The 72089-nt window shown below is 43.7% G+C and overlaps 1 protein-coding gene across 2 annotated transcripts; it reads right to left on the bottom strand.

Annotated features, from left to right (window-relative positions):
- Positions 1–41010: 41010 nt before the first annotated feature.
- LOC116986907 (transmembrane protein 263-like) lies at positions 41011–70225 on the bottom strand. 2 transcript variants are annotated; one of them, XM_033042692.1, is made up of 4 exons: positions 70049–70223; positions 69724–69807; positions 43653–43731; positions 41011–41907 (listed from the first exon to the last, which is right to left on the bottom strand). In XM_033042692.1, exons 3-4 carry the CDS (start codon positions 43711–43713, stop codon positions 41615–41617), a joined length of 354 nt encoding a protein of 117 aa, XP_032898583.1. In that variant the 5' UTR covers positions 43714–43731; positions 69724–69807; positions 70049–70223; the 3' UTR covers positions 41011–41614. The 2 variants fall into 2 exon arrangements, with proteins under 2 accessions (XP_032898583.1, XP_032898582.1); XM_033042691.1 differs by lacking the exon at positions 69724–69807 and having other exon boundaries at positions 70049–70225.
- Positions 70226–72089: the final 1864 nt, after the last annotated feature.

Below are 72089 nucleotides of genomic sequence, written 5' to 3'. Positions count from 1 at the left end.
GGAAAGCTGATGGAGAGAGAAAACTGAGCCAAAGTCACAGATACTATATTTAAGTAGGAACTGCAGATGCTGGAAAATCGAAGGTACACAAAAATGCTGGAGAAACTCAGCGGGTGCAGCAGCATCTATGGAGCGAAGGAAATAGGCAACGTTTCGGGTCGAAACCCTTCTTCAGACTGAAGAAGTCTTGAAATTTAAACAATATTTAATTTAGTTTAGTTTATTGTCATGTGTACTGAAGTACAGTGCAAAGCTTTTTTGTTGCATGCTAACCAGTCATCAGAAAAATCACATGATGACAATCGAGCCATCTACTGTGTACAGATACACGATAAAAGGAAAAACATTTAGTGCAAGATAAAGTCTTGAAAGATAAAGTCCAGTAAAGTCTGATTAAAGATAGTCCAAGGGTCTTCAATGAGGTAGATAGTAGCTCAGGACCACTCTCTAGTTGTTTATAGGATGGTTCAATTGCCTAGTAACAGATGGGAAGAAACTGTCCCTGAATCTGGAGGTATGCGTTTTCATTCTTCTGTACCTCTTGCCCATTTCGCTTCAGATACTGTAGATGACACAGGAGAAATGGCCAGTTTTGATACAGCCAAAGTGAGTTGCCTGACATTACAGAATTCAGTACTGACTCCAGAAGGTTACAACATGGCCAATAGGAAGCTGAGATGTTGTTCCTCAAGTTTACATTAGGCATCATTACAACAGTACACAAAGCTACTGAAACGGAAGTCAGAGTGCAAGTTTTATTGAAAATTAAAGTGGCAAGCACAGGAAGCACAAGAAACGTTGTCCCATCCATCCATTCCCCCCCCCCCCCCCATGTCTCAAAGTGGCCTGAGTTCATTTGTGCATCCATAGTTCATCCATAGTGGATTGGATAGGTGATGATTGAACAATTATATGGTTACATGTATCAAAGGTGTGTGATTTCCCACACCGTTGTGGCAGAGTTTTGTACTGCTGTGTTGCAACTGCTGTGGAAAGCTTTCCTCAGGTTACCAACTTCCATGATTCCTAGCATCATAGATGGGGCATCTGAGACCTCTGCTGGCTACTGTCATCGGAAGTACACAGATTGTGTTTGGTGCAGTAATCAGTTAAAACAATCCTGATTTTTTTTAAATGTTAGTTTTTCCCCAATTTCGCACGTGAACCATGTATTTATCACACCAAATATTGGTGAACTGATTTCTAGTGGTGTTAAAGTCAATAAAGAAGGTACACACAAATCAGGGAAATTTGCAAAGCTAGTTAGATTGCAGGAGATTCAAAGCATTCTGCCTATGGACTATTCTGTCCGAGTGAACTGTGGATGGTTTGCCAAGCTTTTTCACCCAGTCTTTCATGCACAATTCTTACATAAAAACAGATGCAAATGATTTAAATGTTTTCTAGGTTCTATCTGAACAGGTGAAACAGAATGGGAAGTGAGACTAACTGACACAGGTTTGATAAGCAGAATACTTTCATTCTGTATTGTATAAATTTATAAAGTGGAAGTAAGCAAAAATAAGTGCTGGAATTTATGCTGACGTGTACAATTTCCTTGCACTGCAATTTTCACAAAGCATCAACCATAAGTAACATCTTCTGGACAGAAACATTAAGATTGTATTTCTTCCACTCTCACTAACCTCCCATCTATATTTTAAATATCATGAAGTTATAATCAGGGGTCAAATCTCTGCTCCAATATTACAAATATTTAGATAGTTGTTAAATGATCCAAATTAAGCAAACAGTGATTGTGACTCAAATTTTGAGTTTTAGTGATTTGCACATTGTAGGGGGAAAGATAATAAGGGAGCAGTTGCACTGTTTGGACCCTGCACTCAGCTTATAAATTAAGCTACATTCTTTTGATAAAATAAAGCAATATTAATGTGACGTTAATTTAATCCCACAAATTAAGAAATTAATTTCTTTATTTGTGGGATTTGGATAACCAGAACTATGAACATATTCATGTCGCGGGGTGACGCCTGTATGGTTGTGAGTAGTTGCCCAGAGTCGTACCTTTTTCTGGTCGCCGCTGGATTTTCAACATTTTGAACATTATCGGAGACCTGCTGCGACTATGTCAGGTGCCGGCAAGTTCGCATAAGTGGGACAGGCCCTTAAGAGCAGCAACAGAAGATTACTGCATGGTGATTAAAAATAACCAATGATCAGCTTGAAGAAAACAATTCAATTAACTCAGCAAGCTTTTTGTAGCTTTCAGATCTTCTAATCCATGCGCCTTGTAGTAGGTTTAAATATAACTCTGAAGACAAATCAATATGGCATTCACCACCAGTGTCGTGCATTAATGGTAATTAGATACTATGGCTGAGAACCTACAACCAAAATTGAGCAGCAGGACTAAAATGAAAAAGTCCTCCATGTGAACAGATTTTAGACGAGTATTTAGAAGAGCCAATTGATCTCACATGTAACCAACGAGATAAATGCCAAGGTTTCCAATGCCCCGGTAACCAAGCTGAGTGTCAGAACAGGGTCATGTGGCATCTATGGAGGGAATAGACAGGTAACATTTTGGGTCATGACCATTCTTCAGACTGATTGCACTAGGCGGGAGAAAGCTGGACAAGAGATGGGTCGGGACAACGCGTGCAAAGGTGCAGTGGTGGAGGGGTGGTGGTAATGGGAGAAAGGCAGACATTTTGGGGTGGCTAAAGGCACAGATAATAGACGGGGGAGGTGTGGAGTGTTACTTAAAGTTTAAGAATTCAATCTTGAAACTGTTGGGTTGTTAGCATTTTTACTGTACAGAGTTTTACAGTAATGTGTTTTGATGTCCTCTCAAACATTACTACATGTAGCCTTCCTGTTTTTGTTTGTCAGCATTTTTCGTTCCTTCCTTCACCATCAGACCTAGCCTCACTGTGGACTCTAATATGAAGAATATCAAGATCTGTTCATGTGGGCAGCTGCGATTTCAGATTTGAATTATGATACGATAGAACTTTATTTATCCCGGGAGGGTAATTGATCTGCCAACAGTCCTAAAAGCACAAAATCCATGAAACATGAAATTAAGGGGAGTCAGTCTCAGTCTACCCCACGACAGAAGGGGGGGAGGAGTTGTACAGTTGGATAGCCACAGTTAAGGAGGATCTCCTGTGGCGTTCTATCCTGCATCTTGGTGGAACCAGTCTGTTGCTGAAGGTACTCCCCAGGTTGACCAGGATGTCATGGAGGGGTGACCTGTATTGTCCAAGATGCTCTGCAGTTTGAGGAGCATCCTCCCCTCCAAGACCACCTCCCATGAATCCAACACCACCCCCAGGATGGAGCCAGCCTTCCTGATGGGTTTGTTGATCAGATTAGCGTTTGCAGACTTCGCCCTGCTGCCCCAGCACACGGTAGCAAAGAAGATGGCACCGTTGGACCAGATCTCTTTTCATAGCTATTTTAAAACTAGTATGCTCCCCCACTAACACTTCAGTCACCTGCCCTACCATATTTTTCAAGAGGACATTGAGTTTTGTTCCTTCTCTGGTAGGGGTGTCTACTGTTGATTAAGGACGTTTTCCTGATGATCTGGGCTGCGTCCACAATTCGCTGCAATTTCTTACGATCTTGGGTGAAGCTGTTCCCAAACCAAGCTGTGATGCATCCTGATAGAATGCTTTCTATGGTGCATCTGTAGAGGTTAGTGAGAGTTGTAGGGGACATGCCGAACGTCCTAAGCCTTGTAAGGAAGAAGAGGCGTTGGTGTGTTTTCTGGGTCGTTGCTTCAATATGGATGATCCAGGAGAAATTGATGGTGATATTGACTCGTAGGAATTTGAAGTTTTCAACTATTTCTACTTTAGCGCCATCAATGCAAATTCAACGCCGTTAATGCAGTCAATAAGTGTGGCTTGCTGGGGTGAAGGTTGTAAAAGCATTTGTGGCCCACAGACACAATTCCAGAGGACATCTTATCTCTCTATTGGATGTAACAATACAAGATTATGATGTATGGAGAATAGAATAGACAATAGGTGCAGGAGTAGGCCATTCGGCCCTTCGAGCCAGCACCGCCATTTAATGTGATCATGGCTGATCATCCCCAATCAGTACCCCGTTCCTGCCTTCTCCCCATATCCCCTGACTCCGCTATCTTTAAGAGCCCTATCTAGTTCTCTCTTGAAAGTATCCAGAGAACTGGCCTCCACCGCCCTCTGACACAGACACACAACCCTCTGTGTGAAAAAGTGTTTCCTCATCTCCGTTCTAAATGGCTTACTCCTTATTCTTGAACTGTGGCCCCTGGTTCTGGACTCCCCCAACATCGGGAACATGTTTCCTGCCTCTAGCGTGTCCAAACACTTTATAATCTTATATGTTTTAATAAGGTTTCCTCTCATCATTCTAAATTCCAGAGTACACCATCCCAAAGAAAGCGACCATACTCTTATTTCTAAAATAAAACCATGCAGCTCACTTGATGATCCCTCGGGAACATCTGTTTAACTTCAGTATGTGCTTCAACTTTGGAATCTCCCCCTCCTCCTGCTCCACCCATCAGGCTTGGGACTAGAACTGGATCAGAGATGGTCCCTGTTGTAGAATACCCATTGCTCTGATAATAGTGCCGGAGGATTGCTGGTGATAGTACAATAGTTTCCAGTGTGTGAAGCAATATAATGCTGTTTACTGAAGCATTTCCGCTGAAAGTAGATCACCCTTGAGTATAGAACTGACTATGCAAGTGACCGTTCTTGGATGCTCAAGCAGTCCAGACTTATAGGCACTTTGTTAACAGTCTTTAGACTTTAAACTTTAAACTTTAGAGATACAACGTAAAAACAGACCTTTCGGCCCATCGAGTCCGCGCCGACCAACCATCACCCAACCATAGTACATTAGCACTATCCTATGCACGAGGGACAATTTACAATTTTTCAGAAGCCAATTAACATACAAACTTGTGGGTCTTTGGAGTGTGGGAGGAAACCGGAGCATCCGGAGAAAACCCACTCAGTCACGGCGAGAATGTACAAACTCCGTACAGACGGTTCAAATCCGGGTCTCTGGCGCTGTAATTTAGCAATGTGCCACTGCGCCGGCAGATCATTCTTCAACATCAAATAGTTTACATGTTCCTCACTAAAAGGAACACGCAGCCCCTTGCACAGCTTGTGAACCAGACCTACTTGTGTCTGTGCATCACCAAATCCCAGTACTCTCCTAGGTCAAACAATGGGGTTTTGTTTTGCATGGAATTGATTGCTGTGTAATCTGGTCCAACTGTGTTGGGTAACAGTCCAGGAATTGATTATGTGCAGTAATGCTGCCTTCGGTGATTACTGGAGAGCCTGGAGACATTGCTGCGATGTAGTGGTATGAGAGAGCATAGCACTGCTTCTGTCTGTCTTTATTGAACATGTGGAGTGTACTATGTGAGGCCTCATGTGATGAGTGAACTTTCACCTATAACCAAAGTCTCCACCATTTTCCAGTAACTATTCATTTAAACTGGAATATAGCACTGCATCTACGCCTCACAAAAGAAAAACAATTATGGGAATGAGACAGGCCAACATGATTGAGTTAATATGTTCCAAATGTTAAAAGAATTTAAAAGGATAGAGAAGTATTTTTGGTTTAATGCAGTATTTCACAATAAACAAGGCATAACCTTTAAATGAAAGCACGATGGTTCTGGAATGAAATCAGGAAGCACATCATCAGGCATAGTTCCCAGCACTTTACACTTTCCTGGAACCCTGCTGATATCATGGTTCAGTCATGATCCAAAGATTGCACAGTAAACACATTAACATCAGAACATTGAAAAGGGCTGGACATTTTAAACCTTTCAAACAACATGTTGAGGGAGGGACCGTGAAGGGAGTTTTAAATGAAAATAAAATTGCTGGAGTAACTCAGTAATCAGGTAGGATTTCTGGAGAACATAGACAGGCAATGTTTAGGGACGGGATCCTTCTTCAGATTTGATATTTCATATAAATGGGAATGTCATGCTGCCACCCTGCTCCCTTACCTCAGGGGATTAAGCAAATATCACGCATTGTGGAGATTACAAAGGAATTAATAATGGAAACAACTCTGAATTGTTGGGTTGCAGAACCTCACTGAGTGTTTCGAGCGCTTTCTCCTGTGAACAGTTCAAAGAAGAGAGACCATTTGAATTGTGATTTGCTGACCAAATTATGCTGTACTATCCCCATTTAAAACAACAGCTCGTTGTCAGTCTCACCGGTAGTTCCGTGAGGTTTCTGCATTCACACTTTAATTTGCAATTAAATTCACTGCAGAAAATGTGGGCAAGAGTTATGTTCCTACAATGCCGTTCGGTCCTTCCGGCATCATAAGGGAGCGGTTAAAACGTTCCTAAATACAGTAAATATCATTATAGATTTTTCTTATTTTCCTTTTCATTAAAAGACAGAAAACAAAACAATCTTTATTTGCCTCATTATTGCTCTCTTTAACTAATTTGTCCTAATTCAAAAGCAGAATACAGTATAAATACCTGAAAAGTGCGGGAAATGTTCAGCAGGTCAGACAGCATCTGGGGAGAGAGAAGCAAGCGCTGCCATTTTAACTTTAATACCATTCATCTTCCAATGTTTTTGACAGATTTACTGTGGTTTGTGCAATATATTTGCTTTAATTCCCAGAAATTTCCACAGCAATAATAAATATAACATAATTATATAATGTATAATACGTACTAAATTCAATTTAATTCAATAATACACGCACTAAGTGTATGAATTATTTTTACTGTTTGGAAAGAAATCAAATGTGACCTAGCTGTATTGCTTCAGCAGTGTGTGTGTGTGTGGGTTTATTTCCCCCCGCAGACACGCGTGCCTACATCTTGTAGCTACAAGTGTACATTTTCCATGGAAACTCTGTCACCGTTACTGTTGAATGTTCTCTCTTCAGGTGATTGCAAATCGTGCTTGCGGTCGAGAGTGGATTGACTGAGCTCCAAACAGAAGTATTAGCAGGATATGACATGTAGCTTGTTCTATTCCATTATAAATAACCACAGACCTCCTGCAGTCAGCTTAAAGTTGCACGTTGAAGCTTATAATAAATCACAAAGAATACAAGCAGTTGCAGAGACACATGGTGTCTCTAAACCGATTTTGGTTTATGTTATAATTATTAACCCTGATGACTGCTAATGAGCCCAGTGACATAACAGTCAGGGTGGAATAAACATCCTGCAATGCTGCTAGTCTACACAGTTGTACAGGGCCTCAGTGTTCCTAGACCAGTCCAGTTTACTGTCCAGGTACACTCCAATGTATTTGTACTCCCTGGTAAACTACACATCCGCACCATTGATGGAGGTAGGGAACAGGGATGTTCCTGTCCTCCTAAAGTCCACTACCTATCCCTTAGCCCAGCTCAGGTGATTCAGCCCACACCACTCAACAAAGTTGTTGGCTACACTTCTGTATTCATCTTCCCTCCCTTCACTGATGCAGCCCACAATTGCAGAGTCATCCGAAAAAGATGCAGGTGGCAGGAGTCCGGGTTATATCTGAAGTCCAAGGTGTAGATGGTTAACAGAAAGGTGGAGAGGACCGTCCCCTGTGGGGCCCCCGTGTTGCTCACGACCATGTCCGAGACACAGTTCTGTAGCCTGATATATAATAGGATTTATTAAGTAAAAAAAAGGAAAAGTTGATCGGCTGTTGCTGCTGGCTGCCGTGTGCACAGCGCCAGAACCGGAAACCGGTTACCCTGAAAATAAAGGAATAAAGGGAAAAAAAACAATTTACATCATTAAGGCATTTTTAGCAACATGCCACAAAGCCCATGCACAGCTATGTAATTATTTTTATTTTTATGCAATTAAAAAAAAAAAATTTGCTTTACTGATATGACAGAGGGCTTTTTATTAAGCCTATGGCTCGAAAAGAAAAACAACATTCAGCCTTCTGGGTATTTAGGATGAAACGGAAGGGAAAAATCCTGAGCAGGCCGGCAAACATTAGGTTTTTACTCAATGTTACAAAGCCCAGTGTTTGTTCTGAAGTGCTGGAGAATAGGGACTCAATGCGGGATCATACTGAATGTCAGATCATTCCACTTAGCATGCAGGCTTTGTGAAAAGCCGTGTGCTCTGTGTTGAAGTGCTTGGTGCTATTTATGGATATCATATCAACTCCATTAAAGACGCTTTGATTTTCTTGGTCATCTCTCTATACACATTGATCCTTAGAACTGAAAAAAAAAAAGAAGAATTTTCTATGCAGCTATTAAATTATAAAATTAAAAATAATTTAAACATAGAATGACAGGGTACATGGCACCATTTGTGCTATTGTGCATATTTGGTACTTTGAAAGGCTAATTCCTTTAACTCGCTCTTTCTAATTGTCCTGCGCATTTCCTTTATTCAATTCTCTTTTGAATGCAACTATTGAAGTTGTTTCCATTTTCTTTTCAATCAATGTCCCTCAGAACACAATGATTTGGTGCACAAATGACGTTGAGTGATATCAAGGCACATAAAGAAAAAAAAGGAAGCTCATGGAGCTTATAGAGAACTGAAAATTGGAAGTACTCCAGGAGTGCCATTTTCAGCAGTCCTTTCTTCTTTTTGTTATTTTTAGTATGTGTTAAAAAGTATGTTTTAGTGTTCCTTGGTTTGCTTTTTGGGGGGTGGGGGGGGAAACTTTTTCCAATCTATTACTTTGACCGAGATGCAACTTTTTTCCATATCGTATCTCCGTCCGCACTGCGGCCTATCATCGTGGAGTTGGTGGCCCTTCCTGGAGACCGACTGGCACTCCAAGCCACGGGAGTCTTGCGGACTTTAGGCAATAGACAATAGACAATAGGGGCAGGCCCCTCGAGCCATCACCGCCATTCACTGTGATCATGGCTGATCATCCACAATCAGTACCCCGTTCCTGCCTTCTCCCCATATCCCTTGACTCCGCTATCTTTATGAGCTCCATCTAGCTCGCTCTTGAAAGCATCCAGAGAATCTGCCTTCTGAGGCAGAGAATACCACAGATTCACAACTCTCTGGGCAAAAACGTTTTTCCTCATCCCCATTCAAAATGGCCTACACCTTATTCTTAAATATCGCGTTCCTATTCACTATGCCATCACTGACTAGAAAAAAGTAAAGGCCATATGCCAACTAAACTAGGTCTGTGGAGAAAACCGTATCCTTACTAAAACATGTAATTGAGAAACTTCTGTCACATTTCATATCCTCTATTTCACCTGGAAAGATGAGTATATGTGAGGGATGATGTAAACTTCAAGAAGGCAAATTCAACTATAGAGGAGTCTCCTTGCAGTTAGCCATGGGGAAAGGCTAGAAACATACTGAGAAGATTTCCAGAATGGTCATCAAAAGCTTTTTTTGTTCTCTCCTTTTACCTGTTACTTTATTTTAATACCTTAAATCTGTACATATTGTTCCTCTCCGGCCTCTGAATGCCTGACTTGTGCCCAGCCTGTACATACGAACTAGCACTTGGTAGACTGGTGGATCAATTCGGCAGCTACTGTAGGCATTTTTTAATTGGTGGGAATTCGGTTCATGGCCGCATTTCAGAATTGCAAACTGTTCAAGTTACGATCAATTCTCAGGAACTGAACTCTGTTGTAAGCAATGGTGGAACTCAAGTTCATTTCCCTCAGGGTTTCTTTGTCATATAATTATATATAATTTCCCAGTGAGTTTGTCCATCTCAATCGCTCCCACTAATATTAGCTTGTGCAATACACCCAGAAACTTTGATTGTTGATATTATTAAACTCTAATCATCTGTCTTTAACTCTTTGAAGATATATTCCCCAACCAGTCTTGCAACATTCTCTTGAATTAGATTTGCCATGCACCACTATCTTTTTTCTTTTTGTATCTTTCTCTTGTATCTGGGACTACTTAGTGCTCAGTTCTGTGCTATTTTGAGCTAATTCCTAATAATTGCCACAACATCATAATCCACAACTATTTTGCACCTGCAGTTTATCCTTCTCGTTTATTAGGTTTCACATGCACAATAACGCTCATACTCTTTTAATCTGATCCCATTTAATGCTGGATTATTTCTTACTCCATTTTATACATGTCTTATCCAATCTTCTGTGCACATAATTTTTCTTTCCATCCTGATTTCTATCCTTATGCCTAATTAACTTAAATGGCACACATCCCCGCCATCTAGCATTTCATTTGCAAACTCTATTCCCTGCAAAGCTACTGGTCAATATATTTTTTGTAGCACATCCTGTCCTGAATGCACTAGCCCCAGAACCGAATTAACTGTCCACAAATTTAAAACTATGTGGCAAGGTCACTTCAGTGCACATTCATCTGTGTTACCCTTCTGGTCTGTTCTTAGCAGCAAGTGATGCTGGTAATATATTAGAGATTACTACCCTGTGTATTAATTTTCAATCTTTCCCAGCCCCAGAACTTCTCCTGCCACCCCTCATTCTCTATGCATCATAATATTGCATTGTTACATGTCCTCTGAAAGTATCTGTGGGCCACAGATGCTTTTACAACCTTCACCCCAGCAAGCCACACTTATTGACTGCATTGACGGCACCAAAAGTAGAAATGGTTGAAAACTTCAAATTCCTAAGAGATAATATCACCACAAACTTCTCCTGGACTGTCCATATTGAAGCAACGACCAAGAAAGCACACCAACGCCTCTTCTTCCTTAGAAGGCTTAGGAAGTTCGGCAAGTCCCCTACAACTCTCACTAACTTCTACATATGCTTCATAGAAAGCATTTTATCAGGATGCATCACAGCTTGGTTTGGGAACAGCTTCACCCAAGATCATAAGAAATTGCAACGAATTGTGGACGCAGCCCAGACCATCACACAAACCAACCTCCCTTCCATTGACTCCATTTATACCTCACGCTGCCTTGGCAAGGCCAGCAGCATAATCAAGGATGAGTTACACCCTGACCACTCCCTCTTCTCCCCTTTCCCATCAGGAAAAAGGTATATTAGTGTGAAAACGCACCCCAGATTCAGGAACTGTTTCTTCCCAGCTGTTATCAGGCAACTGAATAATTCTACCACAACCAGAGAGCAGTGCTGAACTACTACCTACCTCAATTGGTGACCCTTGGACTATCCTTGATCAGACTTTGCTGGCATAATTAACCTTGCACATAACATTGTTCCCTTATCATATATCTTTACACTGTAATGGCTCCATTGTAATCATGTATTTTCTTTAAGCTGACTGGGTGGCATACAACAAGAGCTTTTCTCTGTACCTCGGTACACATGACAATAAACTAAACTGAATTGATTCTTCCGTCACAAGCCTTCTGAAGCATCTTTGGAAGGCAACTACACAGTGCATTCATAAAGTATTCAGACCCCTTTCACTTTTCCCACATTTTGTTACGTTACAGCCTTATTCTAGAATGGATTAAAAAAAATTTTTTTATCATCAATCTATACACAGTACCCCATAATAAAAAAGCGAAAACAGGTGTTTAAAGATTTTTGCAAAGTAATTAAAAATAAATAACTGAAATATCACATTTACATAAGTATTCGGACTCACTCCCTCCCTCACCTCTCCCTCCCACTCCTTTCCCCTAACCTCAGTCACCCCATCCCTCCCTCCATAATCTCTCTCCCCTCACTACTCCTCTCCCTCTATCTCCCTGCTCCTCACCTCCCCCCGATCCCACTCCTCCACTCTCCCTCCTCACCTCCCCCACTGCCTTCCTCTTCCTCTATCCCCCACTCCCTACCTCCCCAACTCCCCCCCATCCTTTCCCTCTATCCCCCTCATCTCCCACTTTTCCCTCCCTACCCCCCTCCTCTCCCTCTATCCCCCTGCTCCCTCACCTCCCCCTATCCCAACCCCCTATCTCAACCCCCACAATGAAAATCGCGATTATAAAAAAAAATGAAATTCTCAATGCAAATCGCATTTTTTCTTTAAAATAACTTAAACAGAGTGTTAACTGATAATGAAAACGGAAGAATTTGATTAAAAGCTTTTTTTTTTAAATCGCGATATTTTTTATGAAAATGAGATTCGGGATCCTATTGTGACGTTGAAGGCGGCTGAAGGGCAGGGCAAGTGGAAAAGTGGTTTGAAACATGATTTTTGTAGTCTAAAATGTAAATAATTTGTAAAATATAACATAAATCCGAACGAAACTTGTTTCATTTACATCCCAGGACAATGGTGAGTAAGGTGGGCCAAAATTGTAGCGCTATCGTGCACTGTTTTGGCAGGATTTTGGGATCTCACACACATGCATGCATACAAACAAACAAACAAGATGAGAGTTTTTGTAATATATATATAGATATAGATTGTTACCATACTAGTGTTTAAAGTGAAAAAATCAATGACCTGAGATATTAACTGTTTCTTTCAGGGCAAATGCTGCCTGCCCTGTTGGATATTGTTATATTTTCTGGTTTTAAGTCCTCACAGTCTAAACATATGTCCAATACTATCCATTGAGGAGCTTCTTTTGGATGTGGACTGGAGTGTGAATGCTGGCACCTAGAGGAGGCTATCCTACAGCTCATTCTTTTAACAGTTTTTCCACTGCTATCGCCCTGTTTGCTTTGGACCGCAAACAGACCCCAGTGGAGATTACAATAGACAATAGACAACAGACAATAGACAATAGATGCAGGAGTAGGCCATTCGGCCCTTCGAGCCAGCACCGCCATTCAATGTGATCATGGCTGATCATCCACAATCAGTACCCCGTTCCTGCCTTCTCCCCATATTCCCGACTCCACTATATTTTAGTGCCCTATCAAGCTCTCTCTTGAAAGTATCCAGAGAACCGGCCTCCACTGCCCTCTGAGGCAGAGAATTCCACACTCACAACTCTGTGTGTGAAAAAGTGTTTCCTCATCTCCGTTCTAAATGCCTTACCCCTTATTCTTAAACTGTGGCCCCTGGTTCTGGACTCCCCCAACATCGGGAACATGTTTCCTGCCTCTAGCGTGTCCAAACACTTAATAATCATATATGTTTCAATAAGAATCCCTCTCATCCTTCTAAATTCCAGAGTATACAAGCCCAGCCGCTATATTCTCTCAGCATATGACAGTCTGCAAATGACAGCATATGACAGGATTGCTGCCCTCATCAACCTTTTTGATTACTTCTTCAAAAATCTCATTCAAATTTATGAGACATGATCTCCAACACACAAACCCATGCTGACTATCCCCAATCAGAATGGGAGGCAGGAAGCAGAAAAGGGAAGCACTCGGACACAAGAGGAGAAAGAAAAAAAAGGAAATAAGCAGAGAAGAAGATACGGGGGGTTTCTTAAACGTGCATATTTTAATGCTAGGAGCATTGTAAAAAAGGTGGATGAGCTTAGAGTCTGGATAGACACCTGGAAGTATGATGTTGTGGCGATCAGTGAAACATGGTTGCAGGAGGGCTGTGATTGGAAACTAAATATTCCAGGATTTCGTTGCTTCAGGTGTGATAGAATTGGAGGGGCAAGAGGTGGTGGTGTTGCATTGCTAGTCAGGGAAGATATTACAGCAGTGCTTTGGCAGGATAGATTGGAGGGCTCATCTAGGGAGGCTATTTGGGTGGAACTGAGAAGTGGGAAAGGTGTAGCAACACTTATAGGGGTGTATTATAGACCGCCAAATGGGGAACGAGAATTGGAAGAGCAAATATGTAAGGAGATAGCAGATATTAGTAGTAAGCACAAGGTAGTGATTGTGGGAGATTTCAACTTTCCACACATAGACTGGGAAACACATTCTGTAAATGGGCTGGATGGTTTGGAGTTTGTAAAATGTGTGCAGGATAGTTTTTTGCAGCAATACATAGAGGTACCTACTAGAGGAGGGGCAGTGCTGGACCTCCTGTTAGGAAATGAGACGGGACAGGTGGCGGAGGTATGCGTTGGGGAGCACTTCGGGTCCAGTGATCACAATACCATTAGTTTCAATATAATTATGGAGAAGGTCAGAACTGGACCTAGGGTTGAGATTTTTGATTGGAGAAAGGCTAACTTTGATGAGATGCGAGATGATTTAAAAGGAGTGGACTGGGACATTTTGTTTTATGGGAAAGATGTAGAAGAGAAATGGTGGACATTTAAAGGGGAAATTTTAAGAGTACAGAATCTTTATGTTCCTGTTCGGTTGAAAGGAAACAGTAAAAATTGGAAAGAGCCCTGGTTTTCAAGGGAAATTGGACATCTTGTTCGGAAAAAGAGGGAGATCTACAATAATTATAGGCAGCATGAAGTAAATGAGGTGCTTGTGGAGTATAAGGAATGTAAAAAGAATCTTAAGAAAGAAACTAGAAAAGCTAAAAGAAGATATGAGGTTGCTTTGGCAAGTAAGGTGAAAGTAAATCCAAAGGGTTTCTACAGCTATATTAATAGCAAAAGGATAACGAGGGATAAAATTGGTCCATTGGAGAAACAGAGTGGGCAGCTATCTGCAGAGCCAAAAGAGATGGGGGAGATATTGAACAATTTCTTTTCTTCGGTATTCACCAAGGAGAAGGATATTGAATTATGTGAGGTAAGGGAAACGAGTAGAGTAGTTATGGATACTATGAGTTTCAAAGTAAAAGAAGTACTGACACTTTTGAAAAATATAAAAGTGGATAAGTCTCCAGGTCCTGACAGGATATTCCCTAGGACATTGAGGGAAGTTAGTGTAGAAATAGCCGGGGCTATGACAGAAATATTTCAAATGTCATTAGAAACGGGAATAGTCCCCGAGGATTGGCGTACTGCGCATGTTGTTCCATTGTTTAAAAAGGGTTCTAAGAGTAAACCTAGCAATTATAGACCTGTTAGTTTGACTTCAGTGGTGGGCAAATTAATGGAAAAGATACTTAGAGATAATATATATAAGCATCTGGATAAACAGGGTCTGATTAGGAACAGTCAACATGGATTTGTGCCTGGAAAGTCATGTTTGACTAATCTTCTTGAATTTTTTGAAGAGGTTACTAGGGAAATTGACGAGGGTAAAGCAGTGGATGTTGTCTATATGGACTTTAGTAAGGCCTTTGACAAGGTTCCTCATGGAAGGTTGGTTAAGAAGGTTAAACTGTTGGGTATAAATGCAGGAATAGCAAGATGGATTCAGCAGTGGCTGAATGGGAGAAGCCAGAGGGTAATGGTGGATGGCTGTTTGTCGGGTTGGAGGCAGGTGACTAGTGGGGTGCCTCAGGGATCTGTGTTGGGTCCTTTGTTGTTTGTCATGTACATCAATGATCTGGATGAAGGGGTGGTAAATTGGATTAGTAAGTATGCAGATGATACCAAGATAGGGGGTGTTGTGGATAATGAAGAGGATTTCCAAAGTCTACAGAGTGATTTAGGCCATTTGGAAAAATGGGCTGAAAGATGGCAGATGGAGTTTAATGCTGATAAATGTGAGGTGTTACACCTTGGCAGGACAAATCAAAATAGGACGTACATGATAAATGGTAGAGAATTGAAGAATACAGTTGAACAGAGGGATCTGGGAATAACCGTGCATAGTTCCTTGAAGGTGGAATCTCATATAGATAGGGTGGTAAAGAAAGCTTTTGGTATGCTAGCCTTTATAAATCAGAGCATTGAGTATAGAAGCTGGGATGTAATGTTAAGATTGTACAAGGCATTGGTGAGACCAAATCTGGAGTATGGTGTACAATTTTGGTCGCCCAATTATAGGAAGGATGTCAACAAAATAGAGAGAGTACAGAGGAGATTTACTAGAATGTTGCCTGGGTTTCAACAACTAAGTTACAGAGATAGGTTGAATAAGTTAGGTCTTTATTCTCTGGAGCGCAGAAGGTTAAGGGGGGACTTGATAGAGGTCTTTAAAATGATGAGAGGGATAGACAGAGTTGATGTGATCAAGCTTTTCCCTTTGAGAATAGGGAAGATTCAAACAAGAGGACATGACTTCAGAATTAAGGGACAGAAGTTTAGGGGTAACATGAGGGGGAACTTCTTTACTCAGAGAGTGGTAGCGGTGTGGAATGAGCTTCCAGTGGAAGTGGTGGCGGCAGGTTCGTTGGTATCATTTAAGAATAAATTGGATAGGCATATGGATGAGAAGGGAATGGAGGGTTATGGTATGAGTGCAGGCAGGTGGGACTAAGGGAAAAAAATTGTTCGGCGCGGACTTGTAGGGCCGAGATGGCCTGTTTCCGTGCTGTAATTGTTATATGGTTATATGGTTTAATCAACCCCTGTGTTTCCAAATGCATGTTTATCTTATCCCTCAGAATCATCTCCAGTAACATACCACATTACATAAGGTATGTAATAATAATAATAATACATTTTATTTATGGGCGCCTTTCAAGAATCTCAAGGACACCTTACAAAAATTTAGCAGGTAGAGGAAAAACATATAAGGGGAATTAAATAAATAGTAGAGACATGACTAGTACACAAAGTAAAGACAGAATTCAATTCAAAACACAATATGAGGCAATTAATGCACAGATGAAAAGGGAGGGGGACGTGGGGCTAAGGATAGGCAGAGGTGAAGAGATGGGTCTTGAGGCGGGACTGGAAGATGGTGAGGGACACGGAATTGCGGATCAGTTGGGGGATGGAGTTCCAGAGCCTGGGAGCTGCCCTGGAGAAGGCTCTGTCCCCAAAACTGCGGAGGTGACTGACAAGTTAGCACAAGTAAAGGAAAATGGGGTTTGGACCTGTTTTTTTGAGTTGTTTAAGATTATATGGGTATCATTGGAGCCATCAGAAATCTGAGGGCACATTGTTCTTGGAAGCTAGGGTTTTTGAATTCTAGACTTTGAGAAATTTTAGTTCATAATTATTAAGGATTTTTTTGCAGCCAAGATTATACAGCACAAAAGTAAGGCCCTGTGGCTCAACCAGTTCATGCTGATCTAGTTGCACCATCCAAACAATTTCCCCACTCTCCACCAATGTCCCTCTTACACTATCCTTATCATGTACTTGTTCAAATATCATTTTAATGTTGTCATTGCATCTGCCTCAACTATTTCCTCGGGCAACTCGTTCCATATGCCCACCATCCTCTGTGGAGATAGTTGTCCCTCATCTTTGTCCTCTCTCCCTAAACCTATGCCCTCTGGTTCTTGATTCTTCCGAGCCACACTATTAAACTTAGGCCTCCAGTCCAAAAAGCAATCTTCCACCACCACCTTCAGTTTCCTATCATTAAGCCAATTCTGCATCCATTTAGCTAGCTCTCCCTGGATTCCATACCATGCAGAACCTTTAACAAAAGCCTTGCTGAAGTCCACATAGGCTACATCTATGGTGCTGCCCTCAACAACCTTTTTGATTACTTCTTCAATAATCTCATTCAAATTTATGAAGCATGATTTCCAACACACAAACCCATGCTGATTATCCCTAATCAACCCCTATGTTTCCAAATGCATGTATATCTTATCCCTCAGAATTATCTCCAGTAACATACTGAGAATAGATGGTAGGCTTACTGGTGTATAGTTCCTAGGTTTTTTATTTTGCAGCCCTTCTAAAATAGAGGCCACCCTTCAGTTATGTGGCACCACATCAATGTTTAACAGTGATTCTTGTATCTCAGCTAGGGCTCCCGAAATTTCTTCCCTAGCTTCCCACGGTGTTCTTGAATACATCTAATCAAGCCCAGGAGATTTATCATAGATTTTCATGCATCGTAGGACATCCAGCACCACCTCGACTGTAAAATGGACTGTCCTCAAGATATTGCCATTACCTTTCCCAAGTTCCCACAGTAAAATTAAGAAAAAAATATTCACTGAGGACCTTCCTGATCCCTTGCAGCTCCACGCATAGATGACAGCTTTGGTTTCTGAGGGCCCCTATTCTCTCTCCAATTACCCATGTTCCTTTAATATAAAATCTCTGGATTCTCAATTTTATCTTCCTGGGCTTTCTTTTGCCCTCCTGATTTTCTCCTCAAATAGGCTTCTCAATCCCTTCTACTACTCCAGGGATCCAGTAGCTGCTTATATCTGACCGGATCCTCATCCTGACCAGAGCCTCAATTTCCCTTGTCATCCAAGGTTCCTTGCTCCTACCTGCCCTGCCCTCTAGTCTAACAGAAACATGCACAACTTGAACTCTCACTAGCACACTTTTGAAAACACCTCAATTTCTGGATGGCCCTTTGCTTGCAAGCAACCTACTCCAATCAATGTTTGTAAGTTCCTGTATAATGCCGTCAAAGTTGGCCTTGCCCAAATTTAGAACTTAAACTTGTGGACTGGTCTTGTCCTATCCATAACTAATTTGAAGCTAATACAACTGTGGTTTCTGGTCAGAAAGTGCTCACCCTCTGACATTTCAGTCACTCATTCTGCCCAATTCTCTAAGAGGTCAAGCTTTGCCTTCTGCCTTGTAAGGCCCTCCTGTACATAATATATATCAGTGCATTAAAAAATTATAACCAAATTTAAAAACAATGTCCTTTTGGGCTATCATTGCAAATAGAAAAAATAAAACTGCACAATTTCAAGATAGTATAAATAACTGGAATTGGTAATACCAAGAATGTCAAAAATGTATAGCTCACTGTAGTTAAAGTACTATAGATGTAGAGATTGACCAAAACGATGTAATTTCGCTTTTTGCTTGGTCATGTCATTGGAGATGCTGCACTGAATGATATAATTCCTAAGTTGACCAGATAGTATGAAGTAATCTAGTAGCAATGTGGGTACGTCTAAAAAGGGTCTTAAACTGAACTATTTATTTGCAAAGGATTGGCCACTGCCAATCATTCTTTGCCTATTGTGTTTAAGAAGGAACTGCAGATGCTGGAAAATCGAAGGTACACAAAAATGCTGGAGAAACTCAGCGGGTGCAGCAGCATCTATGGAGCGAAGGAAATAGGCAACGTTTCGGGCCGAAACCCTTCTTCAGACTTTGCCTATACCAGATTGTTAAAAAATATTTGAAGGAAGGATTTTAGGATCAATTTCTCCACCAATTAAGGAAATGGTGTAAAAACAGTGATAAACAAAGTATACATAAACCTGTATGTTACTGCCTGACAACTTGGGCCTTGCTGCCTTGACTGTTTAGATTCTTCTAAGTTCGTTTTTCAAAATTCCTTTTAGATCAGAAACATTTAAGGTGCAACCAACTTCTAGACTGCCCAAACATTTGAAATCTGTACTCTACTGAAGTTTTTAATCAATGTTCTTTGGTACAGAAAGGGGAACAGGCTTGAGTGGCTAATTAGTTTCCTCCTGTTCCTAACTATAATTCTGTTCAACAAGGAACATTGTTCAAGAGTTCCTCCTGATGGTCAAGTGAGTAAGTGCACTGGGGACACAGCTATGAATACAATTTTAATCGACATTGAACCCAAGGTGCCAATGTACTTCAAATATAGCAAATATTGGAAATGCCTATTCAACGGGTCCAGTCAAAGAGAAACATAACTAATGTTTCAATTCAAGAGAAAACAACTTAGCTTTGTGCTATAGAGGTTTAGGTTCATTTTTGTTATGTGTACCGAGGTGCAGTAGAAAGCTTTGTTTGCAAGCTATCGTTAAATGAATACAATCAAACCAAACTTAAGTACAAAAGGTGCAGCAAAGAAAAAGATGCAGAGAGCAGAGTATAGTTCTCAGCATTGTCATGTAGGTTGGAGAATCAATATCATACCCTAACTAATGGAGCGTTCAGAAGCCAGATAACAGAGCAGAAGAAGCTGTTGTTATGGCAGATTATGTTGTGGCCACTACAGCTGTTCCTAAGTCAAATGGTGTGTGCTTTAAAACTTCTGTATCTTCTTACCCAATGGCAGCCTGGAGAAGGAATGACTGGAGTGGGGAATGTTTTTGAGGCTTGGGAGAGAGTCCTGACTAATTTCTAGGGATGAGACGTTTTAGTTACGTGGATAGATTTAGAGAAAATTGCATCATTCTGATTGGAAAAGTGAAGGAACCAGGAGATCTGATCATGAAGCGAGTAGTTAGAGAGAAACCCTTTCCTTTGTGCCAGGGTCAAGCAATTGTGTACAAAGATTGAAGGCAATTGGCCGAAGAATCAAAAAGTGAAAACAAATAGTTAGGATCAGGAATTCATTGTCAAGGGTGGTGGTAGAAGAGATGGATTCAATTTTTAATCTTAATATAGGAGCTAGATGAGTATCTGAGAAAACAGAATCCATGTGTCTTTGTGGAGAGGTCGTGAGAATATGAGATTGCCTTGGCATTAAGATGATACACACTCAACAAATGACCCATGTGCAAATACATTGTTCAAAGTAGACCCAATTAATTTAAGTTTACTCTTTTAAGGCCAAAATCCTTGCCTTAAAATGTGAGCACTTATTCTTTTATCATGAATAGATCACCAGCCTGTATGATCTTACTGAAAATGAGACTATACTTATTAGGAATCATTCTTTTATATCATTTTGACACATTTTAGCAGTTAGTGAGCTCAAGATAGACCTTAGTTTTACTGGAAATCCAACTGGTCAAATGACATAGAAACATAGAAACATAGAAATTAGGTGCAGGAGTAGGCCATTCGGCCCTTCGAGCCTGCACCGCCATTCAATATGATCATGGCTGATCATCCAACTCAGTATCCCGTACCTGCCTTCTCTCCATACCCTCTGATCCCCTTAGCTACAAGGGCCACATCTAACTCCCTCTTAAATATAGCCAATGAACTGGCCTCGACTACCCTCTGTGGCAGGGAGCTCCAGAGATTCACCACTCTCTGTGTGAAAAAAGTTCTTCTCATCTCGGTTTTAAAGGATTTCCCCCTTATCCTTAAGCTGTGACCCCTTGTCCTGGACTTCCCCAACATTGGGAGCAATCTTCCTGCATCTAGCCTGTCCAACCCCTTAAGAATTTTGTAAGTTTCTATAAGATCCCCTCTCAATCTCCTAAATTCTAGAGAGTATAAACCAAGTCTATCCAGTCTTTCTTCATAAGACAGTCCTGACATCCCAGGAATCAGTCTGGTGAACCTTCTCTGCACTCCCTCTATGGCAATAATGTCCTTCCTCAGATTTGGAGACCAAAACTGTACGCAATACTCCAGGTGTGGTCTCACCAAGATCCTGTACAACTGCAGTAGAACCTCCCTGCTCCTATACTCAAATCCTTTTGCTATGAAAGCTAACATACCATTCGCTTTCTTCACTGCCTGCTGCACCTGCATGCCTACTTTCAATGACTGGTGTACCATGACAACCTTGCATATTGACTTTCTTTTTGATTAATAGCAAAGTCTGCGATTTTCTTCTCCTTTCTATATATTTTTTGTTTATCTACACTACTAGTTAAAGATTATTAAAATGTAGACTCCCTGTCTGCCTCAAAATATCAATAAATGTATGAATTGGGACCAGACGTTGGCCATTTAGCTTTTCAAACCTCCAACATTATAAAACATCACAGCTATTTTGATTATAATCTCAACTCTCCATGCACCTTTACTTTAAATATGTTCAGTCTGTTCCACGGTTCTTTGAGGAATAGAGTTTCAAAGATTCTCAAACCACTGAACAAAAGCTTTCCCATGGCTGTCTCAAATATTACTAAACACTGAGTCCTGTAATGATTTACCCAGCAAGAAAAAAAATTCTGTCCATATTTCACTGAACCACCTCTTGGATCTTTTATGTTTCAATCAAGACGCTTCCCACTGATCTAAACTCCAACAGGAGTTTCAGCGGGTTTTAACGGGCCCACTACGCTGGAAACAATGGTAAGTGCCTACCTGCAGTTCATCGCGTGTAATCCATTTGGAGTTGCGTAGCAACAGTACGGGTCATGGGTCGTGACCTGACTGCCGTGAAACCTCCCTATAATCAGCGTATTTTACGATATTTTAAAATAAGAGCCAGCTACGAACCTTGGTTTAATCTATAATTTGAAAGGCACCACTTAGTAATGCACTGGAGTGTGAACCTAGGTTTTTGTGCAGAAGACCATGAAGTAGAACTTAAACACAGATCCTTCTGATCAGCAAGCGTGCTGCCAACTGTACCATAGTTGACCCCTAACTGAAAATGCTGTAAATCATTACCATATTATTTTGCTAACCTGGTTGGAGGAGGAATGTTTCACTTTACTTTCACTTTTCTTCTTGTGGCTCAAGGTTCAAGTGCACATCTCGAGGCTAATACCCTTGTCCCACGGTGCGAGTTCATTCCAAGAGCTCAACCCGAGTTTAAAAAACTCAAACTCGTGGTAAGCACGGAGAATGAACGTAGCGGGTACGTCGGAGCTCGGGGACGTCTCTTAGCACTAACGGCAGGTACTCGGGAAGACTCGCTAACGGCAGGTGAGCATGGGAAGACTCGTGAAGATTTTTTAACATGATGAAAAATGTCCACGAGAGCCCCGGGTACCGACGAGTGGCCATTACCGTAAATCTCCGAGTTCGAATCAGGGCAAACTCGGGAGAACTCTTGGAATGAACTCGTACCGTGGGACAGGGCTATTAGTCATAGAAGTTTAAACTGACACCAGGGTATAAAATTGAGGAAGCTGATGCGTTGGTCGTTCACCTGAGACTGGAGTGCATCTGCATACTTAAATGTAAACAAAGTTGTGGATGAGACCATGGACATTCTCGTGGCGGTCAGCGCAGTATTCTTTGCTCAGTCAAAGTTGATAAAACAATAGGACATTGTTACGTGCAGCTTGTATGCATAAATTGACAATGGCTACACTGATAAAATAGTTTATTGATAATTGGAGAGGTCCAGCCTTGTTCGTTGTCAGCATGACACCATTAATGCTGGGTTTCAATGGGGTTTGACGCAAGGCTTGGCGATGCACTGACTAAAATATGTTGCCAGCACTCGAGGGCCTAAGCTAAAGGAGGAGTAGGCTCCACTCCTTGGAGCTCAGGAGGATAAGGGGTGATCTTATGGAGGTGTACAAAATTGTGAGAGAAATAGATCAGGTAAATGCACAGTCCCTTGCCCAGAGTAGGGGAATCGAGATCCAGATGACATAGGTTTAAGGTGAGAACGGAAACATTTAATAGGTCTCTGAGGGATAACTTACACAGAAGGTGGTGGGTGTAAGGAACAAGCTGCCAGAGGAGGTAGTTGAGGCGGGTTCTATCATAATGTTTAAGAGACATTTAGACAGGTACAAGGATAGGATAAGTTTAGAGGGATATGGGCCAAACACAGGCAGGTGGGACGAATGTGAATGGGACATGTTGATCAGTGTGGGCAAATTGGGCTGAAGGGCCTGTTTCCAAGCTGTATGATCCTGATTCCAAGACCAAGATTAGAATCTAAGTGATAAGACTTTTCCACAGTTTCCCCACATCCAGAGTTTAAATTATTAATTATTTTTCTAATTTTTAATTTGTCATCCTTTCTACCCCCCCCCCCCCCCCCCCCCCCACCCCCAACTCCATAGTCTTTGCATGGTTCCGAGTTGTGCAGGTGGAGCAATGACTGCCAAACGTGGATTGGAACATGATAATACTGCTGGGGATGTCATGGAATCTTCGGCACAAAAGTTCCATCATCAGAACGATGATGTAAGTATTGCAACTCGGTGGTTAATTTTACTGTTCAATATTTAGTTGTATGATGGCTTGAACCAGCCCTTCTTGCCTCTCCCTTTTTCTGATCTCGCCCCACATCCCATTTCAACTTCTCTCTTATAGTATCATAAGGTCACACAACTCAAAAATGGGTCTTCAACATACTGCATGCCATCGATCAAGAACCATTCTATATTCACCCCATTTTCCAGCAAATAGCATGCAGTTTCCTTTATCTCTCCTTCACAAATCCCGCTCCTTGTATTGGGCAGGAGGTATTGATTGCTGCCTGATGTGGAAATTAGCTGTGTGTTTGGATCCTGTAAATCTTGGTGGGAGAACCATGGAATAAATTATCCTCGGTTTATTGTTTCCTTCTAATAGCCCTGTCCCACAGTACGAGTTCATTCCAAGAGCTCTTCCGAGTTTGCCCTGATTTGAACTCGGAGATTTACGGTAATGGTCACTCGTCGGTACTCGGGGCTCTCGTGGACATTTTTCAACATGTTGAAAAATCTTCACGGGTCTTCCCGTACTTACCTGCCGTTAGCGAGTCTTCCCGAGTACCTGCAGTTAGCTTTATGAGCCGCTAAGTGACGTCCCCGAGCTCCGACGTACTCGCTACGTTCATTCTCCGTGCTTACCACGAGTTTGATTTTTTTATTTAAACTCGGGAGAGCTCTTGGAATGAACTCGTACCGTGGGACAGGGCTTTAAGTTTCTAGTTCCCAGTATGTTCTCTGAAGATTTTAGCTTCACGTTTTCAACCTATTTGGGCAGGGAAATGGATTTGAGGCCAAAGAATAATTACTATAATCTAATTTAATGGTGGATTAGTCTTGAGGGGTTGACATCTGTTCCTGTTTATATCCTTTCGCACTCTAATTTTCAAAATGAATAATTGAGTGCCCTCTAGTGTTGTCAACGGGCAAGTCTCAAACTGCAATTGGTGATGGACACTCTTAAATGTGATCAGTACAGGACAAAAAAAAACACCAAGTGCTGGAGTAATTCAGCTGGTCAGGCAGACTCTCTGGAGGACATGGATAGGCAACCTTTCAGTTCAGGACCCTTCTTCAAGCCAATAGGTACAGGAGTAGGCCATTTGGCCCTTTGAGCCAGCACCGCCATTCACTGTGATAATGGGCGATCATCCATACTCAGTACCCCATTCCTGCCTTTTCCCCATACCCCAGACTCTGCCATCTTTAAGAGTTCTAGCCAACTCGCTCTTGAAAGCATACCGAGAATTGGCCTTTATCGCCTTCTGAGGCAGAGAATTCCAGATTCACAACCATCTGTGTGAAAAGGTTTTTCCTCATCTCCGTTCTAAATGGCTTACCCCTTATTCTTAAGCTGTGGCCACTGGTTCTGGACTCCCCCAACATTGGGACCATGTTTCCTGCATCTAGCGTGTCCAAATCCTTAATAATCTTTTTCAATAAAATCCCCTCTCAACCTTCTAAATTCCAGAATATACAAGCCTAGCCGCTCTATTCTATCAATATATGACAGTCCCGCCAACCTGGGAATTAACCTGGTGAACCTACGCTGCACTCCCTCAATAGCAAGAATATCCTTCCTCAAATTTGGAGACCAAACTTGCACACAATACTCCAGGTGTGGTCTCACCAGGGCCCTGTACAACTGCAGATGGATCTCTTTGCTCCTATACTCAGCTCCACTTGTTATGAAGGCCAACATGCCATTCGCTTTCTTCACTGCCTGCCATACCTGCATGCTTACTTTCAGTGACTGATGAACAAGGACCCCCAGATCTTGTTGTACTTCCCCTTTTCCCAACTGGACACTATTCAGATAATAATCTGCCTTCCTGTTTTTGCCACCAAAGTGGATAACCTCACATTTATCCACATTAAACTGCATCCGTCATGCATCTGCCCACCGACCTAACCTGTCCAAGTCACCCTGCATTCTCATAGCATCCTCCTCAGAGTTCACACTGCCACCCAGCTTTGTGTCATCTGCAAATTTGCTAATGTTACTTTTAATCCCTTCATCTAAATCATTAATGTATATTATAAATAGCTGCGGTCCCAGCAACAAGCCTTGCGGTACCCAACTAGTCACTGCCTGCCATTCTGAAAGGGACCTGTTAATCCCTAGTCTTTGTTTCCTGTCTCCCAACCAATTTTCTATCCATGTCAGTACCCTACCCCCAATACCATGTGCTCTAATTTTGCCCACTAATCTCCTACGTGGGACCTTATCAAATGCTTTCTGAAATTCCAGGGGCACTACATCCACTGGCTCTCCCTTGTTCATTTTCCTAGTTACATCCTCAAAAAATTCCAGAAAATTAGTCAAGCATGATTTCCCCTTCGTAAATCCATGCTGACTCAGACCGATCCTGCTACTGCTTTCCAACACTTTTTTTTGTAAACCAGCACCTGCAGTTCCTTTTGTCTCATTACAGGACTCTTTGCTTCCCTTATGCTCTTGCTGACCAGATCACTAACAGGAGACTGTAGTACCAGAAGAATCAGCCTCAGAATAAAAGGATTCAATTTTAGAAAGGAGATGAGGAGGAATTTCTTTAGCCAGAGGGTGGTGAATCTGTGGAATTCATTGCTTGGAGATCAAGTCTTTGGGTATTATTAAAGCGGAGATTGATAGGCTCTTTAGTAATAAGGGTTTCAAAGATTACGGGGAGATGGTTTTTAAACGTTGCAGCGGCCTCTGCAGTCTGTCTGTCTTTTTGTTATTTTTTGTCCCGTTTTAATGTAGTTTTTATTTTATTTTTGATGGGGTGTGTGTGTGTGTGTGTGTGTGTGTGTGTGTGTGTGTGTGTGTTGGGCGGGGGGGAAACTTTTAAAATCTTTCCCCTGCACGGAGAACCCGACCTTTTCCCTGTCGGGTCTCCGTTGTCATTGGGGCTGCAACGTGGAGCGGCCTCCAGCAGGAACGACCTAGGGCTCCGGTCGCGGAGCTGCGGACCTACTCACCATTGTAGAGCTGGCCGAGTTCGGAGCGGGTGGAGCGGTGGTGGCGCGCTGCTGCGACCCGACCCCGGGGTTTCGGAGGCTTACCGCAGGTCCGGTGGACAGTGACACCGGGAGCCCGCGGGTCCCTGCTGGGAGACCGCTTTTCGGGGCTTCCGCAACGGCGACTTCACCCGCCCGAGTCGCGGGGTCGAGGAGTGCCTGGAGCGGGGCCTACATCACCGCCCGGCGCGGCTTCAACGGCTGCGGGACTTTGCTAGCGCCCGCCGGGGGCTCCAACAACAAGACCTGGAGCAGGGCCTTGCATCACCCGGCGCGGCGTTAATGGCCGCGGGACAATTGCCATCGCCCACCGGGGGCTTTGACTCTGACATCGGGAGGGGAATGGGGAGTGCAGGGGAGAGATAAGTTTTTTTGCCTTCCATCACAGCGAGGAGGAGATGCGCTGTGATGGATGTCTGTGTAAATTGTGTTGTGTCTTGGGTCTTTTTTTCTTGTGTGTATGACTGCAGAAACAACATTTCATTTGAGGCTCTATGAGGTTCAAGTGACAAATAAATTGTATTGTGTATTGTGTATTGTGTAAAGGGAAAGACAGATCAGTCAGGATTGGATGATGGAATACACTTAATATCCGAATGGCCTAATTCTGCTCTTATGCCTCACCTGACCGTCAGAGTAGGCTCTTGTGCACCTAAAGGGCCTATCCCACTTGGCAACTTTTTCGGCAACTGCCGGCATCATTGACTGACGTATCAGGTCACCGAAAAATACGCGGCGTGATTACGTATGACATGGTGGTGAAACGGCATGATGACATGACGCGTGGTGTTTTTTCAAATGTCCACTGGATTTTGAAATGATCAAAATCTTTTGGCGACACTGATATGACGCCGGCAAAATCGCCAAGTGGGACAGGCCCTTAAAGATCCATTAGACAGGATTTGTAGTTAGCAGAGAGAATCACTATCTCCCTCTGACTGCAGTATAAAATATAAATTCTTACAGTATGTCATAGGCAACTGACAAAACTGATCCATTGGCCAGAGCAATGTATACTGGAAGTGACAGGTCAAATTGCCAAAATGTTGCGATCAAAGAATTGTCACAATTGGATTTGAGACAAGTAAGTGCTTTTTTTGTTTCTAAGACGAAATGGAGGAGTAAAGTGTGACATGACAACATTTCTATGCCATGATTGTGATCTGTTACCAGAGGCAAACATTGATTTGAGTTCACATTCGTAGGAAGCAGGAGAGTTGGAGTAAAGTGGGACGGAGAACAGGGAAAGTGGTTCTACACCCGGTTATTTTGTCACAATTGAGATGGAGTCGTAAAGAATCAAGGTATTAACGTGTGGATCCCAAATTTATGGTCGATACCTTGCAATCCACGCATGGTCTCTCCCATGTTTCTTTCTATCATTTTTTAAAACTAGATCAATTACTTTCTTTCAGTATTGAGTTCAGAAATGTTGTGCCTGTGTTCAAAATTTAGCTTTTTTGCTTTTTCAAGTTCACATTAAGTTGAGAAAAGATGACATCCTTGCCTCCCTCTTGTTTTCCAGTTCTTCGCTAGTTAAGTTATCAAGTACAGTTCTTACACCAACTCTCAACAGAGTGTCTTCAGGCTTTTGTTTAATCAAATTGACCAACAATATAGTATAGTACAAACAATGTGGGAACTCGTCAGTGTCCGTGGAGAGAGAGACAGCCCCTTTCAGGTTTGTGACCTTGCTACCATGAAGTATTATTACTGCCTTAATGTTTTTTGAAACCTACTCTCTACTTTCCTTCAAAAAACAAATTTGACTAACAGCCAACAAGTTTCAATAAAAGCTAGGACGGAACAGGTGGCTAGCTTCAGTGCATCTGAAGCATGGTAGGATATTGAGACCACACCTCATAATTTCAAGTTACAGGATGTGCAAATCAGCTGACAAATTGCCAGTCTGCACAAAAATGGATTATTCTTCTCCCATACAGGCAACAGGAAGGTGCAAGGGCTTTGGAAAAGGTGTGGAAACCCATTAAATTCAGCGTGGAATCCCATGAGATTAAATATACAATGCACCCACATTGGTTAAGGTAAACTGTTACCAACCTCAATCTCCTCCTTGATTTAATTGGGATCTCTTTTCAAAGGTTCCCAGAAAAGGTGGTTGTGGTCATCATTTCGAATTAGAGAAAAGATAAGAGGATTGGAATCTGATTAAAATTCAGTAAACAACTTGCATCTTTCTTAATACATAAAGTGTTAAAGGTTGTTGTTTTGGAACAATATCTGGAAAGCTCCATTTTTGATGTTCTTGGTCTGCAGTTCTATTCTGGCCTCTTGGTTTTATGATTGTTAAAATAAATATTTAAAGGAATTTTCAACATAGAATTCTTATAAGTATAAATGTTTCAACCGTTTGAATTTGAATTGTGCAAAGTGCTGAAAGAGATAGCAATTCTCAGCAAATTAATGTTCTGAAGCCTTAAAAAGGAAAATGGTTTAAAAATAATAAAAAGTAAGATTTTGCAACTTGATTAATTTTATTTCAATTTAAGAGTCCAGGCTCTTAAATTAAGTCAGAGTAAAGTAGGGAGATTGATCGACTGACCAAATGGTGCCAGAACAACAATCTTGCTCTCAACGTCACTAAATCCAAGGAACTGATCGGGCACTGTGGAAGAGGAAGGACAAGGATACACAAGCCTCTCGATTGATCCGATAGTGGTGGAGAGAGTCAAAAGTTTCAAATTCCTGAGCAGTATATCTCTGAAGAACTGTCCTGGACTTAGCACATTGATGCAATCATAGATAAAACCCATCAATGGCTTTACTTCCTGAGAAGATTGAAAAGATTTGGTATGTCAACAAATACCCTCTTGAAGTTCTACAGGTAAACAGCAGAAAGCATATTGACTGGGATGAATCACGGCCTGGTTCAGCAACTTGAACACCCAGGAATGAAGAATATTGCAAAAAAATGGTGCACACTGCCCAGTCCATCACGGGCACTGACTTCCCCACCATCAAAGAATCTACAAGAGTCACTGCCTCAAAAAGGCAGGCACCATAATCAGAGACCCACACCACCCTGGCCACACTCTTATTTTACTCCTGTCATTGAGATGGAGCCCAAAAACTGTTCAGGTTCAGTTATTTTTCAGCTTCTTCATACAACCAGCAGGCTATTGAAAACAACACCCTCCATATGCTCCAGATTATAGACTTGGAGGCATAAGTTTTGTTTTTACACTATTATCGTTTGTTTGCTGTGTGTGCATATATATTTTTTGTTTATTATGGGTTTTACAGATTATCATGTTTACATATCTGTTGTGCTGCTGAAAGTAAAAAATTGTTTTGAGGCACATGACAACAAAGCACTCTTGACTCGACTTGATTCCAGCATACGGTGGTGATGAGTAAGCGATCTGTGCTAGGCACCTGCTCAGGTGTTTAAGGGCTTGGCCCAATGTATTGATACACAACTAAATTTTCAATGGCCTGCAGGACCCAGAACCATCAGATAGCAGTGTAGGCTTGCAAGAGGGGCTGAATATTTCACAAAGGTATTAAACATATTGATGTAAAATTAATCCAGTTGAAAATTCAAACTTTATTGTTTTTAAACCATATCCCTTTTTAAAGCTACAGAATATTAATTTGCGGAGTTGTGATTTTTTTTGTACTTTGCACAATTTAAATTCAAGCTGTTGAAGTATTTATATTTTTATCAATTTGATGTTGAAAATGCCTTTAAATATTTATAGTGACTGACCAACAAGTGTGACTTGATCATAAAAACCAACACTCTACGCTCACATTATTGGCAATTTAAAAAAAAAGCCAAGTTAAATTTTCTACAAGTGTTGAAGTCCGTATCATTTACATTGTTATGTGGATGATACACCTATTTCCATTTTCTATTAACTTCATTTGACATTTCCACGTGCACCCACAAGATATCTGTTTGTGATGCTTTATGTTATTCAGAACAATGAAGTTGTCCAGAGTTCACACCTTGATGGGATTTAATTTATGAAAATGCAGAAATCTGTAAGAAGGACAGAAAGATGTCAGTTGTTAGTATTAGATTTTGAATATGATGTGTAGAATATTGTTTACTTCAATATTGTGAAAATTCAATGTGCAACTTGAGGATGGTCTATTAAGTAATTTTTGATATTTTGTAATCAGTAGCATTTTAATATTGTGGTCTTCTAATAATTTGCTTTTCCCACTTGTTACCAATTATCATGTAGCATCAATGTAGTAGATGAACATATCTAGAGTAGATTTGTAGCGCTGCTTTTGTAGGTGGCGAAACTGCATCCTTATCATCACAGCTCTGCCTCTGGAGAAGGGATCTGAAAAGACTGAACATTTTTTTGCTTCTTTGATGAAATCAAGTTACTGCATCCTTTCCAGATGTCCTTTGTGTTTCTATTTCAAGACATTTACTCCAAAGATCTTTATTTGTGTAAAATTCTTACATTTGGAGTAAAAAAACAAATTAGAATGAGCATTGATAAGAAAAGTCAAGATGCTGCTGTGGGATTAAATGCAGATAATGTGCAGTGAATCCAGATGATGGGGACTGAAGTTAAAGGTCCCATTCCAAATAAAATCTTGTAATTCTTTGACAGAGCAATGTTAATGGGCATGGGAGAGAGAATGGATTACACAGACATAAGCGGGAGAATGAGATTACTCGATGATTGAATTGAATGGGCTCCCATGTTCTAAGAGAATGTGATCTTGATTTGCTGCACAGTAGATTACGAAGGTAGCATGTTATTTTAAGTGAACCAGGCTTTAACAAGGGAGTATAATTTTCAACAGAATTAGGTTACAAACATTTCTTTTTCACAAGTTGTTGCATTTAAATGTGCCCGTTTTCCACTCGGCTTCATATTTTTGCCCCCACCACCCAGTACTGAGCATTTTTCTCCATTTTTTTTGTGTGTATGAATATCAGAGAAAATCTTTTGCACCTTTGTCTTGGATTGTTTTTTACAATGCTAATGAGAAAAAAAAAGACAATACAAAAGAAAAGCTGAGGGCCAATTAGCAAGTGGCTGAGTTTGGACCTATCTGTCAAGGAGTGAGAGTGATTTTTGGAGTAAATTCATGGCCAAGACAGCAACATATGTAACCACCAGCACTGGGAAAGGAAAATCGGAGATTTTAGCAAGGGTGGCCCTGAGCAGACCATCAGCGGAGCCTTTTTCTCTTGCGGATGCTTTTGCATTAAAACGTACAGAGCCAGAATAAAAATTGCAGGGCAATTACAGCATGAGAACATTCTAGCTATAAAAGTTTGAGACATGACCCCAATTGGATCCAGAGCATCTGAGATATATATACATCTATAAATCCCATTTTTGCCCAAACAAATGCTATTTTTGTAAACATACAAAGTTTGGAACAAAATGAGGTCATTCTGCCATTGATATAATTGAAAATAAAGCATATTTGGTTTCTTTGGCATTCTGTCTCCATTCATGAAAACTGCATGTTTATGTTATGTAATGAGAAAGGGTACTGTGGGCAATGCTTGAACCATGGGAGGGGCACCACAGAACAGTGGAATTTCAATTACATCTATCAGGTTGCTGCCATTGTGTTCAGACAATACGGACCAGGTTAGTGGAGCTGCAAGTGCCAGCATTTTTAATGCATTCTTCTGGGACCATTCTCCCACTGTTTTCTCATAGCTGTGCAAGTTATACACTCTCAAATTCATTTTTGAAGGGAATTTGCATGGTATATACTCAGTAGGTCAGGTAGCATATTCCCAGGTTTCCCTTCGTGCCCCTTTGTATTTTCAAAATTTTAAACACATTGGTTATTGGACCGTTGGCTTCCTGCTTTTTATCAGTCATGTTCTTGTAAATCTCTCTCCACTCCTTTCTCTGCCTTTTCCGTAACGGGAACCGTGGTCACCGTAGCCCCATCCCTTGGCTTCGCAACCTTTCTAGTAACCCTTCTCTGCGCCCTCTCCTGACCTGTTGCATCCTTACAGAACTGAACACTCTATTCAAGGTCAAAAGCTTCTGGTGCCAGAAAGTGTGAAATCAAAACTGAACAAGTTGAAAATGCGCAGTAGGTCAGACAGCATCAGTGGGGCGGGAATGGCCAATATTTCAGCTCAATAACCATTAGAACTAACACAAGTTTTAATTTGCAGAGAAATGGGAAGAGTTCAATATGGATAGATGCCACCAATTGGTGTAACATGGTGGGTTGAATGATCTTTTCCATTTACATATGCAAGGCACAGAAGGATAAGGTGCCGATGAGAGGCGTGTAGATGAGCAAAAGAGATTTGCATGGGCTGAAGGGCCTGTTTCCTTGCTGTACATCTCTGCCACAAGTACTATGGTTGTATGGTGCAGAAGTTGGCCTCTCAGCCCACTGAGTTCATGCTGACCATCAATAATCCATATCCGGTCTGACGAAGGTTCTCGACCTGAAACGTCACCCATTCCTTCGCTCCGGAGATGGAGCCTGTCCCGCTGGGTTACTGCAGAATTTTGTCTCTAACCATTTCCTCTAATTATTTTGCTGGTGGTGTTACATGAAAGAGGATGGTAAAGGCTAGTGAATAGCATGAGGCAAGTTTGGGGATGGTGTCGGGTGTGAGACTAATGGAAACTGATATTACCAAAGAGTGGCAAATATCGACTGTTGGAGGAATAATACCTGCTGCTGCAATGGCTGATTATCTCAAACTCTTAAATTCAATATGGAGTCTAGAAGAAGGGGTCCTGATTGTCACTCTATAGAGTTTCATTAGAGCAGTATATAGCCCAAAAACAAAGGTGAGAGTGAGAGGCTGAAATATAAAGTGTCAGGAAACCAGAACCTCAGTAACTGAATAGATACTGTTATGCATGCATATTGAATGCAAACTGAATAGATGTGTTGTGCATTGCAGTCATCCGATCAATGTTTGGTTTCCCCATGACAGCTCCATGAGTGCTGAAAGCTGTACAATACATTGAAAGAGGTGCTGGAGGAACTGGAGGAACACCAGTGGCCATATCCAACATATTCTCTGGCATTTCCTCCACCTGCAATGTGATCACACCATTAGTCACAGCTTCCCTTCCTGATCCCTTTCATTTTTCTGCATCACTTTAGTTCACTCATCCCTTTGAACCCAAACCATCCCCTCCACAGCTGCTTTGCCCTACATTTGCTGGAGATGTAACATGCTTTCTGTAGAGACCACTCCCTCTCCAACTCTTTCAATGACTCACCTCTTCCCACCCAGAACAGCTCCTTTCCCCTGCATCTGCAGGAGAAGCAACATCTGTCCTTACACCTCCTCCCTCACTCCATCCAGGGACTCCAGCAGCCAGGCGAGATAGAGGTTTACATGCACCTGCTCGGACCTTATCTACTGCATTCAGTGCTCCCTAAGTGGCTTCCTTTACATCCACCGTTCCACTCCTCTCCCAGTCGCCGTCCACCAATCTACCTTTGGCTTTACATTTCACTCCTCTTGCATTTATCTTCATATCTGACACCCTTTTGTCTCCTTAAAACATAGAACAGTACAACACAGGAATAAGCCCTTTGGCCCACAATGTCTGTGGCAAACATAATGCCACGACCAACTCTTATCTGCACATAATAGGTGTCCTTGAGACTCTTGAAAGGCGCCCATAAATAAAATGTATTATTATTGTAATCCATATCCACCCATTCCCAGCATATTCGTGCCTTTCCAAGTCTCTTAAATGCTGATTTTGCATCTGCTTCAACCATTGCCCTGGTAACACATTACAGTAACTCATGACCTACCAAGTAAAATACTTGCTCCCCACATCTCCTTTAAATTCTGCCCCTCTCCCCTTAAAGCTATGCCTTCTAGTATTTGATATTTCTAACCTGAGTAAAGGGTTGTGATTGTCTATCTGTGCTTTGCATAATTTTATATATTTCTATCAGGTCGCCCCTCAACATTTGGTGTTCCAGAGAAAATAATCTATGTCTGTCCAACCACTCACTGTAACTATCATCTACACAAGAGGAGCAAAAGGGTGCTCCGGAAATCTCAGAACCAGCTCTGTTTAATTACTATTTAATAATATTCAACGGTATCAGGTAAAAACCAGCATGAAACTGGGAGCAGAGGAACAGAAGCAGGCTGAAGATGGACACAAAATGCAGGAGTAATACACTGGGTCCGGCAGCATCTCTGGAGAAAATGGATAGATGACATGTTGGGTCGGGACCCTTCTTCAGACATCTACATTTACATCCAAGTCATTTATCTAAATCACAAATAGCAAAACGGGTCGCTGCACAGAACCCTACGGAAGTCCCCTGGTCACAGGCCTCCTGCCTGAGTCTTGTCCTTCCACCATGATCTTCTGTCTTCATTTTGTCAAATGCCTTCTGGAAATCAAAATACATTCTATCTACAGATTTCCCTCTGTCAACTTAGCCTGTTAAATCATCAATGAATTCCAATTCTAAGGAAGAGAGGGAAAAAGAGGGCAGAGGTAAGAATGGTTGGGGGAGTTCTCTTCCCTGTATCCCACCTGGACTCACATCCATTTCTCCCCTCCCCCTTCCACATCCGCCTACATTCCTTTCTCTGGCTTCACAATGCTTATCGTTTCATGTCGGGCCTTTGTCTATCTACCTATCAAAAACCTCCCTCACTCGTATGTACCTATCACTTGTCAGGCTTTGTCCTGCCCCAAAGAAGGATTCTGACGTGAAATGTCAGCTATCCAAGCTCGCCAGAGAAGCAACTTGACCCCGAGTTATTGAATCTATGGTTAGAGTTATGCAGGTTGATTCAAGAACCCGTTGGTGGTACAAACCTGGAGGTTGAGGTGTGGGACTTCTGGTTTCTGTACCTCCTGCCCGATGGTGGCAACGAGAAGTGGGCATGGTCTGGATGATGGGGATCCTTGATAGATGCCGTCTTCTTGAGGCAGTGCCTCATAAGAGATGCTTGGTGGGGATCAATGGTGGCATGCTCATGATGGACCGGGCCTAGTCCACCAATTGCTGCAGCCTCTTGTGTCCCTGTGCAATGGAATTACAGTACCGGACCGTGATATTGTTGTCTTGGAATAGCTCTCCCTCAGATCTATTGCCTACCGATAACAATTCTTTATAACTTTTCTCATCTAATATATTTCACCTTCAAGTTATGTAAATACTTTAATGCATCTCATCAAGGGCAGCTGCCATGGGAGTGGTTCTCCACCAAGGTATTAGTCACAAATCAGCTGCAATTTAAATGCTGTTGCTTGGCCTGTCCCCTTTGGTGTTAGCTCCTAGTTAACAATTACTCTATTACTCTCAGGTCAGCCTCCTGTAGTGTGCTCCGATGGTGAGGAGCCCTTGCTCATATTGTATAAGCAGGGAGATACAGCAGGCAATACCAGGAGCCATCACTTGATTGACATCACTCGCCACACCTGTCTAACTCTATCTGCCAGCACCACCTTTCAATTTCTACTTGTCCACCACTGCCAAACTCTCCAAAGCAACCAACAATCTGCACATTGCCCACTGCATTCTTGCCACACTTGCGTGCAGAGGACTGGATCAGGAGAAGTGCTTGGGAGTGGGTTTAATTGATCTGGGAAAGACTGTGGGTTGGGGCCGGGGAAATGTAAGCTTACAGCATTTGGTTTAAAATTTGTTCGAACACCATTTGTTCGTCCACTCAGCACAGTTCATTGTAGGTGATGCAATGGTTGAGATAAGATATGTGGTTGAATTCTTTGCAGGCACCAACTGAAGTGCCGACCACAGACCAAACACAAATGTTTGACTTCACTGTTCAAAAGGGAACTGCAGATGCTGGAATATCGAAGGTACACAAAATTGCTGGGGAAACTCAGCGGGTGCAGCAGCATCTATGGAGCGAAGGAAATAGGCGACGTTTCGGGCCGAAACCCTTCTTCAGACTGATGGGGGGTGGGGAAAGAAAGAAGGAAAAAGGGAGGAGGAGGAGGAGCCCGAGGGCGGGCGGATGGGAGGGTGGGAGGAGACAGCTAGAGGGTTAAGGAAGGGGAGGAGACAGCACGGGCTAGCCAAATTGGGAGAATTCAATGTTAATGCCATAAGGACGCAAGGACCCCAGACGGAATATGAGGTGCTGTTCCTCCAATTTCCGCTGTTGCTCACTCTGGCAATGGAGGAGACCCAGGACAGAGAGGTCGGATTGGGAATGGGAGGGGGAGTTGAAGTGCTGAGCCACCGGGAGGTCAGGTAGGTTATTGCGGACTGAGCGGAGGTGTTCGGCGAAACGATCGCCCAACCTACGCTTGGTCTCACCGATGTAAATCAGCTGACATCTAGAGCAGCAGATGCAGTAGATGAGGTTGGAGGAGATACAGGTGAACCTTTGTCGCACCTGGAACGACTGCTTGGGACCTTGGATGGAGTCGAGGGGGGAGGTGAAGGGACAGGTGTTGCATTTCTTGCGGTTGCAACGGAAAGTGCCCGGGGAGGGGGTGGTGCGGCAGGGAAGGGAAGAATTGACGAGGGAGTTGCGGAGGGAGCGGTCTTTGCGGAAGGCAGACATGGGGGGAGATGGGAAGATGTTGCGAGTGGTGGGGTCACGTTGGAGGTGGCGGAAATGGCGGAGGATTATGTGTTGTATTTGCCGGCTGGTGGGGTGAAAGGTGAGGACCAGAGGGACTCTGCCCTTGTTGCGTGTGCGGGGATGGGGAGAGAGAGCAGTGTTACGGGGTATGGATGAGACCCTGGTGTAAGCCTCATCTATGGTGGCGGAGGGGAATCCCCGTTCCCTGAAGAACGAGGACATTTCCGATGCCCTGGTATGAAACGTCTCATCCTGGGAACAGATGCGGCGTAGGCGGAGGAATTGGGAGTAGGGGATGGAGTCTTTACAGGGGGCAGGGTGGGAAGACGTGTAGTCCAGATAGCCATGTGAGTCAGTGGGTTTGTAATGTATGTCGGTCAGGAGTCTGTCCCCTGCGATGGAGATGGTGAGGTCAAGGAATGGTAGGGAAGTGTCGGAAATCGTCCAGGTGTATTGGAGTGCCGGATGGAAGTTGGTGGTGAAGTGGATGAAGTCAGTCAGTTGTGTGTGGGTGCAGGAGGTGGCACCAAAGCAGTCGTCAATGTAGCGGAGATAGAGGTCGGGGATGGGGCCCTGGTACGTCTCGAACAAGGATTGTTCAACGTACCCGACAAAGAGGCAGGCGTAGCTGGGGCCCATGCGTGTGCCCATAGCTACGCCTTGTGTTTGGAGGAAATGGGAGGAGTCAAATGTAAAGTTATTGAGGGTGAGGACCAACTCCGCTAAGCGGAGGAGAGTGTCAGTGGCTGGGTATAGGTTGCTCCTCTGGTCGAGGAAGAACCGGAGGGCTCTGAGGCCATCCTGGTGGGGGATGGAGGTGTAGAGTGACCGGACATCCATGGTGAAGATGAGGGGGTGAGGGCCCAGAGAGTGGAATGCGTGGAGGCGGCGGAGAGTGTCTGAGGTGTCTAGAACATAGGTGGGGAGGGATTTGACCAAGGGGGATAGGATGGAGTCAAGGTATGTGGAGATGAGTTCGGTGGGCCACGAACACGCAGAGACAATGGGTCTGCCGGGAGAGCCGGGTTTGTGGATTTTGGGGAGAAGGTAAAAACGGGCCGTGCGGGGCTGGGGAACGATGAGTTTGGAGGCTTGGTCAGGTAGGGCGTGGGAATTGATGAAGTCGGTGATGGTGCTAGAAATGGTGGCCTGGTGCTCGTCAGTGGGGTCATGGTCCAAGGGTAAGTAGGAGGAGGTGTCCGAGAGTTGGCGCGTGGCCTCAGCTTTGTAGAGATCGGCGCGCCAGACTACCATGGCACCTCCCTTGTCGGCTGGTTTGATGACCCAGTCTGGGTTTTTGCGGAGTGATTCGATGGCAGTGCGTTCAGAGGGGGAAAGATTGGAGTGAGACAGGGGAGTGGAGAAGTTGAGGCGGTTGACGTCGTGGCGGCAGTTCTGAATGAAGAGTTCCAGAGCCGGGACTTTATGAGGGGGGTTCCACGAGGAGGGGGTGCGTTGGAGACGGGAAAAGGGGTCATCATTAGGGGGCGAGGACTCCTTCCCATGGAAGTGCGCTGTGAGGCGGAGACGACGGTAGAAGCGCTCCAAGTCATGGTCATGTAAGGTCCTTGCGTCCTTATGGCATTAACATTGAATTCTCCCAATTTGGCTAGCCCGTGCTGTCTCCTCCCCTTCCTTAACCCTCTAGCTGTCTCCTCCCACCCTCCCATCCGCCCGCCCTCGGGCTCCTCCTCCTCCCTTTTTCCTTCTTTCTTTCCCCACCCCCCATCAGTCTGAAGAAGGGTTTCGGCCCGAAACGTCGCCTATTTCCTTCGCTCCATAGATGCTGCTGCACCCGCTGAGTTTCCCCAGCAATTTTGTGTACCTGTTTGACTTCACTGCCAGCTGCAGATTCCTCCCTCATCGCACAAACTCTGACTCTCATTGCAGGGAGAATGATTTATTGCAAAGTGGACAAAGGATGAAAGGGGTATTGGTATTGGTTTAGTATTGAGATACAATTGGTATTGTGGGAAATACAGTGAAAATCATTGCTTTGCATGCTATTCAGGTAAATTGTATCATACAAGAGTACATCAGGTAGTGCAAAAGGTAAAATAAACAATAGTGCAGAATATAGTGCTGAATAGAGAAAGTGCAGGCTAAATAAAACTGCAAGGGCCACAACAAGGTGGATTGGGAATTCATCCCTAGCATACAAGAGGTCTGCTCAAGAGTCTGATAACAGCGATGAAGAAGCTGTTCTTGAATCTAGTCCCCATCCTTTCAAGCCTTTGTATCTTCTGCCTGATGGCGGGGGGGGGGGGGGGGGATAGGCGATGGTAAACTCCAGACTATACTTCCATGTGCACAGAACGCCAACACACACGTACAGCAGATAAAACGCTTACACAATGCCATCCCTTCTTTGTTGCTGCATCTAAATCCTGGAACTCCCAGCCCAACAGCGCCATGGGTGCCCCCACTCCCCCCCTCACACCCCACAGGACAGAAGGACCTCCCTCTCCTGCTCAACTATGTCAATGGAGCTTCCTCCCCTTCACCAGAAGGGCAAATGCAGTTCAAGACCATGGCTCCCCAAGAGGTTGGCTCTCTTGGGCAATAAACAATGAATAAAATACACGAGCTGCATCCACATCCAGAAATTTGAATGGAAGTTTTTAAACACTATTTTTTTGCTCCATGGTGTACATCAGAACATGAAGTCCACGCTCTGTGTTACATTTCACACCACACGCTGTTGAATGACCAGTTGTGAAGTAGAAGACACCACACACAAACATCTGCTAAATAGATTTATTCAATGAAAGGTGTAAAATACAATACTGATAAAAAGTGTTTCTATGTATAGACACATACAAACCATGCCCAGTAACAAAATGTAGCCCCTTCCCATCAAGCTGGTGCCGTCAGCAATGCACACAGTCAGAGACTGGGGACGGCTCTGCTGAATATACTTTAGGTTCTGGTTGCACATTGTCCATCCTGTGTAGATCAGCATGGAGAGGGGAACAGGAGGCAGCTTAATGATAGATGTAGACATCAGTTCCAGTGTGCACAGCAGACAAAATTCCAACTTGAATTGGGAAGGGCATACTGGGCTTTAAGGCAGGGTGTCCAGAAGCCTTTAAAAATGTAAACTGATCATCTTTCCCCCCCCCCCCCACCTTCCGTTTCCCCTTCCCCACCTCCCCCCAAAATTCAAATTTTCAGCTTAATCACGCTTTGGGCTCAGCATAGGCAATAGCACTGACACCCGGCCTATTGAGTAGGAGTCCAAGGGGCACACCACTAAAAGGCTACTTTCACGACATTTCATCCAGGCTCAGTACAAAGTCTGAGGTGGTTAAGTGACAATATTGGTGCAGTCTCTATAGCGGGAGTCCCAGGAAGAAGGTGGGAGAACTTAAGACCGCTGCCACTCTCACAGAAAGTAAAAGGGGTTGAATATTAAGCAGCGCCAAAGATCCCACATTTCACGCAATAAGGACATTTTAAAACTTATTCAGCTGCAACAAACTTTAGATTACAGCCTATATCACAACTAGGTATGCACCCCACAATCTGTAGCAGAACAGTGGAAACAGCCAGGAAAGCAACTTGCAGGCTCCCTGGTGCTGCTCGGCCCACTCACACGTCAGAGATGGGAGCGGGGAGCAGCAGAGGGCAAGGCAAGAGTGTGGCTGTCAAATTGGATTACTCATTTAACACGTACCTCCTAGATTATCAAAGATAATCTCCTCAACCATCTGGGAGAATAATCCGAGTTGTTTCACAACTGTCACATTTGCAATGGATTCGGGATGGCCATGGTAATGGACAGAGATATTGCAATCTCACTCAATGAAGGAGAACAGAGGCCTGCTCTGATTTACTGGATATTCTTGGTGGAAGTGGGCAAGGGTAGAAAACAAGAGAGGAGTTACTGATGGTCATTTGGTATAGTAATTCAATGTTGAGACTCACCTTGCCCAGAATGATCAGCCCAGCAAGAGGAAGGGTACAGCTATTTAAACTGGACCATTTATTCTCAATCACTGCACCATGTTTGGACTTATGCAGGAGACTCACAGCCATCTTAATAATGCAGAAGCTTCAGTTGTTCCAGTGGTTACTGCTCCACATCCCTGTTACTCACACACAACAATATTCTTCAATTCTGGACGGCAATCATGTTTGTACTGGAGTAGGTGGGGGGGGGGGGGGGGGGGGGGTGGAAGAGGAGGTGGGAGGGGGAGAGGAGGACGGGATGTATGAGAGATTTAAGAGGGGGGTGAGGGGAGCTGTCATTTCCCTGTTTCCTGCCCCCTCATCTCCCCTGCATCCTCTTTTGTAAAGGGCTAAGATTCTCTTGTGCAAATGATAAGAGTCAACTATCTCCATTGGTGATCCACATTGAAGCTCTTCTGTAAACCTCTGCTTAGACGGACCAACACACAGCAAATAAGCAGTGTGCAAGATGATTAATTCATAAGGTCCAAATCATAGCCCCCACAGACCAAATGTGAAATGCAGTATACACTTTCCCCCACCTCACCACCCCCAACCCCCACTCAACAGGTCTGCAAAGTCCAAGTGACACATGTCCATTTTAGGCCTCTGCCATCTAGACCTTAGTCAGATTTGTCCTTCTTCTTGGCAGTGAAAGGTACTTTGCTGGCCACAGTGGAGCCCACTGTTGAGACGCCTCCAATCACAGCCGACACGCCGCCCTTCACCAATCCTACGCCAGCCGCCGGCACGGTGGTAACAACCGTCTTGGTGGCCGACAGCCCTTTGCTACCGAGCCACACCACACCGCCTACCGTGGCACCAACGGCTCCCTTGGTGATGTTGTAGAGCCCGCCTGTGACTTTCCAAATCATCCCGCTCTCTGTCTTGGGATGATCCTTCGAAGAGTCAGGAACTGGGAAGGAGAAAGAAAGGTCAGTGGTCACATCAAAGCCCAGCATCACTGGTGAAATCCCCTGAGCAAATATCTTGGGTTGTTGGATTTACCCTTTCTCTCATACCAGAGAGCACGGACACCAGCTGAAAGGTACAGTCTGGATTGATATACCTTTCGTGACTTCCAAAGCACTGTATAATCCTTCTATAATACAAGAATTGCAGCACACAAATGCCAATGTTCTCACAACCATTGAGACGCAAGCAGATATTCTATTTTCAGCAATTAGTGAAATAAATATATGGAATAGCTTTGAGATTTCCTTGCTCCTCTGAAAAAGAGAGCCATGAGATATTTTACATTTATCCAAGAAGGAAGGAAGCCCTTTCCCCAAGAGGAAGTTAGAACCTCTAACAATGCAGCCTGACTCAGTCAGTACTGGAGAGTCAGTTTACATCGAAGGGTCAATTCTCTGGAGCTAGACTTAGATTCACAGCAATTGGCAGGGTATGGTATTGCACCCGGGTAAATGCAAAACGTGGGTAGATGTCACTGAACACTGGCCTGGCTACCTTCAACTACATCAGGCTCCAAAGGGTGACTGAAGTTCCATCCTAGCTGGTGCAAGTCAGGAACATCAGACACCCCAGATAGAGCATTGTGCAAATATTCCCCTGTAATCTGAATTCTGACAATGCTAAGATTTCACAATAACCACTGGTCTTCTTTGGAGGACTCTACTCCCCTTATACTTATCAATAGTCTAATCTATCCACCAACATCTCTATTTGTGTGAAGTTTCTAGTTCCCAGCTACACCAAAAATCAGTTAAATTAGAATATAGATGACCAATGGTGCTCTAATCAAGATGATTAAAGGAATGAATAGATTGGTGACAAGGTAATATTTCCACTGGTTAAAAAAAAAACCCCAAAACTTCCAGCCATAGTTTTAAACTTGGAATCGGGCCATTCTGGGATGGCTTTGGGAAATATTTCTCCACTTTGAAAGGTGGAAATCTCCCCGAAAAACTGACAAGGCCTGGGTTCAATTAAAAACTTTCAGAAGGGAAATGGAAATGATTTTGTTATTTAATATTATTCTGAGATCTGTACAAAGGATAGTAGGTAGAGGTGAAATGGAAAGCAGGATCACAATCCAACTGAATTGTGTTCTTCCAGGAGGAGAAAGCCAAAAATCGAATTCCTTTGTTTAAAATACTTTTTTTTTTAAAAAAGATACAGCGTGACAACAAGCCCTTCGGCCTATCGAGTCTGCACCGACAGCGATCACCCCCTACTCGAGCAATATCCTACACACTATGGACAATTTACAATTTTTACCAAAGCCAAATTTTTAACCCACAAACCTGACGTCTTTGGGGTACGGGAGGAAACTGGAACCCAGAGAAAATCCACGTGTTCAGAGGGAGAACGTACAAACTCTAGACTACACCCGTAGTCAGGATCGAACCCGGGCCTCTGGCGCTGTGAGGCAACAACTCTGCCGTTGCGCCACTCTTGTTGTTGACGGAGGAATAAACATTTCCAAAGCAATAATTCAGTTTCAGCCAGCTCTGGAGGGCGACTCATGTGACAAGATTTATGCTCTACATGGGCAGGGAAAGGGGCATCACCCCAGCTACACCCATTGAGCTATGAGCATCCAATTTGGAGAATGGCTAAATTCTGAAACAACCTAAATTAGGAGATGCACTCGATTCAATTGTTACTAGCTTTCGGCCAGCGGATTTACTCCCTTACCTTCTGGTTCACCCTCCAGAACGTTTTCTTCCTTGCTGCTTTGGGATGGTGATCGGTTCATTTCTGCGCCGTTCGCAACCTGCAATGACAAGGGAGAGAGAAGGGTGAAATCTACATGCAGTACGCAACTTATCTAGCGATCACTCAAACACAAATTACAAACTGATGTGGGAACTCAGTGGGTCCTGGAGTTCCCACATCAGTAGAGGAATGGTTGACATTTCAGGTTGAGACATGATTCAGGACTAATTACTCCAGCACACTGAGTGAACCGCATCTAATCTTCATTTAATCGCATTCACCTCTACACCAACTTCTCAGCTATCTCGCACTATTTCTCCACACACTACTTGTGAAAATATTTGCTCTTTCTACATATTTGTCTTTTTTTCTCCTCCTCATGCTGCAGCCCTCTAAAAACACAGTTTAACCTTAATATTAGATCAGAGTAATCCATTTGTGCTCAATTTTTAAGCTTACATTGAACTAAATATGAGATTTTAGTTGCATTTTGCAGCATTTACATTCATTTCTACCCATCAGGAAACAGAACCAGGCTCTTCCCAGCCTGATTCTCCCCATGCAGATGCTCCACTTTGAGTGGATAATGACACCAATGTGCACAGTTATTATTACCGAGCAATAGAAATTTGATCAGAAATTTCTGATTTAGATATTTATACTATAACACAGACCAACATGGAGTACATCATGCTGAAAGCTGTGAAACCTGCCCAATTCGTAGTGTCACTTTGGTCAATTGCTTCTACGTGTTGAAAATACTTCCTGCTAATTATTGTTCCATGAAAATACCATTGTTGGCAAATGTCAGCATAGATCAGGCTTTCTGTGAATTGATACCTGCAGATATATGTAGGGCATTGATATCATTTCTGGGCTGGAAGAGAACTACTAACAGAATAGGCCAACCAGAGCAATAAAAGTGTTAACTGCAGCATAGAGGGCAGTCGTAAGATATTTAGGGGAGGGGATGAAAATAAATAAAGCAGTGTAAATGGATTGGAACAGAATGCAAGTTATACAAGAAATTAGGATTAAAATGGTGGAAAGAAGTTAAAGCAATGAGAAATACTCAAGCACTGACAGACTTCCTACACAGAAACATATGCGTGCTCCAAGCTCAGCATCCCGCAGCCATTGTGAAACATGTAGCCAAAGCTTTTTATAAAGGATACAGGTGCAAACCATGCTCGTGCCTAATTTAAAAAAAGTCAGTTTAATTAATTTAGACTTTTTTTTTTGCACTTCTCCCAGCTGAGCAGCAAGTGCTGAACACAGCTCTCATTTTTACCCACTTCTGGTGCACTGTATCTAATTTTACTTCGGAGTCACGTGAGTGACTACGTGAAGAACCCGCTCAGCGCGCAGGCGCGGCATTACACCAGCAGTGCAACAGCGGCAGCAGCGGGAGTTAGGCGCTCCCGCTACAGAATGAAACGGACCATCAGGTGAGTACCCTGAGGTCGGGTTTCTTTTACAGGGGAGCCTTATTTCTGCTTGTGTTTTACAGGCAGAGAAAAAGGCTCTGGAACAAAACTGTCCCCCGTTCGAAGAGGAACGTTTTCCGTCGGGGAGGGGGGCAGCAACAGGCGGTAGGAGCGTTTACCCGGTGTTCCGTAATTCCCCGACACCGTGCCGAGCCCAGCCCGCTAGCACCTGAGCAGCGGGCTGGATGCATAGCCACCCGAAGAGGCATCCGGCAGGTGTTCCCGATTTCGGACGGGACGTCTCTCCACCCGCACGGGGGGAGAGAGAGCCGCCTGAGCCGCTGGAGCGGCTCTCGGAGCAGGTGCCTGCGAGACGCGCTGCTTGAGGGGCGCTCTCGCTTCTACAAAGCACAAAAGCTCCAGAAGAAGGCGGTAGGAACAATTACCGGGCGCTCCGCTATCCCCATCACCGCGCCGAGCCCAGTCCCGCTAGTGCCTGAACTGCGGGCTGGATGTCTAGCTATTCGAACAGGCATCCGGCCGGTGGCGTCCGATTCGTCAGGCGGGGACATGTCTCCACCTAAATGGAGGAGAGACAGCCGCCTGAGCTGCATCCAACAGCTATTGGAGCAGCTCCAGCGAGATGCGCAGAAAGAGTGCTCTCGCGGAGGGAGGTCAGGCACCCCCTCCACAGTGTTCTGTACACTGCCCTCTGCTCCCTCATTACTGGAGGCTAGCATTGGTGACCAGGGCTGGGCTGGTCTGGAACAGGGGCAGGCGGACGAATTCGGGAGTATGCCAGGGGTGCAGGAACAGGAAGAGCTGTTGGGTGTGGTGGACCGCTTTGTAGCAACCCCACGGGCTGGAGCACCGCTGGAACCAAGAATGGCGGCCAGCATCAACCATCTATCCAATAAACCATTACTGGAAAAGGTGCTCGCTGAGGTGCTGAAACACACAGCACCAGAAAACTGTGAGGCCCTCAAAGTAAAAAGTGTCAACAGCCAAATCTGGGGGCATGTGGGATCACACATCCGGTCCCAAGGACTCAAGCTACAGCGGATCCTAAGGCTCCTGACGTCGGCCATCACAGCCTTTGCTCGTTCCGTGGAGACCACGGAGATGGATACCTGCCAGCAGGATGTGCTGGCATTAATGTGTACCACACAATTTGAGATCAACAATCTCCGGAGGGAAACATAAGACCTGCCCTCAATCCCAAATTTGCTGGCTTGTGTAAAGCCCCAGCTGCGGAGACGGACGCGCTGCTATTTGGGAAAGATCTCAATAAAAAACTGAAGGAGATGGAGGAAGCATCAAAAACCTTCGGCCTAATGAGGGCAGGCCCCGGGACGAGCAAACCAAGACCTCCGATACCCAAGCGGCAGCACCCCACGGCATCCACCAGTCGACGTCCGCAATATGGGACTGGTGAACGCTTGGGGTCCGCACATTATCCCCAAAGATCTTTTTTAGATCAGGGCCCGCAGCGGACCCCCTGGAAAATGCGCCTCCCCCCAACATCGCCAGCACGTCAGAACAGAACCTTCAGGAAAATGAAGAAACAGAATCGCCAATAACCATGGAGGTAGGTGGGTCTGGTTCCTACCAGCATATAGAGAATAAGGGTGCTTTATTAACAGGGGGGAGATTACACTTGTTTAAAGAAGCATGGGGTATGGTCACGAGTGACAAGTATATACTCAACAGCATTAGTGGATATAAAATACAATTCATGGCAGAAAAAACGCCGCCAGTTCAACATTGGCCCCAAAGGGTATTTCTCCCTCCGTCAAAGAGAAACGTGAGGGACAAGCTGAACTGGTGAGACTTATCACAAAGGGGGTCATCGAAAAGACCAAACATGAACCTTTGGAATTTGTATCGAATATATTCACTAAAACCAAAAAAGATGGTGGCTGTCGCATCATCATTGACTTAACATCACTAAACAAATTTGTTAAGTATATACATTTCAAAATGGAGAAATTTGTTACTGCCAAACAACTGAATTCCAAAGGACACTTCATGGCAAGCATTGATATACAAGGATCATCGCAGATACCTAAAATTTATCTGGATGGTACAAAGCATTGCCCTATGGGCTAACTTCAGCCCCAAGATTATTCACCAAAATATTGAACCCAGCCATGGCAACACTAAGAAAACAAAAACATATTGTCATGGCATATCTGGATGATATTCTGATAGTAGGGAAAACGATGGAATTGGCTGTGGCAGCAGTATCAGCTACAAAACAGCTCCTTGAAACTCTGGAGTTCGTCCTACATCCAGATAAATCTAAGTTGAAGCCATCCACTATCATGGACTACCTGGGCTTCACAATTAACTTAGTCCATATGACTGTTACCTTGCCAAAGGCAAAAATGGTTGAATTAGCACAATCATGCAACAATTTAAAGGTCAACGAGCGACCAACTATTCGACAAGTAGCAAGAGTAATTGGGGAAATGGTAGCAGCATTTCCGGCTACACAATTCGGACCTTTGCACTATCAAAAATTTACAGAGAGCAAAGGTACAGGCAATAAAACGACATACAGGTGACTATGATCGTGTCATGAAATTACCCACTGAAGCAATATCAGAGCTACAGTGGTGGGCAGAAAACGTTTGGCATAGTTTCAGCCCTATCTTTATCACTAACCCTACTTTAGTTATTCAAACAGATGCCAGTGCTCAAGGCTGGGGAGTGACTAACTCCATATCCAGCACAGGTGGTAGATGGACTAACCTAGAGTCATCATTACTACTTACACTGGGCATTAACTATCTAGAGATGTTGGGCGCCTTTTATGGTTTAAAAGCATATGTATCTAATATGCAGCACTTGCATGTTCGGTTACAAATTGATAAATACTACGGTGATGGCTTATATTAACCATATGGGTGGCATAAATTCATTATCATGCGACAAATTGGTCAACATGATTTGGCAATGGTGTGTTGAAAGACATATTTGGCTATCAGCTACTTACCTACCAGGTAAGCTAAACACCCATGCCATGAGAAAATTAAACGCCTGGGTTGCAAGTTTGAACAGACCTTACCTGGAACTGGGATTGTCCAAACAAACCATCACCACCATGTCGGCATCCCTTCGAACATCCACCAAGAGGCAGTACTTAACCAGCATCAAAAAAGGGAGAAGTACTGCCAGGAAACAGGGACAACATACGCAACAGCCACAGCCACCAACATACTGGAGTTTCCTGGCCTATCTACACCACGATGTAGGGATCAGCTACAGTGCCATCAACACAGCGCAGAGTGCTCTTTCTGCTTATCTCAAACCAGCGCCAGGACAACAGGCGATGGGATCCCATCCACTGGTGGTAAAACTGATGAAGGGCATTTACAATATCAAGCCCTAAGCCTAGGTATACCCATATTTGGGATATCAGTGTGGTCCTGACATATCTCAGGGAATGGCCACCAGCCAGATCCCTCGGTCTCGAGCAAGCTACACTAAAGACGCTCATGTTGATGGCACTTGTATCCGCTCAGCGGGTCCAGTCACTACACCTATTGCGACTGGACAACATGATCACAGCTCCAGACCAGATCTGTCGTTATCCAGCGACTGATTAAACAGAGCAGACCAGGAACACCTAATCCAGTCGTGGCTTACCCACCAGAACCACGGTTATGTGCCATGACCCACCTACTATCCTACATAGACACAACCAAAATATTCGAGGGAGATGAAAAGCCTTGTGGGTCAGTCACAAAAACCTTATGGTCGGGTGACGAGCCAAACCATTGCGAGATGGCTCAAGCAGGTGCTAGAAACTGCTGGGATAAACACTAACATGTACAAATTTTATTCCACCAGGGCAGCATCCATGTCGACGGCAAAAGAATGGACATGCCTACAGACCACATCCTGGCTACAGCAGGATGGTGGGGGGGGGGGGGGAAAGACCGTTCAGAAATTTTATAATAAGCCGTTGACAAAACCTGGTTTATTTGCAGGAACGATTTTACGAACTGCAAATATTTAATTTAAGCCCAGGGGAGCAATTTAATTCTTTGTTGTTATTGTTTAAAAAATACCATTGTGTTTTTCTACAAATAGACTCATTGGTTGATTACGATAACACTTCCTCCCTCAAGAACTTCGGCAGTGAGTGAAATGAAACTGTTACACGGTTTGAAATCACAGAGCTTTGAAATCTTCACGTATTCACTCACGTGACTCCGAAGTAAAATAGTAAGATTAAACGAGAACTTACCAGTTTGAAGTTTGATCTGTATTTTATGAGGAGTTATGATGAGGGATTACGTGCCCTCCGCTCCCACCCTCATTATATGGATCAAACTAATAAATTGATGTCTCCTTATCTTTACTATGTTTACTTCAAATAACTGTGTCTATCTGTGATTCCACACCGCTGCTTGGAAGTATGCCGCGCCTGCGCGCTGAGCGGGTTCTTCACGTAATCCCTCATCGTAACTCCTCATAAAATACAGATCAAACTTCAAACTGGTAAGTTCTCGTTTAATCTTACTATTATCAGGCACTTCGGAGGCAGAGTACAGTTCCCTCCGCACTGCCCCCCCACTTCAAACACTCCCAGAGCAGGGACTGTGTGGGTTACATACAAGATTACTTTACTAATTAGGAACAAGGTGCACAAAGTTCAAATGTGACCTTAGGTCTGCCTCGTTTATTTTTTGCAGGTGTAAACAACAGTTTATCACACGTTTGAGCCTTGGGCTCGGAACTTTCTGCTCTGCTCATTTAAAGCTATTTTAAAAATCAACAATTAAATCCACAAATTTGTTCACGGCTCTGAAAAAGGCACTTTATTGTTAAAGTTGGCTTAACACATGCTAGACCAATTCTGTGCATATTTCTGGGCCACTTACTGCCTTTCTGTTTAACAGTGTTTAATGTAATTTTCATTTCCCCTCACATGCAGACTCTGTGCTGGTGAACGGGCTGTGGGTTCACCTCACGTGCCCTCAAAAGCATTCTGCAGGGTTCCTATGTTGGCTGCGTAGGGGAGTCCGACACACAGAGGATGAGTGGTGGCCACCGGAGGCAAAGAGACGGCACATTGGCGGTTTGCAGTGTCCTTGGACTGGGCTGCTGGAGTCCCTGCAGCAGCCGGGGATCAAATGGATTGGGCCACGTTGGACACCCCACAGAGGCCTAGCTAGATCAGACACAGTCTGTAGCAGCATCGAGTGGCGGTGGAGTGCACTGATATAATCGCCTGGCCAGGCCAAACCTTGTACCACTGACCCAGTGCCAACGTCGGGCCGATGGGCCTTTAAGGCCAAGATAAGACTCTATACGTTTAAGAACTTGAAGAATACAAGGAGGCTCTGAGAGTGCGTTTGAGTAATGCTTCGGTGAAATCTACTATTCCCATACTAATTATTGCACTTTTGTACGTATTTTTGATTGTGCTTATACTGAATTTACTGAATTGTATGCAAACCAAAGAATTTCATTGTACCTTGGTCCATGTGACAATAAAGTACCATCGAGCCATTTAAACTATTTTTGCAGTGAGAACTTCCCACAGAAGTGACTTCCTTGCGCCCTGTTGGCCTGTGAACCGCCAGTCTATGTTCTATCAAGACAACCAACATTTATTCATGTTGACTGCTTGTTATTTAAACACCTCAGCAGGCGGCCGATGTATTGCAGAGCCCTCTGCACGAGGATGGCCCTCTCTGTAACACTGCTGGAACTCAAAACCAAACTTGCCCTTCCTCGCTTCCTCTCTCCCCCCCCCCCCCTCCCCCCAGCGAGATTTTAAAATCCCATTGCAGATGAATCTTGTATGTTGCACATCTGACTCCAAGGAAAAGGGCTCAAGAGGATAAAGATAAATAAACTGAAAAATAAATTGAGATGAATATCCATACTTGAAAATGTGCACAAAATTGTTCCACTCTGGTTAACACCAGGTTTATTTATGGTGTTTTCTGAACAAATTTCTTATGCTTAATGTCAATATTATCTGAGCAAAGCCCTGAGCAATCCGAACGTCATTCCTCATTATCTATACAATTCTTTTATTTTTCACACTGAACACCTGCCGTAACAAAATTTAAAACCATCAGAGGGTGAAACATGATAAGCAGCCCTTCCCCTTTACACCTAATGCCAAGTACACTCAGGGATGTTTGAAATCAGTACAATAAATTTTCATTTGAGCAAAGAGTACACTCAGTATCCTAATGGTCTAATTTGAAAGCTGAACCTTTAATGCTGCCCACTTGGCATTTAAGCTATGCAAACTACAAACCTTAAGGGCCTGTCCCACTTTGCTGTCATTCACGCGCCATTTACGCTACCTGCTAGCGTGTGGGTAGCGTGTGGGTGGCGCATGGGTAGTGCGCATGGAGTGGTGTGGAGGAGTGTGGACTTAGTCCTGAACTAAATCTTTGCGCGCCACCGGCCTGTCGCGTAACTGACGACCAAAGTGGGACAGGCCCAAGACCCTGGCGCAGCGCAACGTCTCATCTCCAACAGCAGCAAATGCAGGCAAGCAATCGCCACACTCTGCCTGGGGCTCACGGCCGTTGCGGATCCGGATCCGCCCCCACTTCTACTCCCAGAGCGGGGCCAAGACGATTGGAGATAGACACAAAATGCAGGTGTAACTCAGCGGGACCGGCAGCATCTCTGGAGAGAAGCAATGGGTGACGTTTCGGGTCGAGACCCTTCTTCAGATTGAAGAGTCTCGATCCGAAACATCATCCATTCCTTCTCTCCAGAGATGCTGCCGGTCCCGTTGAGTTACTCCTGCATTTTGTGTCCATCTTCAAATGACGCCACGCGCTCCAGACGGCTGTGTGGACGCATGATGACGCACGCGACCGTCGCGCGTCAGTCACTACCGGCCTGTCGTGTAATTGACGGCCCAAGTGGGACAGGCCCTTAAAATCACACATTGACGCTATCCTACTGCTTACCAAAGTCTCTGTGAAAGAAACCACAACACTTGAGCAGCAAAACAATGTGCTTCAAGTCCTTCAATAATGCAGTTCCTGACAATGACATCAGAATGAGACGCTCCTTGGGAAGCAGGAATAGCTCATTGATGATTGACCTCTTGCAGTCAACACATTTTCAAAGGCATCTTCATGCAGATTTGCAATACTAAATACTGATGAGAATTGTTTGCATTAGTCTTCCATTACTTAAGGCATCATAACGGAGAGCAACAATATCTGCTGGCCACATTGATTGCACTCCGATTCCAGACTCCATGAGGTAACTCATCATGGCCCGAGTTATTTTCATACAGCTCACGAGGCTTCCTCCTATAGGCTCACTGTTCTCTCCCTCGAATGGTTCTAAGGAATGGACAAGGATCACACAGGGATGGGTGTTTATACAGCAAATGATGATGTATATGAAAATTCATGAGCGTTCACATTGTGCATTGCAACGACAGCTGCACAGCATTTCAGTTCAGCTGCCTGGATCACCTTGTGGGTCAACTGAGGAAGAAATGTCTTCCCACTTGGTACCTAGGTACAGAACAGGAAATTACATGAAGTGGAGTGAGGCTCCCCCCACCCCCCTCTCTGCATCAACTCCCGAGAAAAGGGGGAAACTGACTGCTCAGCACCCCATACACATCACTGGCAACACTGGCTTTTGTTGTCCCTTTTCTTCCAAGTTGCTCCAAACGGAGGAAACAGTTAGGAATCAACTAACTAGTCCAGCAGGGTTATACAGCATACAAAAAGGCCCTTTTATTCTCCGCACATTTCTATCAATTGGCCCCAGATTTTACGACTCACTTCGGGCAATCTACAGTGGTCAATTAACCTACCATTTGCATGTTTTTTGGTCTGTGGGAAGAAACAAATGCATTCACAGGGAGAATATGGAAACTCCATGCAGATTGCACCCAAGGTTAGGATTGAAGCTGGGTCAGTGGTAAGGCAGAGACTCTACCAGCTGCACCACTGTCACCCAGAGCAGAGGCATACAGATAAATGAAAATAATTTGATTGTGGTATTGGAATAAAAAAAAAGGTATTAAGCTCTCTCAACATCAGCAAGTTGGTACACAGCTTCCTCTGAAATGATGGACCAGAACAATATATGAACTAGACAAAAGTTCCATTACTCTTTAGTTTACACAGGTGGCTGTCAACCACTTGACTGAAAAACCACAGTAAATTTTCTAGAAGCAATGTTAAATATTTGCAATGAACAACCAGTCAAGCTATCTGTTTTATACTTGCAGCTAAGACACAGGCCAAGCCTGCGCTGGGATAAGCAGATTTCAGTAAAAGCTTGAACTGCAGCAGGAGTCAATTGGTGCTACACTGACATAGGGCAGTCCCTATGGAAAATATAACCTGCTATGTTTTGGTCTAGATAGCTGCCCCTGATGGAGACCTGCCTGGCAGCAATTAGAAAGAAGACACAAGGTGCTGGAGTAACTCAGCGGGTCAGGCAGCATCTCTGGCGAACACAGACAGATGACTTTCCAGTTGGGACCTTCCTTCAGAAGTCTAAAGAAGAGTCTCAACTGAAATGTCACCTATCCATGTTAGCCAGAGATACTGCCTGATCGCTGAGTTACTCTAGCACTTTGTCTTTTTTTGTAAACCAGCATCTCCAGTTTTTCATGTCTCCACCAATCTGAAAGCATTGCTTATAGAGAATGTGGACAATCTTTGTGATTGCCTTGTACACAATACTTCCCTCCAGCAAATAATATTATCTGAAAACACAATAGACTGCAGATGCTGGAGACTTGAGCAAAAACTAAAGCGCTAGAGAAACTCAGCAGGTCAGGCAGCATCAGTGGATAGGGGACATGGTCTGAGGACGAGTCACGACCCAAAACAGCGTCTGTCCATTTCCTTCCACCGATGTTACCTGACAGTTACCCGAGTTCCTCCAGAACTTTGTTTTTGCACCAGTTATGTTATCTACCAACTTCAGAATCTGGGACTGGAACGAGGAAGTACAAATCAGCAGATGCAAGAGTGCTAATGGTGTGGGTGTGCTCCACTCAGGCTTGGCTGATAGAATCTCAGTTATCTGGCTCTGCACAGGCATTTGCAAGAATTCCAATACAGCTTCTCAGTAATGCTCCCAAAATCTCAACAACGTTGTTTCTGGATATGGGAGCCAACAAGGGTGATTATAGTCTGCTTAGTGATGATCCCACATTTTTTTGGGAGATTTCTGAAAGCAGAATTAGAGCCATGCAGAAGAGTCTCTAATTATTGCGACTACTAACTGGGCGGCACGGTGCAGCACCATAGACAGGGTTTGATCCTGATGACAGGTGCTGTTTATACGGAGTTTGCATGTTCTCCCTGTGAGTGCATCGGTTCTCTCCGGGTGCTCCGGTTTCCTCCCACACACCGAAGACATACAGGTTTGTAGGTTAATTGGTTTTGGGAAAATCGTAAATCATCCCCTGTGTATAGGATAGTATTAGAGTACAGGGTGATCGCTGGTTGGCATGGAATCATTGGGCCAAAACGCTTGTTTCTGCACTGCATCTCTAGTTTACCTCTAACCCAAGATGTTTCACATGCAATTTCAAACAATATTTTACACAGTCTTAACCAGCTATTAAAGAAGGTTTCAAAAAACATAGCTTTTCAAACCAAACCACAGTAAAGTTTAGTAAAGTAGAAGCAGCTACAAACATTTAACTAGTCAAGCCGTCTGATATACATGTAGAAACAAGGAACTGTAGATGCTGGTTAATACCAAAAAACACAAGTGCTGGTGTAACTCAGCAGGTTAGGCAGCATCTCTGGAGAACACGGCTAGGTGACATTTGAGGTCTGAAGAAGGGTCTCCAGCACTTTGTTCCCATCTGGTTTTTGATGCAGCTCGGGCAGAGACCGGGCACATGCTGGGGAAGCAGAGATTGAGCTGTAGCAGAAATGAACGGAAGAACGACAGAGGAACAGCACCTTGATAGCTGAAGGTACAACCATAAATGGTTGAACAGTTAAACATGAAAATGATCAGAACTGGAGGAGTACAAGCATCAGAATGCTGTAGGGTTGGTGGAGATTATGAAGGATGAGATCACGGTACAGAGTAATTTTGAAAAAAGGGTAAAAAGACTGGGACCCCCACTGTAGATTAACAAGCTTGACGAAAGGAAAATATGTGCAGAATTATGGATCTCAGGCTTATAAAATTTGACCCCAGCCATAGGATCCAACCATAAGCCCAAGTGCTGCTCCCACTCATAAGCCTCACTGCAGCACTGCCCACAATCGGTCTTCCTTCCTTGCACCACAGCACTGACCAGGACTGTGTCTTCCCACATCCCTCTCCCAACTCCAACTCCATTACCAGCTACCATTATTATCCCACAACCACAAACTATGGCTGGATTAGCGGTTCACCCCCACTGCTTATCACAGTACCAGCGGCAATTGTTCTCACTCCTCAAGCCCACACAAGGTTCCAGCCAGGTTTGTTCCTCCACACACTCCCAGTGTACATGATCACTCCCCCTTCCTTCAATCCAGGGCACCGGCTCAATTTTCTCAGCAATTAAGCCCTCCATCATCCCATCCCACCTCAACTCCTGCTTTCACCAGTCATTTCTTCTCCCTCCTGCCCTACCACCACCAACTCAGCTTTAGTCACCAAATAAGGGGATACACAAAGCAAGTTTGTAGTGCCCCTTCCCCAAGACAAAAACAATCACAGGTAGTCACTGACACACCCATCCCATGCAGCTCACCAGAATTTCTAGGCCATTACAGTTTGCAGCTATTCAGATGGGAAATGGGATCAGTGCTTTAGCAAGTTGTGGGATACCTGAACAGTTCTAATTACTTCTTAATCAGCAGTCTCACAATGTTTGAACTCAAAGGCCAATTTTTATCTTTGCTCGTCATGAGCAAAAAAACCCGTGATTCTTGCTCAGCTCCCTTTCAACAACGTGTGGCTGGTCAAGCAGCAGCTCAACTCTGGAATTTTTAAAATGCAAGAAGTGTTTAGTCCTGTTTAAAGTAACTTTTATTTTCTTTCCTTGTTCTGATGGAAGATCCCAAACCCAAAATGTTAGTTTCTTTCTACAGTTAAAGCCTGACACGCTGAACATTTTGTGTTATATTTGCAATTGCATTAAATGCTTATGTAATAGGATTAACATATTAAAGCTATATGCAAACTATTCCTACATGCATGGCTAAACTTAACAAATACATCCTTGGGCTTTTTAACTATGCAGGCCAAGCCACTCTGTCATTTCAACACATCACAAACTACCAGAGGTACATCACTCAAAATTCAGGAAAATGCTAAGTGGCTCAAACTTTGTTTTAGTCATAAATAAAAAACTGTTACTATTAAATATCTTATACAACAATTCTGAAGTAAATGAAAAACGGGAGTGGTAAAATGTCTATCCTTTATTTGTCTCTATATGTGCGTTGAGGTGTGTAATTTGCTGACACTTCACTGGGAATGTTAGCAAACTTGGCAAAATACAGGTCATTAGACGAGCTGATTAAAATCTTGGCAAGTACTAAGGAAAGTTGTAAATTCAGGCAGAGATTCAGGCCAAGGGAGATAAGATTTTAATGTGCATGTAACTTAAAGCACATGCATCAATGACTCCGCAAACACAAGGATGGTGTACAAAAGGATTCGATGAAATAGTGTAGAATTCAAGGCTAGAAACTGAGGTTGGAAGGATTTAGGATTCTTACAAACATTAAAATCATCTGTCCGTGGTAATTTCACCTCTGCTCTTCATTCTTAATGGGATGGGCCTTGAATAAATTTGAACCAGAACACACGCACCACACGTCTCTGTCCTGCAGTTCCTGCGGACTTCCGCCACAGGAAATATAGGATTTTGGTGTGTGTACTTTATCATAAATTCTTACAATGCTATGTACGACAGTGATCGCAACTTCTACTGAAGTGTGGATGGCCATTGGCTCGCTAGAAGCTCATCCGCCCTTTGACAGGTCTTGTTTTTGGTCTTGCTGAGGGTCCACAGCCCCCTCCTCACCTGGCAAATCAGGTGGGGGAGACGGTTTAGTCGCCGACTATCCGACCATGGAGCAGGTAGCACGGGTTTACATGGTACCCGTGGCGGGGGGAACTCCTCCCGACCTGACAAAGATAAACTTACTCAACACATTAAAAAGGAATCAAACCAGCATTATTAATCATAATCTGCCATTCTTGGCATCGTCCTGCCCTTTGTTGTGAAATGCCATATTTTGATGCGTTCCTAAGTGGTAGCGAATGACATCTTTCTGAAGCAACCAGATTTACATAAAACTGCACGTTTGGCATTTGCACAATGTAAAGGACCAATAACTCACACACACACTCATTGCAAAACACTCTTGACACTGCCTTCTCCTAATCACCATTGATAGTTTGAATGTTTTCAACTTCTATTTCTGAACTTGGAAACCTTTTAGAATGTGTTCTTCCGAGGTGCCACCACTGGTTTACTGACTTGAAACCAGTGCATTGGTGTATGAGGAACTGATGTAGGCACCATATTAAGGTTCGCTCCCTCTGTCATCACCCCACACCTTCCCACCCCAAGGGTCTTGGCTTCGACCTCAATCTCTCCAAGGAGCAATCTATCCAAAGGCATGGCTTATCTAATAGTATCACATAGATTTGCAGTCTTTTGTAACCCGAGATCCGGGCTCACATCGATGCTTTGAATAATCTGTCAGTTGAGCATTTGATCACTGTTCTGCTCAGTCTGCCAGTTTCAGAATCATTCCAGGTGGCCACAGCCGGCAATGCCACCTGCACTTTGCTGTTTACAGCAATTCTCGTAAGGTCACTGCTGCATTATATTCTAGACGTGACTTGCTCTACTTTAAGCACAGATGAAGAGACAGCATGGGCACATGGATCTGCTAGCTTCCTAATGAAAGAATACACTTATGTACCATTTCAAACTTCAGTTTAGATCCTGAAGCTCTTCATTACACACAGGGGCTTCAAATCCCTCAATGTCAAATATGTCTATAATAGGTACCAGTGGGAAGCAAGGACGGCAGGCACACAAAAGGGATGGCCTGTCCGGACCTGCTGTCAGCGATCGTCTGATACAGCAGCAATTCTCATGACATGTGTAGCACACTGGGTTCACTCAGTCTGCCAGATTGAGATTAACTGTATACAAGCGTAATAACAACCAGCTTCTAGCATGGGAAAGAACCAAAGAGTCTGGTCAGTGAATCCACATCTTCCAGTTCCCATCAGCAGATTACATTGGCAAAGGCAACTGAAAAACATGTTTAAGCTTACCAAGGTTTTCACAACCTCCTCTTCAGTTAAACCTTGCCCATTGCATGGCCTCTGTGCAAGGGCACAAAAATCACTGTGCCAAGCATTTAAAGTCAGATTCAAGACAATACTTAGCTTCAAAATGTATATTACTTTGGTTCAAAATGTAATTTCTCTGTGACATTACTGAAGGTTAAACCAGGCCAGAATCATCAGCCTGGGCCCATTGCACCCATTGTATTTTAAAATCACTCTCCAGACAGACTTAATCCCTTCATGGCTAACTACTTTCATTGGGAAACTTACAGATTTCAATCTATTATGATATTGAAAGAGACATACGAGTCAATTGGCCCAATTGATGAGAGGCTAGGGTCGACCACCAATAGGAAAGATGGAGCCAATAAGATATGCCGTTGATAAAAGTTCCATTAGAAATAATGTACCAGTGAAGCATACTGAGGAAATGCTGGCCAATCTGTAACTATCTACCATCAATATATCAATGAGATTAATTACTTCCAGAGGCAAGGTTTTCAAACATATTTAAATAATGGCTTCCTTTTGATGACTACAGTATTTCTTTCTGTAACCCAACAAGTGTTGACACTATGCAAGATAAGGAACCAAGGAGACTGGTCAGAGAATCCACACCTTGCAGTTCTCATCGGCAGATCCCATACACAGAAGCAACTGAAAGACAAGTTTAAGTTTATCAAAGTTTTCATGACCGACAGTATAGTTAAACCCTGCCTATTTCACGGCCTCTGTTCAAGGACACAAGGGAACCCAATGCACCACTATGTGCTCTCAAGTCCACCTGCCAAAATAACTTGCTCTGGGGAATTCACAAAAATAGAAATGATGTGAGTGAAGCCACCAAAGTGACTCGTAGACCACTATGTTAGCCGGGGTCAATGGTGGTTGACCTCTGTAATGATCTTATTACGGGCTCTGCATATAGGATACAAGATACTGTGAGACAATTCGCTTTGTACAAGTACAATGACAAAGTCAAACTTTGAGTAATTCCTTCTTCCATGGTAATGATGCTTGAGGCTGCTTTCAAGTTGACAGGATTGAGCTATCAACATGAAAGTAATGCGGAGGTAGACACAAAATGCTGGAGTAACTTAGTGGGATAGGCAGCATCTCTGCAGAGAACAAATGGGTGACGTTTCGAGTCGGGACCCTTCTTTAGACTGATGTCAGGGGAGTGGGCGAGACAGAGAAGGGGGAGGGGATGAAGAGAGAGGGAAAGCAAGGGCTATTTGAAGTTAGAGAAGTCAACGTTCATACCACTGGGGTGTAAGCTACCCAACCTCCTCCTGACAATGGAGGAGGCCCAAGACAGAAAGGTCAGATTGGGAATGGGAGGGGGAGTTAAAGTGCTGTGCAACCGGGAGATTAGGTAGGTTAAGGCGGACTGAGCGGAGGTGTTCAGCGAAACTATCACCGAGCCTGCGTTTAGTCTCGCCGATATACCGAAGTTGACACCTGAAACGCATGCGTGTGGATGCTGTGCATATTTGTGAGTGCTAGGTGTAAATGAAAGCACTATCTAGGGTTGAAATGGGTGTACATGGATAGATAAGGTGCAATTTTATGGGGGGGGGGGGGGGGGGGGGGGGGGGGGAAGAAACAATTTCCACTTTTACTTCAGGGTGTGCATGTTGGTACTCTAGGTTCAGGGCACCTGCTGCGATTATGCAGTGGGTTGGAGGTCTTTTAATGAGTGTGTGTTGTCACCGTGTGGTTTCAAGTTGGGTTGGTGTGTTAATATTGTTCACATTCACACAGTTCCCGTTGGTTGCAGTGTATTTTTAATAATGCTATATATATATATCGAGGCCATGTGAAATGGAAAGCAAGTGTTATTTTCAATCTCATTCCTGTTTGCGTGTATAGTATTTGAATTAGGTTGATTAAATAAAGCATTGCCCCATTCTGGACAGAGCTAGACGATTACACAACAATGCAAATTAAGCAACTGTATCAGCGGACTAATAACGTTAGAGCCAGAAATGGAAGCATGATAACAATTTCCAAATAGACATTCCAACATGCTCAACAGTTCCGAATACACTCAGCTCTCCTCAAGTCCCCATTTACCCAACACACGCCGTGGGAGAATATTCCCTATCTGGTATCATTCTGGTGAGCTTATCCATGCTAATGCCGATATACTCAACATGTATGTGGTGACCAGAACTAAATGCAACACCGCTAATTAGCTGCAACCATTGCTCTTCCTGGCCGTTAATCCCCTTGCTGTCAAAATATACATCTACCTGGCATGTCACTAATATTTCTGATTACCATAATCCACTGTTTAGAAACCCAATACATTTCACAGAGCAGATTCCTATCACCACCAGAGTGGGATAGGTATTCAAATATAGCCTGATATCATTCTTTGTTGCAATATGAAGAGTCGTATGGTCACAGGAACATTTTCTCAGATCGGTTGTGACATGAAAACTGAAGTTTAGGAACAGTAGTATACCTGAAATGTAAATGATAGCAAAACAACCTGTGTGCCAGGAGTAGGCATTGCATGGAGCCTGACTTCAACTACATCCCTCAAGCTAAGAAATGATGGTGCTTCCTGAGTCACAGCTGGCCTATCAAATGCATGTCTGTCTTTCATTACAGCTGGAGGAGAATTAAGAGGGCACCATTATCGGTTGCAGCCGGCAGTGTAATTCCCCTAGCATGGAGAACTAAAAATACTCCAGTTTTGGGACTTGCTGGTTTCCCTACATGAATGCACTACTTATTCTCAAACCCACTGGGGATCAGCCACAAAAATAATAAAGCTTAGTTCTCTTTTACACCTGAACAGACCCCGAGGCTAAGATCACCAACCTCTGAGCACATGATTGTTCCCTGGTTATGTTCTGGAGGGAAATTTCTTACTACTCAAAAATATGCAATAATTTTTTTGTTTAGTTTAGAGATACAGCGTGGAAATAGGTTCTTCGGCCCGCCGAGCCGCATTGACACTACACATTAACACTACCTTACACACCGGAGGGACAATTTAACATTTATACCAAGCCAATGAACCTACAAACCTGAACATCTTTGGAGTATGGGAGGAAATCGAAGATCTCAGAGAAAACTCACACAGGTCACAGGTAGAACATACAAACTCCATACAGACAGCACCTGTAGTCAGGATTGAACTCAGGTCTTTGGCGCTGTTAGGCAGTAACTCTACCACTACTCCACCCAATTTTAATGATATTTGATGCACTTTCGCTCGTCTATATTTTAATGTTTTAACCTATTGTGTCTTTGTGGAGGTATTCTCTATTCACGACAGTACTGAGGCATTTATCGAGAGTATTTGCTTTTGAGCTGTCTCTGCAACAGAGAGTTACGAGAATGAATGCAAATAGATAACTCCCATTATCCTGCAAAACCAAAGATCAGTTATTGTTTTCCCTTCAGTCAGCTTATTTGCATACAAGTTAAATACAAGGAATATAAAGCAAATAGGTGGGTCTTGTTAAAATCAGGATAACAAGAAAAACTTGCCACTGGCTCAGTCTCTGTATCAGTCAGTCCTAAACCAATAAAGTCTCAGGATTACTGGGCCAGCCAGTACTGCCTGAGCTTACCGTAAACAGGGAAACAGTCAGAAAAAATGGCCAGAGTTAAACTATGGCAATCAAGGATAGGAAAACATGAATCCATGCGCATGTGTGTACACACGTGCACGAGAGAGATCATGCGCATGTGCACAATGTCCCGTAATGGCTGCCTCGCCAACAGCCTGTCTCATCCATTCTGTTTTTATTATTTTAAGTATGTCTTAAATGTGTTTTAATGTTTCTTGGTATGGTATGTTATAATTGTGGGGATGGCGGGGGAGAAATCAGAGAAAGCTTTTTTCAGCCACTTACCTCGACGGAGAGGGGTTTTTTCCCCCGTGTCCTCGAGATACATCTAAACTGCTAGGTGAAACACTTATTATGGTTATGAACTTCAGTCAGCCATGAGGGCCAGAGAATTATGCAGTACAGAAACGGGCCAACTTGTCCATGACGAACAAGGTGTTCGTCAGAGCTAATTCCATTTGCCTGTGTTTGGCCCTTATTCCACTGAACCTGTTAAGACATTTTTCCATTGTGGCTTACATAGTTGATGACATCAACGTATATGACAAACACTTTTGTCCCACTGACAGAAACTAAATCAAATATCACAAACTACAACATTGACTGTTCACTCAGATTAAAACATACATATCAAAGACTTCCTATTCGGACATTGATTTTGTTTTCACTGACACCCCACACCTTTCCAACCACGGTGTCAATTTATTACCTTTGTGAAGACAAACAGAACTGACAAAAGATTGGAAGTTTTCATGATCAGATTTTCATGATCTGGGCGTCACTGGCGAGGCAAGTGTTTGTTGCCAATCCTTAATTGAGAATGATGGAGAGCCAACTTCTTGAAACTGCCACAGTCTTTCTGGTGAAGGTTACTCCCTCAGTCCTGTTGTGTAGGGAGACCAAGACTTTAGATGATGTGCTGGATGCTGTATCCTGCAGTCCCTATCTTGCTGCGAAGGTGGCATGATCGTAGGCAAGTTGTGTGCTGGATTCAACCCTTTGTTGAATCCATCAAGCTGGACAAGAGCATAAGAGGGGTGACATTGCCAGGCAGTGGGGAAACTCAGATCAAAACTCCCCAGTAGACGGACAGCTTTGTGTCTTCTGCTCGGATCCACAGTTGGTCCGCAGATTGATCAGCATCTGTGACAAATTTTAATTGGCATTGCAAGCCAGAATAAACCGCATAAAAAGCAAGGTCATGCTCTCGTGAACTGCTAGATTGTTCTTCTGTTCTCTGCACCATCAGGTGTGACTACCTGAAGCTGCTGGGAATGTGGTTCAGAGAGGCCGCAGCTTGCAACAAAAATTGGTTGGAGCGGATAGCCGAGGCCAAATTGGGACCGTGGAAGCAGCACACCCTATCGATAACTGGAAAAAATTAGGTCATCAAGTGCAAGGGGTCTCAGATTTGAGAGAGTTCTGGCCAGTCCCCCACTCCTTTGCCTGGACGTTTCCAGTTTACCTGGGGATCAAAGATGGAGCAAGTCCGAGGGGTCACAATGCACAAGTCCGCAGACAGTGGGGGGGGGGGGGGGTCGGGGGTGTACACAAAGTTGCCCTCATCCCGACAGCCACCTTTGTGTGTTGCTGCATCTGGCCTTGTGTAGTGCTAAACCATGTTGGCACCAAGTGTCATTACCAGTTGAAGTTTTACCTGCCGCTGGTGTTCTGGAGGATGGGTTGGCCCCGATGCTATACAATGCGCCAGTCAGCTGGACATTGCATGATTCTCCGAGCAGTTTGTCTGGCAAAATGTCTCAAAATCAGAGCTCACCAATAAAGGCAATAAAGTTGAGCCAAAAAAATGATGTGCAGTATGCCAGAGTAACTCAGCGGTCTCTGGAAGACCAGGCAGACTGTCTGGCTGCCAGAGAATTCAGAATCAGAATCAGAATCGTTTATTGTCATTTGAACATAAGTTCAAATGAAATTGTGCTTCTGCAGTCATCATCGAACAAAAAAACCAAACACGTAATTCCGCACAAAACATCCATCACAGTGAATCTCCAAACACCTCCTCACTGTGATGGATGGCAAAGTCTTATCTCTTCCCTGTTCTCTGTGCCCATTCCTCTCCGTCAGTCAAGCAGCCAAACTGCTGCATCGAGCCGATCGCGGCTCCTGATGTAAGATGTTAGAGCACTCCCGGCGGGCGATGGTAAGTCCCGCGGCCGTTTAAGCCGCGCCGGGCGATGTAAGGCCCCGCTCCAGGTCGATTTAGACCCCTCAATTCGGGCGGGCAAAGTTTTCCGTTGTGGGAGGTCCGAAAAGCGGTCTCCCACCAGGGACCCGCGAGCTCCCGATGTTACCGTCCACAGGGCCTGCAGCCGAAGCCGCCGAGCTCCGAAGTCGTGTCGCAGCCGCGAGCCACCACAGCGCTCCGCACTACGAAGTCGGCCAGCTCCGCAGGCTCCGCGACTGGAGCCCCAGGCTGAGGCCGCCGGCTCCATGATGTTAGGCCCAACGACAACAGCAATGGAGACTCGACACGGAAAAAGTCGGGTCCCCATACAGGGAAGAGATTAAAACGTTTCTCCCGCCCCCACACATACACAGCGAAAAATAATATAAAAACAAAAACCAAGACATCCACTTAAAAGGACAAAAAGCAAAAAAAGACAGATGGACTGCAGAGGCCACTGCCGACAGGCGCCGCCATCTTGTTAGCTCTTTAATATCGCTAACAACCTTTTCCAAATGACACAGTGTAAATCAGAGAGTGGCTGTGAATTTAGCTGCATTCAGAGAATACACAGGTCTGCTTCTACCCTCTTAAGTGCGAGAAAAATCACAACTGCAATTCCTTAAAGTGAGGATGACCCATATCCCTTTACTTTTCTTTTGATAAAATTCAGTTTGGCCTTAGGGCAAGATCACCCAGCTTTATAGTGCAGCAAAGAGCTGGGTGAAATCCAATTTGAATGAGTGATCAAAGGCATCGATGTGAAACAAAAATGCAATCTCATCTACACAAGAGGAGCAAAGGGGGTGCTCTGAAAACCTCAGAGCCAGCTGTTTAATTACCATTTAATAATATTCAACAGCATCGGGTATAAAACAGCACAAAACTGGGAGCAGAGCACCAGAAGCAGGCCGAAGATAGACACAAAAAGCTGAAGTAATTCAACGGGTCAGGCACAACTATATTCAGAAGCAGGCCATTCAATTATATCATGGCAAGACCAGCTTGCAAAAAGAATCAGTCAATTCCCTGGATCCCTCGGAAAATGTGCTTCTGATCCAATCAGCAAAACAAAGAGTGCCCATTCAACAAGTTGCAGATGAAGAGCGGTGTCAAAAAACAGCAGCAGCACAAGAGTCTATTCGAAGTCCATTAATGCCAGATTTTAAGAGCCTTCAAACAAAATTGTTGAGCAATCCACATTATTACTCCCTCCTAATAAGGGAACTCTTAAATCACCAAGTTTACCCTGGATATCAGTAGCTACTAAAATTGAGTCATTAGCATTGGAAAGTACAGTGGATTTCATAAACCAGTACTGGAAAGAGAGCAGAGATTTATGAGTATGTTGCCAGGACATGAGGGGTGAGCGAAAGGGAGAGGTTGGGCAGACTTGGACATTATTCCATGCCATTCAGGAAGCTGAGAGGTGATCTTATAGAGGTGTATAAAATCATGAGTAGAATAGATAGGGTGAATGCACAGAGTCTTTCACCAAGTGTAGGGGTATCAAAAACAAGAGGACATATGTTTAAGGTGAGATGGGCAAGAATTAATACGAACCTTAGGGACAACTTTTTCAGTCAGAGTGGTGAGTATATAGAATGAGCTGCCAGAGGAGGTAGTTGAGGCAGATACAACACATTTAAAAGAAACTTGGACAGTTTCATGGCTAGGAAAGGTTTAGAGGGTTATGTCAAACACGGGAAAATGCGACTAGTTTAGATTAGATGTGGCATCTTGGCTGATATGTAGGAGTTGGGCCAAAGGGCCCATTTCCTTGCTGTATGACTATGAAGTTGTAAGGAGCATTATCATTCTTAATTATGTAAAGTTCTCAAACATTCCCCTTTAAAGACTTAAGAGTGCCATGTTTAGGCCTGTACTCCAATGCTGTACAGGAAGGGCTGGCTGTCAGAGTTGCCACCCGTGGCAAAGGTTTAACTGAAGCTCCATACTCACCTCAAATGTGAAGTAAAAAATCTCAAGTTATATCGTCAAAGAGCAGGGCAGTTCTTTCTGGTGGACTAGCCAATATTTATTCCTCACCGACATTGGAATCAGATTATTTGGCCATTATGTTACTGTTTGGGGGCTTGCTAATTGCAATTTGGGTATTTTGATTTCTGCATTATACTGATTATTCTGAAGGAGGTCTCGACCCGAAACGTCACCTATTCCTTCGCTCCATAGATGCTGCTTCACCCACTGAGTTTCTGCAGCATTTTTGTCTACCTTCTGCATTATACAACGACTTCAGCTCAAAACAGTTTGGCTGTTAAATGCTCGAGGTATCCCGCACTTCAGAAATGCAGCATTTAAAAATCACCCGGAGGGTTACGTCAAACACAGATGTTATTTTTCATTCTGGAGTGGAATAGGAGAAACGTTCCGATGATTGATCAAAGTAATGATTAGCTAACGACTCATCAGCATCGCTCTGCTGTTCTGTAAATTGCATTGATGGGTTGAAGGTTTTCCTACCATTGCACATGCCATCATTCTGATAATTCAACACAAAGTATCCCCACTATAAGTGTTATCCCAAACAGAAGCATCTTGACTCACAAATCTCTACACAAATTGGTTTCAACATTTTCCATATAACCCATCCTCTCATTTAAACCTGGATCTTAAACAAACAAAAAATACATATATTTTGTAGTCTGGCATCCTCCAATAACCAGATTTATTTGTTTTTCAGTAAAATTAAGAGAAGGTCATTCACTCCTTTGGGCCAGCATAACATTCAATCAGATCGTGGCTGTTCTCCTGTTCAACCCTATTCACCTGAATTTGTTTCATATCCCAGTAATGTCTCCCGACAAAAAACTATTAATCTCAATTCTGAAAGCCCCATTTATGTGCAATCAAAATCATCGGGAGCTACTTCCTCATTTCCACTACATGTCGAAAAATTTCCTCCCCGATTTTGTTCCTGGTTGTGCAGACTTTTACACAAAGATTCCATACCTCGATCTTGATTTCCCTACAGAGGAAACTTTGAAGAAGATATTTTAGTGTCACTGCCCAGGGGACCTGCTCAGCTTCATTTGAGATGGCAGGCAAGAGATATGCTGAACCACGTGGCAAGTAATGTGCCACGTTTGCTGGAATCACAAAACCCTAATCTTGTGTGCATAAAATATGCATTCGGCTCAATGTTGCATGAGAAATGCAAATGCTAAGGTGTAATTTGCTGTCATGGTAGGAGAGGTTTCTCTTGACTAGGGAGTGGCACTTTAATACTGAATGGCATTAATCTGCTTTTGGGTGACTGAAGGGAGGTGGCAGTACATGCCTACAACTGATAACGGAGCACTATGGTGTCAGAGAGACACAGACTGAGGGCAGGGGTTTTTCTGGTTGGCATTCTTTCCCCTGTGCACACATCCCAGAAAAGAGAAAAGGGAGTTGCCTAGCTGGGGGATAACTTGGGAAGGAATGAAATAGCTTCAACAAGACCAGACCATGTGGCCTGGATAAGGACAGACACTTGTATTGATACTCAGGATGCCTTCTGTTGGTGAAGCGCTTAAGCCACACAAAAAAATTGCAACAGTAATGATCATCATTTGCATAAGAGTTCTGATGATTTCTGCAAAACAGTGAGTATTATGGATCACATTCAGCAACTGGGCTTCAAATAGAATGTTATCATGCAGCACATGAAAACACTGCATTATGCAACAGAATTTCCAGGTCATTGTGCCTATACCCGACTGATTTTTCTTAGCATTCAAACATTTCCTTCAGGCCCTTTCTCACTACTCATCTTCCCAATTCACAGATATGCAAACTCTGTAGTTTATCATTATTGGGGTGTTCATAAAACTCCAGTGATATGTGTTGTGTTGGCTGATAACCCCATTATAGCTTAAATTGTCTGTTTTTTACAATACAGTAGGTTAAAAGTTTAGTAGGATTATCGCCAAGATATTAAAAGTGGGCCTGCATCATGTTAATGGTGAAGAGGGAAGAACTACATTTATTTTGCCTATATTCTTCAAAACTTCAGTGAAAAAGTGCAATCTCTTTCTTTAATATATCCCACCTGAATCTGTCACTTAATGTTCGGGGCACTGCATAGTGATTAAAAGCTGCTCCTGGGAAATGGCAACGATTAAAAACTAAGATTAATTCTCAATGAAAGCGATTCCACTTCCAGATATTTTGCTGTCGAACAACCATTGAGGTATTTCTAAACCGTAATCATTGTGGTGATATAAGAAACGCAACAGCAGTTTACACACAAGTAGACCCTACAGATTGCTAAGCCATAATGACCTGATCATCAGCCCTTATCCCAGTTAGTCAGGTCCTGGTTTGCTATCCCTAACTTGAATAGGAAGGAGAACAGCATTAAATATTCTGTGCCTATCAAAACAAACAGTGGTATTGATCTGAAAGACTGACCATAAAAGGCATCTCTGGGTCCTGTGGCCCAAATTAGGAGGATGACAGGGATCAGTAAGTCTTCCAAAAAGACAGGAAATCCCATGATTGGTAATAACAAGTGTAAATGTACTGTCGCTATCCTCCAGCATCATTTGTTATACATTTCTGCAGTTCAGTGTCTGAAAATGAACCCGTCAAACACTTTAAGAGGTTTTACTGATAAAAGCCACACCTGAATGCAAGTAGTTACTCTTCATGAATTAGCATACAAGAAATGTTATGTAATTGTAAACAACTAAGTAGCCCAGATCCAGGTGCAAGGTGGAATCTTGACAAAGAAAACCAGCCTACCAGAAAGTCAGCACCTCTTCTTGGCACTCACTAGCTAACTACCCTTTAGATCATCAATCTATCGCATGGTTCAGTCTAGAATTCTGCCAGTACCATTGTTAAATGCTCGGGTCACAAATTTAATACACCCAGGTTACATTGGGACAATGCTGCAATAATAAAAGGTCATTACAGGAGCTCAGAGACCTGTAGCCAAGTGCAACTGGTAGCCAACAAATAACCAGCGACGGGGGACGGGGGACGGGGGAGGAGGGGGGAGGAGGAGGGGGGGGGGGGGGGGGGGGGAGTAGTGGAGTTGTAGAGATGAGGGAACCGGTTATTGAGAAATGACTGTCGGTAGGAATGTTCTGTGAACTGGAACAGACTCAGTGGGCCAAATGGCCTCCTTCCGCGCATATGATGCAAATAAATATGAGATATCGAGATCCCTTATCCCAAGGCAGTCTTTTAAGGTACATATCACGCAAGGCTAAAACAAATGAAGGTCACTAATCAAGGAGCCGAGATACACAAAAAAGACAAATATATTTCCACATGCCAGAATTGTAGATAAAGGAAGAATTCCTTCCAAACAGCACTACGTGCAGGTCTAACCTGAGCGCCCCATCGACTGAGATCTTGATGACATGGCGCTGCTGACTGGTCACGGAGGAGTCTGCCTGACAGGATGGGCAAGCGGAACTTAAAAGGGACACAAAATAAAACTGTTTCCACAACCTTATTCCATATGCTTGCAAACACGCCACGCAGTTGCACAAAGTAAGCCCACAGAGTATAATCGTGCTACTTTTTTTTTTTACCTCGTGTTAGCACCGTGTAAGTGGGAAAACCCTCCTCTCCTTTTCTCCAAACTACACAGCGTTCTTCGTGAAGTTTCTCCGTTCCTGCAACATTTATTTCGGGCAATCTATCAATTCTCTCGCTTTCTTCGGAGACAGTGTCAAGAATATGCATGAACTTCAATTTTGTTTTAAATATTTTAAACCAACCACAGTGATCAGATTTTAAAACGATGCGCGAATCTTTGTTTTAAACGTAACAATGTGAAAACTAAACAAAAAGTTGTGGATTTCTTCCTTTGTGATAACAGAAAAAACAGACCAGAGAGACGCCCGCTCACGATACCTTCACCATTCTTGTGTAGCTCTTATCGCCTCGTCTCTCCCACCGGAGAACGTCTTGTCCTCTGATCGGCGGTAACGATGATACCCCAACTCCAATGGCACCGACCCTCTCGACTGCTCCACGATTCCTGGCTCAACGCTGCCGACGTGGCGCTCCGCCCCTACAGCACAACCGGACGTGGCGTCAAGTAAAAAACCTGCCAAAAAACAAGGTTAATTGTTGCCGCACAGCTGCGAGTGTCAGGAGGGGTAACTTTGGGAAGCGGAGCTATCTGCAGATCAACCCGTCGTACCAACCCATTGTTTAAACATGCAAAGGTTCCCAGTGTATATATTATGTTGCAAGAGCTAACCTAATTGACTTGCGCCGTTCTTCATAAGGGATGCTGCAAAAGGTTCCACATTCATTCCGCTCTTCTGCAAATATCGATATGCACCGGGGACTTACGAGAAACATTTTTTTCCCGGGTGTCCAATTTCAGTGTAATAACCTACAGGAGGTGGCCTGTAAATACTGACATCCCCATGAATCCTTCCTCTCAATGTATTAATATGCGCCTTGCACCGTGTGCAGGGGTCAAGAATGGAATGAAGGTTTCGTGAAAAAGGAGGTGAATTAGATGGGTGTAGCGGTTCTAACAGTTTGGGGAGTCCATTGATGTGAGAGTTGAATGGGCTCCAATGTTAAGTTAATAGCTGAAGAAAAGCTTACACCACCTTCTTCATCAATCACATCTGATCCACCACAGTATCATGGAAAATATGTCAAATTCATGGCTGACGCCAAAGGAGACAAGAGACAAATGAACCCAAAGTGCTGGGGTAACTCAGTGGGTCAGGCAGCATCCCTGGAGAACATGGATAGGTGTTGTTTTCTGTTGAGAACCTTCTTCAGACTGGAGACACAAGAGACTGCAGATGCTGGAGTCTGTCTTCAGCCTGCTCCTCTGCCAGAGTGAGATCACATGCAAAATGGAAGAATAGCACCTCATATTCCACTACAACCCAAGTACATCAGGGTGAGTTGGGAGTGAGAAATTGGGAGAGACCACGCCCGAGGGAGCGTAGGGGGGGGGGGGGGGGGGGGGTTAGGATGTGGAAGGAGGTACAGAGCTTTGCATTTTTCAGCTTGAAATTGTGCAATCTGGTGCATACTGTGGTGAGTATTTTAACTTACACTTGAATGCAGTATTTATGCTTTAAATTGGATTAGCTATCAATAAGGTTAGGCTAGATTACATTCCTAATTACATTCCACAGTAGAGCCAGGCTCTGATCAACAGGTGCAGCACATGAATGATCTTAGTATATTCATGTATGGAAATCAGATTATAATCAAACACTTGGCCCATGTTGACCAACCTGGGTCTCGCTACACACCTGGTACCACTCCTGACCCTGACTCCAGTTGCATACCTTCTCTCATTCCTGACCCTGAGTCCAGCCTGACACCTGCTCCCCTATTCTACCCTGATCATAGCTGCTTACCTGCTTAGGTTCCCAGTGCTGAACACTCCCATTATCCCAGCTTTGACTGCACACCTAGTACTATTCCAGACCTTGACTCTGGATGCACACTTACCCTTGCTCCTAGCCCCTCTGCACTGACAATATATATGGCCCACACATAAAGCCCCATATCTGACCCCCTGGGCTTAACCTATTACGTTCAAGTCCATAGGTGCTTATCTAATGCAGTAATCTTTTATGGGGCACTTCACAGACCAAATTTTGTATAACAAAATTTGCTACATCCATTGGCTTCCTTGTTATCTAACATGCTAGTTACTTTGTCAAAGAAGTCATCAATTGGTTGAACACAATTTCTCATCCATAAAATAATACTCACTCAGCGGTATAAGTATTCTGTTACAATTTCCTTCATTTTCCTAACAAACTGTCCTGAAGTCATTTCCACCCCCAATATTTTCAGTATTTTGCTGTCTTCCTCGCAGCTGGGACTTTTCCGAAATGCGAAGTCCAATAACTATATACTTAAGCAATATTATTCTATTAAATGTGATCTTGAGAGTACATAATAT

Source organism: Amblyraja radiata, chromosome 24 (assembly GCF_010909765.2).
Source record: "Amblyraja radiata isolate CabotCenter1 chromosome 24, sAmbRad1.1.pri, whole genome shotgun sequence".
NCBI lineage: Eukaryota > Metazoa > Chordata > Chondrichthyes > Rajiformes > Rajidae > Amblyraja > Amblyraja radiata.
This window is presented reverse-complemented; position numbering and strand designations above follow the sequence as displayed.

Bases quoted from the DNA above. Each gene is read 5' to 3' on its own strand.
- LOC116986907 (XM_033042691.1), bottom strand. The intron at 41,908-43,652 runs GTAAGGGAGTAA...TCTCCTTCCCAG, and splicing joins TCTGGAGGGTGAACCAGAAG to TTCCTGACTCTTCGAAGGAT.